This window comes from Ovis aries, chromosome 2, assembly GCF_016772045.2.
Source record: "Ovis aries strain OAR_USU_Benz2616 breed Rambouillet chromosome 2, ARS-UI_Ramb_v3.0, whole genome shotgun sequence".
NCBI classification, from domain to species: Eukaryota; Metazoa; Chordata; class Mammalia; order Artiodactyla; family Bovidae; genus Ovis; species Ovis aries.
The window spans coordinates 243,955,929-244,019,194 of record NC_056055.1 but is presented as its reverse complement, the minus strand read 5'-3'; the positions used below and the strand labels follow the sequence as shown (position 1 = coordinate 244,019,194).

Here is a 63,266-nt window from a genome sequence, read left to right as displayed (position 1 = left end):
TGCCCCTGCAGAGCGGAGGCCTGGGCCAGGCATGGGGCTGCCACGTAGTGAGGGGGCGGGGCACTGCTGGTGGGCTTCGGGGGGCTCACACAGCGCCCAGCAGTACCTCATCACGCCGCTCTCGAGGAAGGGACAACGGAGGAACTCCCGGTCCTCAGTGGGGAGGGGACGTGTCCCCTTCGGGCCAAGATGCTGGCACAGGTGCTGAGAGCTGTGCCAAAGAGAGCCTCCCAAGGCGCCCTCCGTCCGGTCCAGCCCTGCCTCCCCCTCCCCAGTGGGGGCCGCGCCCACCGCCTGCACAGCCGGGAGGAGTTGGCGGGGCAGGTGACAATAGCCTCCAGGCCTTCCTGGAGCTTGTGGGAGGAGCTGCCTGGGAGGGGAGGGGATGTTAGCACAGTGGCCCTGCAAGCCCCTCGCCGGGGTCGCCCCAGGGCTGAGTGGTCAGGGCTGTGGGGTCACGTGGTCAAAGGTCAGCTCTGCCACTGCCCAGTTCTCTGGCTCTGGGCAAACCACATAACCTCTCGGGCCTTATTCTCCTCATCTATGAAATGGGGGCTTCCCTGATAGCTCAGTTGTTAAAGAATCCACCTGCAAAGCAGGAGACCCCGGTTTGATTCCTGGGTCAGAAAGATCCGCTGGAGAAGGGATAGCCTACCCACTCCAGTATACTCGGGCTTCCCTTGTGGCTCAGCTGGTAAAGAATCTGCCTGCAATGTGGGAGACCTGGGTTCGATCCCTGGGTTGGGAAGATTCCTTGGAGAAGGGAAAGGCTACCCATTCCAATATTGTGGCCTAGAGAATTCCAGGGACTGTATAGTCCTTGGGGTCTCAAAGAGTCGGACACGACTGAGCGACTTTCACTTCACTTCACTTCACATGAAATGGGGAGGATAATAGTCCTTGCCTGCCTCTTAGGATTATAAAATAACCCCCGTGAAGGCCCTGACCTACCCTGCAGAGCAGGGACTCAGTGAGTGGTTATTAACTTCCCTGGCTCCTGACCCCACAAAGGTCAGCTGTTGCAGGACGAGGCAACAGCCGGGACTCTGAGGCCCATGGGGTAAGAGCAGAGGAAGTGTCTGCTAGGAGTTCCACCCCTGACCTTGGTTAGGCTGCGGCTTTTGCAGTGATAGGGAGAGGCCTGAGAGGCTGGGCAGTGGAGACCAGAACCCCAGGTTTATGAGGGTCTTCCTTACCCCAGCCGTCAGGCAGCCTGAGGAGAGAGGATCCCTGACTCCCACAGACTGCCCCCATCTCCCTGTCAGAGTCTTCCCCACAGGCCGTCTTGGGGCCTCACACCCAGGCCCTGAGAAGGGACAGGGATTCAAGGCTCCCAGCATGGCCCATGGACCCCAGCCAAGCACAGATATTCTTGGCCAAAGTCACCTCCAGGCCCAAGCTGGCCCCGTGGCCCACCCATGCCCGCTGCGGACCTTTTCCACCGGCTTCTACCCATCCTTTGAGGACCAGCCCGAGTGACTCCCACTCTAGAAAGTCTCCACCAGTCATCCCAGCCGAAAGGGTTGGCCTCTGGATTTCTCTGATCCCTTATATGATCCACAATATTAAAGCGCTTGATAATATGTGTTCATGCCTTCTCTTTTTACTTTTTTTTTTTTTTTTGGTGGCAAAATAAATATAACATTCACCCTCGTGGCCATTTGTGGAGGTTCAGTGGCAATAACTGCTATACTCACATTACTGCACAGCCATCACCGCTGTCCGTCTCCAGAACTTTCTTGCCACTTCATACTGAAACTCTGTTCCCACTGAACATTTTCATCACTGTTGAAGGCGGCCCCGTTCCTGTGAGCATCAGCCCTTGGTCCCCCTCCTCCTGGACACCACCATTCCACTCCCTGTCTCTGACTGGCTGGTCTAGGTTTATCATCAGTTCAGTTGCTCCATCATGTCCAACTCTTGGTGACCCCATGGACTGCAGCATGCCAGGCTTCCCTCTCCATCACCAACTGGAAGTGGAATTAGTGAAATTATGTAGTATCTTTGTTCATGGCTTAACCTGCCATGAAGCCCTGTGCCTCTACTGAGTGACTGGGGAAGGGGGGCAGTGAAGGAGCAAAAGAACAAAGGTGATGATGCCTAAGGCTCCCAAGACAGGCCTGGTCCCCTGCCACGCCCCCTCACACCACGTACCTAGAATCCGTTCGTTAAACAACGGGCATCTATTAAACTCACTGTGTTCAGGGCAGGGTTCTAGGTGCTATAGACACCGCAGTGAACAGAAAAGAATAAAATCCCTGCTCTCATGGAGCTCATATTTTAGTAGGAGAGACTATCCATGAGTCAACAGTCTGCTGGATAATGTTGAGTGTCCAAGAGAACAATTAACAAAATAAAATTTTTTTAAAAGAGAATGATTATATCAACAGGGGACAGAGGGGCCTGGCAGAGGTGTGGATAGGAGGCTGGGAAAAGCCTCAGTTTTTAAGAGACTCCAGCGAAGACCTGATGACTTCCACGGCCTGGCCATGTGAATGTTAGTGTCTACAGCAGAGCTTCCCCAGCAGTGGGAACAGCTTGTGCAAGAACCCCGAGGCGTGTGCATGTGGCTGGTGTGAGGAGTATGGAGGAGGCCAGTGTAGCTGGAGCAGGGTGGGCCAGGGAGAGCCTAGGAGGAGATCCAGTTAGAGAAGTAGTTAGGGGGACCTCCCTGATGGCTCAGTGTCTGAGACTCCACGCTCCCAGTGCAGGGGGCCCCGGCTCAATCCCCGGTCAGGGACGTAGATCCCATGTCCTGCAGTGAAGATCGAAGATCCCGTGTGCCACAGATAAGACCCTCGCAGCCTGATAAAAAATAAAAATAACTATTAAATGAAAGAAAAGTAGTCAGGCCAGATTACCTAGGACCTTGCACGGCCTTGTAAGGGTTTGGCCAGTGGCAGGGTTTGAGTGAGTGCTGCGGCTGCTATGTAGAGAATAAATATAGGGAGAGAGAGTGGGTGCTGGGAGATTACTTAGGGGTTATTGCAGTATCTCATCACAGAAGAATTTCATAAAGATTAAAAATTAAAATGAGGCTGCAACCTAAATAAGTTTCTGAGTGGCTCATTTGTTAGCCGAGCAGGGAAATGATGAGGGCCTGGACCAGGGCGCTGGTGAGGGGTGGTCAGATGCTGACAGTGGAGCAGACAGGGTTTGCTGATGGATTAGGCGTGGGATCTGAGAAAAAAGAGAAGACTCAAGAATGATTCCCAAGCTTGGTCTGAAAGTGGGAGCATGAAGTCGCCATAGGCTGTGGAGGGGAGAAGAGCGAGGGGCAGGTTTTGGAGGAAAGAGAAGGAACACAACTGGGGGCGTGTTAAGCTTGAGGTTTCAGTTAAACACCCAAGGAGGCACTTGAAACATGAGTCTGGAGTCAGGGACCTTAGTGATCACCCTGCCCAGTGTTCCTATTTTGTTTTCTGAGGCCCAGCTGGCACCTGGCATCAAGAGAGCTTTCTAGAAACCCAGGTGTCACAATCTACCATCCTTTGCACATCTGTCCATCGGCCTGTCCATCTATCCATCCATCCATCCACTCGTCCATCCATCCATCCATCCATCCATCCATCCATTCATCCATCCATCCATCCATTCATCCATACACCCACTCATCCACCCATCCATCCATCCATTCATCCACCCACTCATCCACCCATCCATCCATCCATTCATCCACCCACTCATTCATCCACCCACTCATCCACCCATCCATCCATCCATTCATCCACCCACTCATTCATCCATCCATCCATCCATCCATCCATCCATCCATCCATTCATCCACCCACTCATCCACCCACTCATCCACCCATCCATCCATCTATCCATCCATTCATCCATCCACCCACTCATCCACCCACTCATCCATCCATCCATCCATCCATCCATCCATCTATCCACTCATCCATTCATCCATCCATCCACCCATTCATCCACCCATCCATCCATGCATTCATCCACCCACTCATTCATCCATCCATCCATCCACTCATCCATCCATCCATCCATCCACTCATCTATCCACTCATCCATCCATCCATCCACCCACTCATCCACCCATCCATCCATCCATCCATCCATCCATCCACTCATGTATCCACTCATCTATTCTCTCATCCACCCATCCATCCACCCACTCATCCATCCATCCATCCATCCATCCATCCACCCACTCATCCACCCACTCATCCATCCATCCATTCATCCATCCATCCATCCACCCATCCATCCATCCATCCACTCATCTATCCACTCATCCATTCATCCATTCATCCACCCACTCATCCACCCATCCACCCATCCATCCATCCATCCACTCATCTATCCACTCATCCATCCATCCATCCATCCATCCACTCATCTATCCACTCATCCATTCATCCATCCACCCACTCATCCATCCATCCATCTGTTCATCTGTTGATCCACCATGCCCTGTACATCTAACCTGTGTCAGACATGGTGTCAGGTGCTGGGAATACAGGAATTAGGAAGACATATCTTCCCCTCAACAGGCTCACAGTCTTGTTACAAATTCTCTAGGCCTTCCACTCTTCCCTTGGCCTCAATCTCTCCATCGGTAAAATGATTTTGGGCCAGACAGTCTTGAAGGGCTCTGCCAACTCAGATCTCCCATGACCTCACAAGGCCAACTTGCCCTCGCCCTCCTCTGAGCTGGGCCCCCCAGCTGGGGTGGATGGATCTAGGCTGGAGTCCATGTTGCCTTCCTGCTCCTATTACAACCCACCTGACCTAGCAAAATTGCCCTAACCTCGGTTTTGCCGTGTTCATCTTCCACCAAGAAGTGATTAACTCTTGGTGAAGCAATTAAGTCAATCGAGCAAGTGTGGTTTGCAGGCCACGGGACTCGCAAGTGAGGTGGGTTAAGGTTAAGGGGGATGTGCTCAGTCACTGAGCCATGTCTGACTCTTTGTGACCCCATGGACTATAGCCCGCCAAGTTCCTCCATCCATAGGATTTTCCCAGCAATAACACCGGAGTGGGTTGCCATTTCCTTCTCCAAGAGATCTTCCCAACCCAGGGATCAAACCCACATCTCCTGCATCTCCTGTATTGCAGGAAGATTTTTTTTTTTTTTTTTTTTACTGCTTAGACAACGGAAAAGCCCAATTAAGGGGGATGATATTTGGCAATTGGAGGGTGAAAAAAAACTTACTCTTTTTGTGTATAAAGTGCATAGACTTGTAGAGCACATAGGCAAACATACAGTGTATCTATAGTATGAAAATTTCATGAGCATGGAGAATTAGGGGAGAGAATGTCTTAAAAGGCTCCTTAGGGAGCAATCCTGGAAAAAATAGTGAGAAGCACCAGGTTGAGAGAGGGAGGGAGGGTCACAGTTTGGAGCAGACAATAATAGGGCTCAGTCCTCATGCTGGGGACAGAGGTGACCAAGCTCAGAGACTCTTCCCTGCAGCTACAATCTAGTGAGGGACAGGCGGGAAACTAGACAATCATTATACACGATGACAGGCGCTGTGCTGGGGCCGGGGCAGGGCTGGGGGTGGGGCTAGCACCAGGAAGGCTCCAGGGACGTTGCGGAGCAGACAGGGCTGGATGGGTGACCAGGCAGCTCTGGGCAAGGGCAGCCTACTGACCTCAGCTCCCAGTCCTGGGGGCAGAGAGAGCAGATGCCCACACAGAGTGATTCCTCTGGGGAAATGGAGGTGCAGGCTGAGAATTTCCTGCTTTCAGAGCCTCCGCTCAAAAATAACATCACTGGGAGACACCCAGATTCCTCCCATCAGAGCTCCATCAAGGCAACTTGAAATATTACTCTTGATGGTACTGGAAAGCATTCAGACCAGATACCACAATACCTGACTCCCAGCAGTGCCCCTGGTGTACATGGAGTCAGTATCCTCGGACGGGCCATCTCCCTCTCTCTCTCAGCTTCTTTGTCTCTAACATGGGAGGTTAAGCACAGTCTCTCCCCGCACCTCCTTCACAGGGGTGTTGGATGAGGAAAGCATGCAGGAGCCATGAGTCACACTCCCTAGACACATGAACTCTTCTACTCACATGCACCCACTGCTCAGAGGAGGAGATTCCTCCCCACTGGACAGATGAGAAGACCGAGGCACGGAGGAGCTAGTCACCTGCCCGAGGCCACATGGATAGTAAGTGAGGGAGCCAGGATTTGAACCCACTGGCTGAAAGCGTGTGGTGAGAAGACACAGACAGGGGTGGGTTTAGGGAGCCAGACACACCGGGTGCTCTGAGCTGTCCATCTAGAGCCACGCTCCCTCACTCCCCTGGGCCCCGTTTGCAAGCAGGGCACATGCTGAAGAGACGGCCTCAGATGCCGCTGGAGATCCCAGGCCAGAAAAGGGAATGCCCCCAGGGCCCTAGAGCTGTCTTCCCAGGCCTTCAACCATCAGCAGGATCTGCTTACTACAGGGATGGGGTCACGTTGTGCCCTGGCTCCAGACCCACAGAGTGGCTGAGATGAAGTCCTGGGGGCTCAGCCAGACAGCCAGGGCACTCCACGACTCATCACTCACAAGTCCCAGCCTCCAACCTCCCTCTCCAGGCTACCAGACTGCCAGCAGCCCCCTAAATGCTGGGCCTGTCCTGCTTCTGTGGCAAGAAGGACGCATGGCTCCCTGTGACTCTGCTCGTGGTCCCAAAGGCCAGGGTGCCTGGCTTTCCCTTCTTCCTGGCCGACTCCTGCTTCCGCTGGAAGGCATCCTGAGCTGTGACTGGGATGCCGGCTTTTTCAGGAAACCTCCTTTGCGCCTCCGTTGCACCCTCACCTTGCCCTGACCCCAGGGGTCACTGTGTCGGGGTCAGCCTTGCTGGATAGGCCTGGGCCGGAGTCGCCATCTGTGGGTGGACCAAGCCCCCCACCGGCTGTCCCGGGAGGCCAGCGCCACCTTGTCCTGTGTTATCATCCCCATGGCAGAGAGGAAGGAATAGGAAGTCAGCCAAGGTCACACGGCTACTAGGAGGTGGAACTGGGCTTGAAACCCAAAAGTCCAACGTCAAAGCTGTCATCTCAGCCTTGCAGGAGGAGTGGGCCCCAGGGAGGCGGAGGGCTGGAGCTGTAGAGCCTTTGTAGAACTTTCCAACAGCAGGGCTCCCAGACTCTAGTAATATCCACAGCAGCTGAGTGTCACTGTGCAGCGAACCACTGTGCACACAGCCTCAACCAGTGTGCCCATGTCTCTCTGTCCCCTCACCCTCAAGTTAGCTGTCTTCACCGCACCTGTCGCCATCTACACGTTCATACAGTCTCTCCTCACCGGTCTGGACCCTCACCTACACGGGAAGCACCGTAGGGGCGGGCACCTGGCTTCCTGGCGCGCTGTTGCATTCCCGGCTCCTAAGACAGGGCAGGTGCAGAATGAATGAACACCTCTCATGCCTGGGTGCCCACGGGGCCCGAGCCCTTCACACCTCTCACCCACCCACCCACCCTCCCAGCAGTCTTTGGATGTAGGAGGTTTTTTCAAAGAGGAAGGGGAGCCCCAGAGCTGTCAAGTGATTTACTCCGGGCCTCTGATAGGTGACAGAGCCAGCCAGTGGTCAGGCCCATTGGGTTCCAAAGACTACCCTCTTGGACTTGTTGTTGTCACTCAGCTGCTAAATCACATCCAACTCTGTGATCCCACAGACTGTAGCCCGCCAGGCTCCATGGGGTTCTCCAGGCAGGAATACTGTAGCAGGTTGCCATTTCCTTCTCCAGGAGATCATCCTAGACCAGGGATCAAATCACGCCTCCTGCACTGATGGGCAGGCTCTTTACCACTGTCCCATTAGACACTAGGCCACTAACAAGGAAGCGGGCACCAGAGAGGTTGACGGACTGGCCTCACCCCCCAGCCAGCTTCGCCTTTGTCCTCTGCACAGCCCACTGGTGGGTCTCTGAGGTTCTGAGGCCCAGACCTGGGCCTATCTGTAGTACTTCTGCTCTGCCTTTTGTGAAGCGTGTAAGGCCTGCAGCCTTCACCCCTGAAGACTGAGTCCAGAGCTCAGCTTTGCCTTTGCCTTTTGGCCCTTTCTAAATGAGTGCATCCTTCAGCGGTTGTGCTGTCCTTAATTCACTGGCCTGCCCCTATCGTTGGTGAGTTCTGGATACTCCTTTTAGGCTGTGTGACCTGGAGCAAGCCCCGCCCCCCGCCCCCAACCTATACCACAAGGGCTAATGGCTCCTCCAGCCCAGATGTTCTGAGACCAAGAGAAATAGAACACAAGCCACATGTGTCGTCCTTTTAAAAATATTTGTACTATTTATCTATTTGGCGGCCCTGGTCTTAGTTGTGGCTCGCTGGATCTTTAGTCGGGGCATGTGGGATCTGGTTCCCTGACCAGGGGTGGGACCCGAGCCCCCTGCTTTGGGAGCTTGGAGTCTTAGCCACCGGACTACCAGGGCAGTCCCCACAGGTGCCATTTTAAATGTTACACTAGCTGTGTTAAAAGAATAAGAAACAACAGATGAAATTAACATGACTGTATGTATATTTTGGGAGAGGGGAGCATGCTGGGTTCCATTGAGAAATAATGAGAAATTATTCTCATTTTAACATGCAATCAATATAAAAATACTAACGAAATAGTCGACATTTTCTTCATGCTAAACCATCTCAGTTCAAACTACCTGCTTTTCACGTGCTCTGTAGCCACACGGGGCTAGTCGCTGCCTGCGCGCCCCATGCTGGGCTGGAGTTCTCATCTCGTCCTGGCCCCAGCCTCTGCTCTCACTGACTCCCCAGAGCCCAGTTGGGTGACAGCTACACAGGGCCTGTGACACCCAGAGCTCTGCTCTGAGGCTGGGGGATGGTCCTTGTGGCCTTGATGGTCTGTGTGACCCTATGAGGCTTTCCCCCATGCTCCCCATGCCCACTCAACCTGGGAGGAGGGGACGCAGAGGAGAAGGGGCACTGCCTTCCTCTCCCCCAGGAGGGGAGACATCACGAGGAAGACAGATCTCAGAACCCGGGGTCTCTTTTGAGGCCATGGGTCCCCTTCAGCTCGGATTCACTTGAGCCAGGTGCTGGGCTAAACCCTTTACACTACTCATCTCATTTAGCCTGGCAAGAGCCCAGTGAGAGGTGGGAACTCGGATCCTGGTTTTTCCCAGAGGAAGAAACTGAGGCTCAGAGAGAAGGAGGGACTCTTTGCCTTGCTCCTCGATTCCTCTTTCATTCGGCCTCTCCCTTTCTGGCTCGTTCTCGCCCATCGTGCGTGTGTGTGTGTGTGTGTGTGTGTGTGTGTGTGTGTGTGTGTGTGTACGTGGGGCAGTGGGGAGGACGGGTTGGCTACAATGCACACGGGACCCACACACAGCCTTGGCACCAGGAGTTATCATCCTGCTCGCGAGCTGTGCCATTGCTGGGGGTCGCGACAGTGGAAAGAGGCTGGGTTCAGAGCTGGACTCTGGGACCCAGAGACACAGGACCTAAGACCCTCAGCTAAGGCAGGGGCGGTGGGGGGAGGGGCAGTGCGGGGCTGGGAAGGGAGACTGAGAGACAGAACCAGATTTCTTCTCCTGCCGCACCCAGCGCCCTGAGCCACGTCTCACCCCCAAGCCCCGTTTCCCCTGTCTCATTCTCTGGGACCCCAGAGCCCCAGGCACGCTCAGTGAAAGAGCGTCTGCCGGTAATTCTTGTCTGTCTGTCCGTCCATCCTCCCCACTCCCTCTCCTGCCCTCCCCTGTCCTCCTGCCAGTTCTTATCTCCACTCCCTCCTCTTTCTCACGCTCACCCCCTCCCCCGCCCCCCCCCCCCCAGCCTGGCTCTTGGCCTGTCTCTCTGTTTCTTCCCGTCTCTCTCTTTCTCTGTCCCTTCGCTCACCTTTTTCCCTCTGGGCCTTCCCATCTTTCCCCGCATATCTGGGGTGTCCTCGGGGGTCCCTAACCTCACCCTCAGCCCCTCCAGCCTCTCTGTCCTCTCTCTCTGTTCCTCGGTGTCTGCTCTCATCGCCCCCCAGCCCCCTCTCTCCCTGTCACTTGTTTCTTCTCCTCCTCCCTGAGCTTCAGTGGCGCTCCGGCTCCCGGCTCCTCCGTCCCTCCTCCCCGGGAAGGTGGGCGGCCAGCGAGAGGGCCCAAGCGGATGACAGCCGAGCCCCAGCCTCCCTTGGAGCTGTCACCGAGGAAATCACACACCAGCGCCTGAAATTCAAATTAGAGTTTTGCTGAAGCTGCTAAAACTCATCAAATACTATCTTTGAAGTCCCCGAGCAAGCTGGCCATTGCTCTTAAACGAATCTCTGTTGGAAACTGAGGGGCGGGTGGAGGGTTTGAGCCAGGCCACCCTCCCTGGGGACCCCTCCCTCCCAGGCCACCCCAGACCTGCCCTGCCACATGGGTACCCCCCCGACCCCCGGACACTCCCGGGTCAGCCACCACGCTCAGCTGACTGAGATCCTACTGCCCCACAGGCTCCCCACCCCTCTCCAGGGGATCACCCCCCACCCCCAGGCCAAGGTGCAGGGAGCATGACGGAGAGCCAGAGGCAAGGGAATGGGTGGGGTATGACCTCAGCTCTGCACAGACTCTGCCTCCAGGTCCCTCATCTCCTCCCCAGCTCCCTGCTCCTCTGACCACCCCGGGGTGGGTGAGAGTATTTACCCACACGGTGTGGCAAGGATTAAATGAGCCATCACATGACTAGGGCCAGCTCACGGCTCGATAAAGAACCACCATCACGATAACAGCAAGAGCAAAAACGTGGGTAGCCAAGCAGCATCTCAGTCACAGCAAACACGTACACGCCAGGCCTGCCTCTCAGACCTGGATCTCTGTGGACTCAGAGCTACCCTGGGAAGAGCTGCACAGATCCCCTTCATGTTTCAGAGAAGCACAGCAGCTCGCTCAGTCTCCTCCGCAGGGCTCTCCCCCGCCCGCCGCTGCTGGCCCCTCAGTGTCCCCGCCCCAGGACCTAGCGCTTGGTCTTGAGCCTGTCCTTCACCCACGGCCAGCCCTTAGTTTCCCAGCAGCCTTTGGCCCGCCCCTGTGACCAGATGTCTGGGCAGACGAGGGCCCGTCACCATTCCCTCCTCCAGCCTGGCCTCCCCTCCCCTCCCCGCTCCGGGCCTCCCTGCTCCGGGTCTGCCCGCTTTCCCGCCATTCCTGTCCCCTCACCGGTCTGACCTTTCCCACTGCAAATAATCCTTTGCATCTGGTCTTGTCACAAGCAAGGACAGGCAGTTTTCTGCCTAGGAACTTTCAAAGTTCTTGGACTCTGCTTCCGGTTATCACTGAAAGATGCCTCCTGGAAAGGGCAAAAGTCATGAGGCTGAGATGGGGAGACAGAGCCCCGAAGATCTTGGGAGCATGAGAGAGGGAGTCCACTGTGTTTGGAAAAAGCATACCCAAGAGGGCATGGCTGGCTTTTGTGACTAGCCCTGTGCCTGGTGCTGTAGGACGGCCCTCAGTTGAGCTTGCCTATGGCACAGGGTTGGAGCCCTCTGGGCAGGCAGCCCCGGGGAGGGGCCTTGGCCCCAGAAATGGCCATGTTTGGCAGACGCTGAAGAGCCAGGTGGATGCTCAAATCATGAGGTGGGAACTAGTGAGGGCAGGAGGGCAGCCAGAACCCACCAACCCTGAGTTTCCCTTGAAGAGGACGCCAGCCCGCTCTCCCCAGTTCTGGGTGGCTGGAGAAGGCGCCTCGCGTGGACACGTCACCGTGACAAGTGATGGCAGACGTCCAGGACGCTGAGAATCTGAGGACGCACCCAGGAGCAGGGAGCCAAAGAAGGCTTTCTGGATGCCTGAAGTTGGAGTAGCTTGAAGCTGAGTTCACCAGGCAAAGGGGTGGGGCTAGGGGAAGAGGTGACTGAGGGACTGGCAGAGGGGAGCCAGGGAGACTGCGGCAGCCTGGGGACAATGAAGCTCAGAGTGGTTGTTGCTTAGCATGGGCACGGAGGCGTGGTGAGACCCGTGGCTGAAGAGGTAATCAAGAACCAGGATGTAGAGCTCTGTAAGTGGAGAGCTGATACGGAAGAAAGGTTTTCCAAATGCTGCCTGAAAATTCACTCTTCCAGGATTTGGTGGCTGAGTTCAGACTAGCCAGACTAGCCTGAGTACCTACTATGTGCTCTAAGCGCTATGTGAACAAAAATGACTGTCGACATAGGAACAGCCCTAACAGAGCCTCCTTGGTCCTGCAGGCTCTGAGTGCCCACAGCGGCCAGGCCATCATCCCTGGTCAGGCTGCAGGGACCACAGGCCAACCAACATTCACCACGAGATTCAGGCAACCATCACCGATGCTCTGGCAACCAGGGCAGCCCGAGGACCTTTCAGATAAGGAAGCTGACACTACAGAGGAGGATGCCTCGGTCACACAAGAAGCCAAGGTCACACCCGAGTTAGTGTCAAGGCCAGAACTCAGAGCCCAGAGCACTCATCCAGCACTTTCAATTCATTCGAGTGAGCCTCAAAGCATGAGGGTCTCGGTTAGGAATTTCTGATGCTGCTGAAACCTAACGCATTCAGCCTACACACGTCTCTTTCTGCCAGCTGTGTGCTGGGCACCGTGCTGCACGTTTGGAGGCTGTGCTGTGGACAGGGGAGGGGCAGGGATCAGACAGCGTCTGAGCCACACCAAGGCCCTTTCAGAAGCATACAGGAGACAAGTGAGTGCTGTGCAAAGATAAAGTGTGATCTGAGAGGGGAAGAGGCCACGAGGGAACAGACTATGAAAGGAAGCCTGGACCCCCAACCTTGGACCCCACCCTTCCAACCCTGAGGCCAGGGGGATTGCTGAAACCATCTGCCAGGGTTTCCTATTCTGCCCTTCTGTGCTGTTTGCTGCGCCTGTGTGCGTGCACGCGTGAGCTCGGTTCGCATGTGCACGTGTGGCGAGCAGGAGCTGCTGACAAGTGCCCCAGGTGTATTTCGGGGGCCGTTAAAGCTCCGTGTTTAATGGCTGGAGCCGCAGTGGTCACGGCTGTCATCGGAGATTTCACGGGCTCGTTTACATCTTTAGCTTCCTCCTTCAGAGACGACTTCATCATCCCCAGCCCCGCCCCCCCCCCAGCCCCTCGGCGGTCGTGCGGAGAGGAGGTGGGGTTCAAAGCTCTGGTTGGGGAACAGGCTGGCAGAACGAGCCCGAAGCCCAGGCTGAGGGCGGGGCAGGCCCTGGGGTGGGGTCCCAGGTCAGGCCAATCCCTAGCTGCCCCGCACAGAGCCAGCGGGCTGGAGGGAGCGGGGTCAGGGTTTGGGGGGAGCCAAAGGCTGGATCTACACGTGGAGATAGGGAATGGGGACCAGCAAGAGCCAGGATCTGGAAACCAGGAGGTCACAGCTCGGTGAGGTCAGGAACTCTGGAGTCAGTTAAGGGGCTACCAAAATGGAGCTGAGAGTCCCAGGAGCAGGCTGAGAATTCCTGGCTGCACTGGGAAGAGTGTATGCCCTTCCCTGAAAGCTGCTCAGAACTGTCAGGTCCCCAGAGGCCCAGGGCTGCCGGGAGGGATGGTCCTGGCACCAGTCAGACTGCCCAGGGCTGCTTCCAGCCAGAGCTCAGGACCAGCCCCCAGAAGCCGAGATATCAAAGTAAGATGCACGCTCGGTCTCTGTCAGACTCTTTGCAACCCCATGGACTATACAGTCCATGGAATTCTCCAGGCCAGAATACTGGAATGGGTTAGCCTTCTGCTTCTTGAGGGGATCTTCCCAACCCAGGGATCGAACCCAGGTCTCCCATATTGCAGGAGGATTCTTTATCAGCTGAGCCACCAGGGAAGCCCAAAAATACTGGAGTGGTTAGGCTATCCCTTCTCCAGTGGATCTTCCCAGTCAGGGATCACTCCCAGGTCTCCCACACTGCAAGCAGATTCCTTACCAGCTGAGCCACCAGGGAAGCCCAGGATGTGAGCTAGAAGCGGGTAATCAGGAGTTTTGAAGTCTTGGTTTACATCAGCCACTTCGCTGCTGGTGCCTCTGAGGACATCATTCCCATCTGGAGCCCCCCATCCCCTCCTTTAAAAAGTGGGTGATCGTAAGGCACTCAAGTATTGTAAGGAGCATGCCACAGACAAACAGTCATTTCCCACACTCTGGGGGGTGCCAGGGTGGAACGAGGTGACGTGAACACAATGCTGAGCACACGCCCTGCACAACTTGAGACTCCACCCCCAGTGAGCTGCTGTAGGATGGTGAGGATGATCAAAGGGGTAAATGCCAGGATGCTGGGACCCTACCTAGACTTCTGGACTGCAGTTCAGGGAAGGCTTCAAGGAGGAGGTGACGTCCAAGCTAAGACCTGCGGGAGAAGTAGAATTGGGCCCCGTGGGGAAATGGCGAGGCAAAGAGAGGGTGCACAGAGGCCCAGGGCAGACAGGAGAAGAGGGCAGGGAAGGAGCAGATGCCAGACTTCGAATGGCTTCGCTTCTCGGGCCAAGAAGCCAGGGCTTTCTCCTGGGACTGCGGGGTACCTGCAGCGGGTAAGCAGGGCAGAGTGGTGCTTGAGCAAGGTCACCTGGCCTGCAGTCGGAAGCGAGACTGGAGATGGGGCACCCGGGGCAGACACCCGCGGCAGACACCTGCCCTGGCATGATGGAGTTAAAGAGGGGGTGGATTCACTGGGTGGTCTCAAACCAGAAGAGGGTGATTCCTGGGGCTCCTGGGGAGGAGGCATGGAGAGGCTGAGAGCCCCTGCCCATCACCCTCTCCAGGCGAGGGACCAGGCTGTCTCCCCCTCATCAGCACTGTCTCCACAGCCCCAGGCCTGTCACCAGCAGCCCCCGAAAACATCCCCTCGGAGAGGAGATGCTAGCCGAGGCGCCTGATGGACCTGTCAGCACGGTGCCGCCCCGCCCGCCGCCCTATGCCCGGTAATCTGCTTTCACCAGAAACGTCCTTCAGTCGCCAGCTCCCCGCTCAGAGCTGCGAGGGCGGGGCGCCCAGGGCGGAGAAGCTGCCTCTCTTCCCCAACAGATGACCTTGGGCCAGGCTGGGAAGAGCTTGGCCAGAATTCAAACAGCCCAGGCCCCCACCTCGCCCCAACGCCCAGCAGCCCTGGGCTCTCAACCCCTCTTCCAGCCACCTCCCCCAGAGTAAATCTGCATTTGGGACCATTTCAAACTAAACTGGACTGTTGGGAGCTCTGGCCACTGATGGGTCTCCAGCTCCCACTTGACTCTCTGTCTCAAGAAGCCCTCCCCCCGGGGATCGTCTGGCCAAGAGTGACACACACCAGCGTGAGCATCAGATATCCTCGGTTCACATCTCAGCTCGGCCACTTGCTGGCTGGGTGAACCTGGACAGCTTACTCTCCCTCTCTGAGCCTCCAGAGAGACCAATGTACATGGTGTGATACTCTTGGTGTGGGGTTCCTGGACAGCGGAACTGCAGAGCATCCCAGCAGACACCCCATAAATGATAACCCCCTTCCAGCTGCTGATCTGCCCTTCCTGCGCGGAAGCCGCCTGCAACCCCCACCCCACCGCACCTCTCCGTTACCTGTGATCACACCCTCGGCCTGGCCCCCTCTCCACATCCTAAAAAACGCTCCATGTGAGGTGGCCTTGTGTAAGGGCCCTAGCAGTGGACAGGGGGCCAGGAGATTGGGTGCTGGTCCCAGACGTGCGGCTGCTGCTGGCTGTGTGACCTTGGGGGGATCACCTGCCCTCTCTGGGCCTGTGATTCCCCCCTCCTCCTCCCCCGCCACAAGCGCACCATCATCTCCCTGTTTAGCTGTCCCTCCTTTGGGCCCTTTGGCAGCTTGTCCGTGTTCCTGCTGCAAGGCCCTGAAAGGATCTATTCTAGCTCTCTCAGACAGGCAGAGACTGGAGGGCTGCTGGTGTATCCCCCACCTCGCCCCACCATCCTAACACTTCTGGACCTCAGAAACCTGGGTGGAGGGGATGGGGTGGGAGTGTCACCGTGCCGGTGGCAGAGGAGCTGGTGGGGCCGGGAAGGAGGGAGAGGGGGATGGGTGGGGTGCAGTGCCCCTCGGTTTGGAGCAGCCATGATCACCGAGGCTGCTCAGTGACCCAGCAATGCAGGGCCAGGGCGTCCCCCGTGCTGCGGGTCCTCGGTGACTGCAGTGACGGTGGCACCCACGAGCGGGTGAGGGTGTGGCCTCGGCGCTGGTCATGACCCTGGGGGGCTCCCGTAATCAGATCCTCCCAGGCAGCCAGGGAGGCCCTGCCCCTCCCATCACACCCTCTGCCTCCGCGGCTTTAATGAAAATCAGAGATCTTTAGAGCTGCTTAGCATTTCAATACATTCGATATTGGGTATTACCAAGTCACCCTCCTAAAGCTATTCCCTGCTCTGGAGAGGTGCCATCCCCACCCACCCACCCCCAACAAGTCATGTCACCCAGGCACTCTCATTCTCTCTCTCTCTCTCTCTCTCTCTCTCTCTCTCTCTCTCTCTCTCACACACACACACATGCACACACACACACACGCGCGCTCACGCACACACACACACGCAGGGCTCTCTCTCAGTGTCTCTCTGCATCTCTCTCCCTCCCTCCTTCTCTGACTGTCTCCTACAAACACAGAGAGCTGCTCCCGTCTGTCAGAATACCGATGGGGGCTCATCTCCTCCCGACAAGCAGAATGATGATGATAAGGTTATTTTTTTAATATCAGGGATATTAATGCTCCTCTTTCTGATAACAAGCCACAGCCTGATCACTTCTGCCTGCCCCCACCTCCCCAGAGGATGGTCTCAGGGCTGGGCAGGGAGCAGAGGCAGGAGGGCCTACTGGGTACCAGGCACCTTCTAAATCATCAACCCCCCTAAAGAGCAGGTGGTGGTGTCCCGTTTTTCAGACGGGGACCTGAGGCTGAGACAGGTGAAGTGGCCTCCCAAAGACACACAGCTCTGGGGACGGCCTGCACCCCACCCCAGCCCCTGCCTCTGTAACCCACAGATCATCACCCAGGATAGCCTCTGCTCGCCCTTGCTGCCCACCAGGCCTGAGTCAGCAGTTCCCACTCATCTGACTATCCCTCTCTCCCCTCTCCCCGCCGCCTCACCACAGCGGGAATGTGGGCTCTGAAAACCACAGTTCTGGGTTTGAACCCTGGGTCTGCCACTTCACAGCTGTGGCATCTTGGATGGATCATGTCGCCTCACCTCCACCTGATTCTCCGGATTTATAAAGTGTAGATAATAATAGAACTTGCTTCAAAGGGCTGTTATTAAGATTAATAAGTATAGTGAATATCCTGCCACATCATCCCAGATGTCGAGAGCCCGTGGAGGCCTCCCCACCACGCTGAGCTGCGCTCCCAGAGAGGTCACGTCATTTGCCTGCAGTCACACAGACAGGTAGGGGGCAAAGAGGATCTAGCCCCCTTCCCGGGCCTGCGCTAGGCCCTCCCCCACAAAGGGTGCTGGGACCAAGGCAGAAAGTCCTCACGGAGGCAGCTCCATACTGCGTGTTGAAGGTTTGGTGTGCAGCGCCAGCTGAGATGAGCCCTGCTCTCGTAGGAAGGGGGCAGGTGGATTCCCAAACTGAGCTGAGCTCTGCAGAGCTTTGCTAGAGAGCGGACTTGGGCCAGGGCCCAGGGATGGCTTCTCTGAGGATGAGCAGGAGGGACTGGAGGGTGGGGGGAGGTCCAAGGGAAGGCGCTCCCCAGGCAAAGGCTGTGCGTGGAGAGGGCGCCGTGCAGACAGGGAGGAGGTGGTGCCTGGAGAGGTGGCCAGTCCAGACGGCCAGGACAGGCCCTGCAGGCATGGTAAGGATCTGGGTCTCTGTCTGGGGAGAGCAGGGGAAGGCTCTGGAAACGCTCTAATCAGGGAAGGAAGCCCCTGGGGCAGGAATGGAGCTTGAGAGTTTGCACTGGCTGGTCTTTCTGGCCACGGCATGGAGCTCCACCAAAGGGGCTTAGAGGGTGTGGATGGGGACCAGCCGTGTGTCCTCAGAGCTGTCCCACTGGGGCTGATGGAGGCGCAGCCTGGACGCTGGAAGTGGTGAGGAGCAGAAGTGGTCATGATACATTTTGGTGCCGAAGGACAGTCACAGAGGGAAAAAGCAAACATAGGGTTACCAGGGGATTGCGGTTCAGTTCCCTTCAGTGCAATCGCTCAGTTGTGTCCGATTCTTTGTGACCCCATGGACTGCAGCACGCCAGGCCTCCCTGTCCATCTGCAACTCCCGGAGTCCACCCAAACCCATGTCCATTGAGTCTGTGATGCCATCCAGCCATCTCATCCTCTGTCATCCCTTTCACCTCCTGCCTTCAATCCCTCCCAGCATCAGGGTCTTTTCCAATGAGTCAGCTCTTCACATCAGGCAGGCAGAGTATTGGAGCTTCAGCTTCAACATCATTCCCTCCAAAGAAATCCCAGGGCTGATCTCCTTCAGAATGGACTGGTTGGATCTCCTTGCAGTCCAAGGGACTCTCAAGAGTCTTCTCCAACACCACAGTTCAAAAGCATCAATTCTTTGGTGCTCAGCCTTCTTTATAGTCCAACTCAGGGATTGGCGGGGAGAGATAAATTGAGAGGCTAAGATTGACACGTACACACTACCACACACAAAATAGGTGATTAATAAGTTTGAGCCAATTCCAAGAGACTGTGAAGGACAGGGAAGCCTGGTGTGCTGCAGTCCATGGCGTCGCCAAGAGTCGGACACGACGGAGAAACTGAACAACTGAACAACAATAAGAACCTACCATATAACACAAGGGAATTCTACTCAACACTCTGCAATGGCCTATATGGAAAAAGAATCTAAAAAAGAGGGGGTATATGTAAACGTATTAACTGATTCACTTTGTTATACACCTAAAATTAACACAGCATTGTACATCAACTATACTCCAACAAAAAAAATTTTTTTTTCAAGATTTGGTGTTAAAATCAAAGGACTTGGAATGTCCTGGATACACAGCTGGTGGAGAAGGAGGAAGAGGGTTAAAGTTCAGGTTCCTGATATGTGCAACTGGGCGGATGGTGGTGTCGGATGAGGACCGGCCATGGGACAGAGAATCACGGAGTGTGCATCTGGGCGGGGGTGTTTGGGGGACCGTGGAGGTGATGATGGACAAGGAGGGACAGAGAGTAAAACGTGGAGTCCGTGAGGACAGATGATTCAAGAAGTTTGCTGGGAAAGGGAGGAGAGAAGGATGGGCAGGGGGGATGTGTAATAAAGGAAGGGTTGGTTCTGTTTTTCCAGGACAGGAAAGACTTGAGCATGAAGGATGGAGCAAGCCCAGACCTTTGAGGCTCATCCCAATTTCGTCATCTTTCTACTCCATTCTGCTGCTTGCCACTGGTTCCAAACTGTGGAAGTGATTGATTATATGTAAACAAGAGGAAGCAATTAGTCTGTGCATGCCTGGCCATTAATAAGCCACTTATGTATTTATAACAACACCTCATTTACCCTCCAACCTGAGAACAAACAGCTCGGAAGGAGCAGAAGAGACCTCTGAACAGCCACGACCGCGGACATTCATCTCATGTTCCTTATTCCTGGGAAGATCCCTCGCTTAGAACCCACTGACTCTCACTTTATGTACAATGCTAATCAGCGTCCGTTTTTAAGTCCACAACAGATTAGAAGCAGCAGTTTAGGAGGAAGTTGGGAACTGTCAAAGGCCCAGAGAGCAGAGGCAGCTGACAGCCTGGACAGAGAAGAGAGAGAGATGCTAGCAAGCAGAGAAGCCTGGGCTCATTCAGCGGAGAAGGGAAAACAGGCCCACCCACGTCTGCCACGCTGAGGGCACCTCTGTCTCCTCTGGCCCCGCCAGCAGTGGCTGGACAACTCGTCTCTAGGTCCTTTTCCACATCAAGGTTCACTGATTCTTTGTTCACACCATGACTCTGAGCGCCTGAGGAAGGGCTGAGTTACACTCGGTATGTTCTGCTTCAAGATAACTTTTTTTTAAATATTTTAAATTGTAAATTTTAGTTTTGGTGCCTACGGTTCTTGAAATATTCCCTTACGTGGAGGGGGATTTTGTAATTGCCTCTTTAATGATCTGCTTCCCCGTTAGACCGCAGCTCGGTGTGGCCTGCCTCCTTTATTCCCGGCACCTGGCACAGCCCCACAGGAGGGACTCAATACATCACTGTTGAATTACTGAATTGATTAATAAATTAATATTACACACCGGGCAACATGCCTGCAAGAAATATATTATTACACTTAATTCCACCTCTTTTTATTTTTTAATAGAGCGGCTAGGAAAAAATCAAGTTATACATGTGGCACACACTCTATTTCCAGCTGACGGGGCTGGCTTAGGCACTCCTGCCCTGGCTCTAGAAGTGCTGCTGCTGCTGTTTCAGTCGCTCAGTCGTGTCTGACTCTTTGCAACTCCACAGACCGTAGTCCACCACCCCCCCTCCGTCCATGGGACTTCCCAGGCAAAAATACTGGAGCGGGTTGCCATTTCCTTCTCCAGGGGATCTTCCAGACCTAGGGATCGAACCCGCGTCTTCTCCTTGGCAGGTAGATTTTTACCACTGTACCATCTGAGTTTAAACGCCTTTCCTGTGGTCCGGGTGAATCGCTGCTATGTCATGGAAGTGACTTCCTCACTTGTCCCCAGGAGGCTGCCTCTCCTCCAGCCTGGGAGCACATCACGAGCAGGGTCCCATCTTATGACCTGGGAACCCCAGCACCAGCCCAGTATGGTGGGAGGCAGCTCCATGCTCCCTTCATGACCATTCAGCTCAGTTCAGTTCAGTCACTCAGTCGTGTTCGACTTTTTGTGACCCCATGGACTGCAGCACACCAGGCCTCCCTGTCCATCAACAACTCCCAGAATTTACTCAAACCCACGTCCATTGAGTCCGTGATGCCATTCAACCATCTTATCTTCTGTCGTCCCCTTCTCCAGCGTTCAATCTTTCCCAGCATCAGAGTCTTTTCAAATGAGTCGGTTCTTCACATCAGGTGGCCAAAGTAATGGAGTTTCAGCTTCAGCATCAGTCCTTCCAATGAATATTCAGGACACTTGGGAAAATGAGTAGAGCCAGCAGGTCACACATGGGGAAACTGAGGCCCTAAGCAACATGGAGCCTCATGTTAGGAAGCTGGCTCTTCCTGAGATCTCCAATGGTTCACCCCCACCCCTGGCTCATCCCAGATCCTGGCCCCCGGGGAGAAGGAGAGGTTTCTATGCAAATGTGAGGAATGCCTACCCTCTCCGGTCCCCTCACAGAGTGAACCAGGCTGAGAAGGGGCAGCGGGGCCGGCGTTTCTCTGCAGAAGTCTAGGCCCTGAGTGGATAGCTTGGGGCAATAAGACATCCAGGGTAGGGGTCAGGGTGGCTCAAGGGTGAGCGAGGTCTCACCACTAGCCAGTGCCCCCCATTTACCCATCTCCTGCTGGACATCTCTTCTCCCTGTGCCTGAAGGGGCACTCTGCAGGGCCCATCCCTCAAGGGCAAAGGACAGCCCGGCTCCCGCCCCCTCCCTTAAAGAACAGCGACGCCTTCCAACCCGAGCTGTCTTGACAGGTCTCCAAGCACGTTTGCACCTGTGAACTCATGTGAGCCTCAGAGCAACCCTCTTTGGTGGCATATCCATTCTCATTATGCATTTTTCTCCTTATTCTCATACAGTTGGGGAAACAGGCTCAGAAAGGTGCAGCGAAAAGAAATACTCCCGGGAGGGTATTTCTCCCAGAAATGGAGACTGTAATGGAGAACGCAACAGGGGGGCTTGCCAGATACTCCTGCGACTTCTCTCCTCACTCCCAGAAGGAAAAGACGAGGGTCAGAAAGGGGCCTGATCTGGAAAAGGACTGGCTCCGTGGCCTCCTTGCTTGGTCAGGCCCAGCCCTGCCTGCCCCACCTCCATCTTACTCCATATAGTAAAGGCCCAGAGCGCCCCTGAGCTGATGGGAGGGCTGAGCGTTGTTCAGATTCACCCCCCGGGAAGAGCTGAGGTCAAGCTCATGCAGCAGGTCTGGTTAGCACAGCTGCACAGTAATCCAGAAAGCAGGATGACCTGTAAACCAGAAATGGCCTTCCAGCAACGATGGCCTCAAGCGCTGGGCCAGCAGGGCGTGGGTCCCCACGCATCTGCTCGACGTGTATGGGATCATTCAGCAAACGTTCTCGGGGCAGCCGCTGTGCACCGGGAGAAAGCATCAGGACCCAGCAGGGACCCTGCTGTGGGCGCTCAGAACCGGGTCAGGAGGGGGCGACACACTCCCCAAGCATCATGGAGCCCGCTCATGTGCCTCGTAGAGTTTCCCACTCCAGCAGTCAAGCCTCACAAAACTCACGCTCCTTTTGAAAATGGGGGTGGTGGCGGAGAATGCAGGGATTCTATGAGAGAGGGACGCAGGGTCCAGCCTGGGCGGTACACAGCGAAGGAAAGCTGCAGGTGAGCTGAAGACGGGTGGCGGGGGCTGGGATGGCGGTGGAGGTGGTCAGTGGCTGCTTCCTCCCCACGGGCAGGTTGGCCACTTGCTCCTTGGAAACTCGGGACAGGCAGAAGGGAAGGTGTGGGAGGAGAGACCCCGGGAGAGGTCATCGTGGGGGTATCAGAAGCTCAGCTAGATAAAAGAAAGCAAACTGCTCTTGGCCCGTGGAACATCTGGTGGGATACATTTCTCACTCTGCCCAAGAGGATTCAGAATATGGAGCAGGCCCCTGACAGAGAACTCCCCCTCACGCCCACCAAGTCCTTCAAGGCCTCTCTGGCTTCCTCACCTGCAAAATGGATAAAGCCTAGGCTCAACGGGCCTGGCCTCCACCTGGGGATGGAGAACCCCAGCCCCCTACAAAGTCTCCTCCACCAGCGAATATTTCTGGGAGCCCTGGCTGGGGTAGGGGATGCCCAGGAGTGCCGTGATTGCATCCTGAACTGCCTGCTTCTTTCTGCCCTGCCTGGCCCACAGCCCAGTGGCCCAGGAGCCGGGGGCCAGCCAGAGACTCTTCTGTCTGAAGGGAGCTCAGAAGCAAGGTCAAGAGTACTGCGTCCTATGGCCACCTCTCCGCAGATTTCCACACATTTGTAATTAAAATGTTTGCATTAGTAACTTTAAATACTAGGAGACACCACATAAAAATCCCAGATATACAGCTTCTCTTGAAAATGCAGAAAACTGGGCTGATACCCCCAGGGCAAAGTTGACTGGAGCTGGGAAACTTCCCTTGGCAGGTTCCATCAGCGTGCCTGCCTGTCTCAGGTGGCCATTTGAGTCTGCCTCTCTGGGTCCAGTGCAGTCTGCTCCCCTGACCCCCAGCCTCCCTGAGCAGTCTCTAGCCAGTGCCAGTTTGAATGCCTCTGGTAGCAAGGGGCTAACTACATCTTTGAGGCTGTTGGTCTGAGCTGTTCAAAAAGGGCTCCTAATGCAAGCCGTCTTCCCCTTTCTGTAACAAAGAAATACGCACAGGAAAAGAAGTGGGCTTTGGAGTCCGGCAGATCTGGATCTGAGTGCCTCTCTAGCGTTTAGCCAGCTGTGCGGTCTCAGGCAAATGATGGCCTTTGTGCGCTTCAGCTTCCTTAGCTGCGCCTCCCCTGCAGCGCTGTGCGAGGCTTAAAGTAGAGCAAGTCTATTAAACGCCTAAAGTAGGGTCTCCGGTGCCGCATGGACTCCCCAAATGGCCTTTATCATCCTGTGTAACCTCCAGCCATGGGTCCGATTCTTCCCTAGGGAGCAGAAGAGTGGCAATACATTCAGAGGGTGCTGAGCAGCGGATGGAAGTCAGAGGCAGAGGCGGAACTTGCCCTGGTGGGCACACACTTGCTGGCCAGCCCCCAGGACTGTAGATCTCTGCTTCCCAGACAGTTTGGCCCACCGGGTGCTCCCAGGGAGAGAGTCAGCTTCAGGAGGGAGCCCCTTCTCCAGTCCTTCCCCCACAGACGGCAGCCTCCCCCGCCAACCTCCTCCCCCCCCAGGAGGGGATCCCTAATCCTGGGCCTGGAACTGGAGTGTGGAAGGTCAAGGGAGGAGAAGCAGGGAATGGTAACTGCCTTCAGCCAAGCTGGCCACCTGGCTGTGTGCCTGGTGGACGGTGGGGCACCTTACCTGGGTCCTTGCATATAATTTTCACATCGACTCTAGGACACAGACCCTCTTATCCCTGTTCTACAGACATGGACCTTGAGACTCAGGGAGGTTTAGAAACTTCCTCAAAGCCAGCCCTAAAACGTTGGTCGGGTCCCTGAGCGCTGAGCTCAAGATCACGGCGCTCTAAGGCCTCACCGGAATTCGGGGTGCCCAGTCACTGGGGGCGGGGCAGGGAGAGAATTGTTAACTAAAAGCGCTCGTGAGTTTGTCTCTGAGCCGGTGTCTGAGCCTCCGTCCGTGAACTAGTGTGCACATCACCGCGTGCGAGGCAGTTTGTTGGGGGGTGCGTGTGCCTGAGGGTCACGTGTGTAAGAGTGAGCGTGTCCGTGTCTGTTCATGCAGGGCCTCCCCCCCGCCCCCCAACCGGTGGGTCTGTGTGTTGCCGGGGCGTCCGGACCCCTGGTTGGGTGCGCAGCGGCTGAGTCCGTGCGGGGCGCGGGGTGAAGGTGCTGGCGCGAGCGTGCGCACGTGGGGCGGGCGGCGGTATCCGCGGGTCGGTGTCCGCGGTGCGGGCTCCGCGTCCCCCCCGCACCCGCCTCGGTGCTGATTGGCTCGGCGCCGCCGTGACAGGCCGGCCCCCGCCCGGGGCGGCGGCGGCGGCGGCGGCAGGGGCGGGCGCGGGTGCCCGCGTGTGCGCTGCGAGCCGGCGTGTGCGCCGGTGTGTGCGCCCGGCCGCCGGGTGTGCGGGAGAGCAGGGAGCGCGCCGACGCGCGGGCGGCCGCGGCCGAGCCCAGGGTGCGCGGCGCCCCCGCCCGCCCGCCCGCCCGGCCCGGCCATGGCCCCCGCCCGGGGCCGCCTGCCCCCCGCGCTCTGGGTCGTCACGGCCGCGGCGGCGGCGGCCACCTGCGTGTCCGCGGCGCGCGGCGAAGGTGAGCGGCGGCGGCTGGTGGGGCGGGGGCGGCCGAGGGGCCGGGGGCGCGGCGCGCGCAGCAGCCGGAGCGAGCCCGCCGAGAGGCTCAACTTCCTTCCCCTCGACCCCAGTGCCCGAGGGGCTGGGATCCCTGGATCTGGGTTGGGAGGGGTGGCACCGCGAGACACCCGGGGTCAGGGGACGGAGCGGCCGGGGACAGGGCTGGGGGGAGAGGGACCCGAGGGCTTGAGGATGAGGGACAGAGGCACGAGGGACAGGGGGACGGGACTCAGGGGTTCGGAGCCGGGGACAGGGAACTGAGGATCGGACACTGGGGATGAAGGGACCGGACCGGAGGATGGAAGACGAGAAGCGATGTAGCGGAGAGAGGAGGCAGGGCAGGGCACCCGGTGCGGGCAGAGGACAGAGGGACTCAGGATGCAGGGTGAGGTTCAGAGGGCTGAGGAGAAGCGGCCCAGCGTCTAGGGCTGGGGACCAGGAGGGGAGCAGGAAGATCAGAGAACAGGGCCGGACAGGGGGAGACGGGCGTGAAGGGCAGGGAACGAGGGTCTTAGAAGTGGGCTGGGCTGGAGGGCTGGGGGGGTGGGAGGACAGCCGCCTGCCCAAGGGGGAGCAGCTTCGGTGGGCGATCGGGAGAAGGGGCCCGGGAGGAGGGGGCTGAGCGGGCTGCAGACAGACTGAGGCGGGTAAGGCCCGGAGGGCTGAGTCTTGTCCAGGGACAAGGCTGGGGAAGCCGGGTCACTCCGGGGGGATGCAGGATGAGGGTGTGGGCTGAGCAGTAGAGACCAAAAGGATCTGGGAGGGGATAAGAGAAGCCAGGAGAGGGCGTCTATCAGGCTTCCCCGACACCTAGGGCTGCACACCTATGTGCGTGTGCGTACACACACACACACACACACACACACACTCACACACTCACCCCTTAGTCCACCGGGCACCCCGGTCCAGCTCAGGACACTGCCCTGGTTTCTGCTCCTCACCCAACCCCTGCCCTGGCCCCCCTCTCCTCTTGCAGCTCTGCCAGGAGGAGGCCTGACCCAGGGCTCTGTGCAGATCCTAGGGTTCACAGCCTGGCTCCAGAGCTGCATCCTCAGCCTGGCAGGATGAACTCCCAGATTCCAGGGAGCTCCAGAGCCGGTGTTCCTCATCTACGCTCAGACGCACCACCGATACACTCCTCACACACGAGCAGCTCACAGGGACGCAGTTGTACCCACAATCACACATGCACCAGCAGCCACGTGTTGGGATTCACACACAGAGACCCAGGCCCAAAGAGACCGTGTGCATGGACAGCCCCCACACCCCTACAGTCAGATGCACAGAAGTGCGGCCAGTACGCAGGTGCACGCGTGTGCATGTAGAGATTCGTGCATGTGAAAATATGCACATTGTGCGTAAACGCCACATATATGAAAAGACCCTCAAACTTGCACTCCTGTCCCTAGAAATGCGTGTGCACAGCACCAACACACACAGATGTACTGAACTCAACCTCCAATGAAATAGGGGCCACACAGGGAGCAGGGACCAGAGCAAGGGAGCTGCGGGGTGAGTAGGGAGGGGACACAAGGGGCCTGGGAGGTCTGGGAGCTGTGGCCCGAGGACAGTTTCCTCTGGGTTGGATGGGGAGAAGGCGGCAGTTTCTTTGCCCAGGGAGATTCTGAGGGGCCCACAGAGAGTGCCTGGGCATTGGGTGGTGCAGCCCCAACTCCGTGCTTCAACCCTCTCCTTTGAGGAGGATCCAGCACCCTCCAGAATGCCAGACTGGCAAACCCCAGATCCGCCTAGGAGGGGACTTTGACCCAGCTCCCGGCCAGAGGACAGACCATTTTGGCCCGGGAGAGAGGCTGTGTCCGGGGAGGGACAGCAGCTGGGGAAGAGGTGAGGTCACCAGGAGAGGAAGCGGGGGATGTCTGTCAGGGGTGGGAGGGAGGCAGGCAGGCCTGGTGCCAGGGCCCGGCCATACCTATTTGATCAGCACAGCAGGGCGCCCCTGCCTGGGCACAGGTTACCCTTGCAGGTCCAAAGGTCCTGGGTGGAGACCTGGGGCCTGGGTTCCACGCAGGACGGCCAAGAGTCTGTGCGCTGGTGCAGGGCCAGGACTGGCCGGGGGAAACTGTGGGAACTCAGGGAGGGGACTCTTTTCCCAGTGGGGGTCCTGCAAAGGTGACAGTGCCCCCAGGCTCCCCAAGTGCCCCTGTGCCTCAGGGCTGGGGACGGACCTGCACCTGCAGGGATGCCCCCGAACCCTACCAGGCTCAAAGCCCCTTTTCACTCTCTGATGTGGATTATCCACCAATTTGGGGTGATCTCCGAGGCATTCATATCCCAGCTGACATCCCCGGGCCACCCCGAATTCTCCAGCCTCACCACCATGCGCTGTGTCCTCCGGGAATGTAAATCAATTTAAGTATTAGTCTCAGCGAAATGGAATGGGGGAAGGTGACGGCTCGGGAGGAAAAAAAAGAAATCGCATAATACCTTCCTCAGTCAAACAGGAAAGGCTTAAGAATTATCTGTGCTTCTCAGAGCAGGGGAGGGACCCATTTGATCCCCCAGAACAGGCCGGCAGGTAGGCCTGGGAGGGACGCCTGCAGACATCTGACCGATAAGGAAACTGAGGCACAGAGGGGTTCAGTGGTTGCTTCCCTGAGGGCCCTGAGAGACCGAGTGTCTAGTTCTCCCATTTGCAAGTGGGGAGATGGGCCCAGAGAGGGTCACCGACTTCCCAGGGGTCACACCGTCCAGCAGAGCAAGAGGACAGAGAAAGCCCAGCCCTGGTGAGCCAAAGCATTGGCCTCTCCAAGGGGACTCAGGCCCCAGCAGGAGGGGCCTAGCCCTGGACTTCCCTCCAGCCCCGTGAGACCTCCTGTGGGCCTGGAGCCTTCCGTGAGAGACCCTCTGTGTCCCCCCAGAGAAGGGGACAGGACATGGGGAAGAGGGGGACAGAGAGAGAGGCAGGGAGGGGATGGACAGAGGCCGGTCTGGAAGGAATTGGAACAAGCAGCCTTGGAATCTGGTCGCTCTTCCTGAATCCAATAGAATCGACTTTTGGTTTATCTTTGGATTATCTGAGCCACCCTCCTTGGCTGATTGATCATGAATCAGCTGCAGATGTGATTGGGGATTCCCAGAGGGGAGGGAAGGGCCTGGAAAGTGGGGGTCTGCAGGCCTCTGCCTCTAGAGTCGGGGTGTTCAGGGGAAGAAGTCCCAGCAGCCCCTGGGTGTGCGCAGGTCTGAGTTGTGTCTGGGTGGTGCTGGCCCAGGGGCCCTTCAGTTCCGAGACCCCCATCTGGGATGTGGGGTGGGGTGGGGGAGCCCACAGGTCCCTGTTCGCACCACCCCCCCCCCCACTCCCCAAACTCAGCCCGCTGGTCTGGGGGAAACTGCAGCGCAGCCCCTCCCCCGCCCACCGCCAGCAGGAGGAGAGGCTCCTGACCCAGTTTTCTCGCCATTGCCGGGGAGGGAGGGAGGGAGGCGGGAAGGCTTCTTTGCCTGCCGCCCTGGCGTGGGGCCGGTTCGGCTCAGGGAAGGGAGATCCCCCCTGCAGACGTTGCCTCCATCCCCTGGTCCTGCCCGCCCCTCTGCCCCGTGGGAGGATCCCAAGCCAGAGCTCAGAAGGCCCTCCCTGGCTTGGCAAGTCCTTTTTCCAGCTGGCCTCTGGAGCCCCCCCTACCCCCCAGCCGATGCTGGATGGGGAGAGTGAGGGGAAGAAGAGGAAGAAAATCAGCGCAGGAGAGCATCCGCACTCCCAGCATTTCCTGAGGACACTTGTCTCCATCACTGAGGGCAGGCGCAGAGCTGTGCAAATCTCAGGCCGAAGGACAGCACCCACCCTCTCTTCGGGAAAGTTCCAGGAAGGCCCATTTTAACCCTCTGCAGCCTGCCTAAGTTAGCAGATCGGGTTGGTTGGAGTGGTTGCTGGCTGGAAGAGGTGGGTAGATAGAAGAGAAAGGGAAATGAAAGCTGTGAGACTCGGAGCCCAAACTCCTTTCATCAGATAGATCAAAGGCAGCAGGGGCCCAGAGAGGTGAAGGGACTTACCCAAGGGCACACAGCAGTTAGAGGCAGTGCTGGGATTCAAGCCCTGATTTCTTCCCAGTTGAGTGCATCTTTATCAGCTTAAAGTGAGCCATGCTTACTGCTCCTAGGTACCAAGAGAGAGGCAGGAGGGCCGGGACTCAGGGAACAGGAGCCAACTTTGGTGAGGCATTGGGTCCAGGCATGGCAGTTTACTGTTGGCCACCCTTATGTATCATTATGCCCATTTTACAGATGAGGAAATTGAGGCTCAGTGAAGTGCAGGTCACCCACTACCAAGTAGCTGTGAGAGGTGAGCCCAGCAGTGTCTGATTCTAAAAGCAGATTTTCTTCTCTACCCTGCTCTTGGTACTTTGCAGGGTCCCCTTCGGGGGTCTGGCTTACACTTGCCTTTCGGGCCAGCACTCCTTTCTCTACCACTGTGACAACCCAGAGATTCTGCTCCTTGGGCTCAAGCTGCCAGGGCTGGTGGCTTTGTCTGTGGTGCTCTGGGTGCCAGCCCAGGAGTCACACCTGTGGAGTTCCAGGCACCGTCCTGATCTTCCCTGAGGCTCAGTGTTTTCATCTGGAAAATGGGCAGAGGAATGAGCACCTTTCGGTATTGCCGTGTGGACCACGGATGAGGCACTGCAAGCTCCCTAGCAGAGCCCAGCTCACCCTACGTGCTCCCCACTAGGCAGCGCTTCCTCCTCCAAAGCCCTCCATGCCCATGTGCGCCATGGACCTGCTCAGTGCGAGGTGCTTTTTGGGGACCCTGGTGATGGCAAAGCTGGGTCCAGTCCTCTGGATGGAGGTTTGACTTACAGTGCAAACATCGGTGGGTGCTTTGGATTGCCACCATGTCCTGTGAGAGGCCCAGGGTCAGGTCATCTTCACAGCCCCCTGTAAGGCAGGCATCACCGTCACCCCATTTTACAGGGGAGGAAGTGGGGGCTCAGGGATGGAGGAAACTTGCTCAGGGACACACAGCTCCCAACTGGCAGAGCTATGATTCAGATCCAGACCTCCCGGACCGCCAAGCCCAGGCATCTGCCTCTCACTGCACCCCCCAGTCGAGGCAGCCTAGCACTCGGGGCAGCTTGAGTCTTCTGGAAGGTGAGAAGATTATATTTTGTGGTGGTGGAGGAAAGCTTCAGGAAAGAGCAAGAACTTTAACTGAGCCTTGAAGGCCAGGGAAGTGAACAAGGACCCAGAGACCAGAGCTGGGGTGTTCAGGGCTGAGAGCAGACCTCAGCGTGGCCAGACCACCCTGGTCCTGGGGGACTGGGGAAGGGGGTGGCCAGGGATCTGATGCGCCCTCGTCTTCTTTTCTGCAGTGAATTTGCTGGACACGTCCACCATCCACGGGGACTGGGGCTGGCTCACGTATCCGGCTCACGGGGTGAGTGATGGGCGGGGGGGCCAGCGCTGTCCCTCTGTGAACAGAGAGGCTGTGATGCCCAGTTCTTATCATCAGGCAGATCAAAAGGAAGCAGAGGCCACGAGAGGTGAAGGGACTTACCCGAGGACGCACAGCAGTCAGAGTCAGAGCTGCTGACTTCTTAAATTTAGCTCATGCGGTCTTTTGGAATTCCAGAACCAAGTCCGGGGCCAGCTCCCCCTTCTTCTGGTCTGAGGCCTGGATGTGCTATCCTACGTCTGTGTCCCAGGCCCATCTGGCCTCCATGGTGATGCTGGGCTCAGCCCATTAGATCCCTGTACTCACAGGAGACTCCCTTCCACCCTCCCAAGGAATTGGCATGGTAACCCCGAGTGTCCAGAGCCAAGGATGCCCTGCCCAGTCCCCCCGATTCTCCTAAATCTCAGGGGGGGCAGGGCGGTAAAGCAACACAAGCCCATGAGCTTGGTGGGGTTGGGCCCCACCATCCACAAGCTGAGTGTCCTTGGGTCACCACTTCACCTCCCTGAGTCTCAGTTTTCCTGTCTGTAGAATGGGATGAACACTGGCAACCTCGTGGGGTTTGCTGGGAGGGTGAAGGGAGATGACACGTGGCCTTGGCACCATGCCTGGCGCAGGGTGGGCCTCCATTAGATGTATTATCATCATCATCATTGTCATTACTGTATATTATGGCTGTATCTCACGTAAGTTTCCTCCTATAAGCATGATCAGAAGCACACACATCCCCACCATAGACACAAACTCGTCTGGTGCCCACAGCTGCTTTCATGAACGCTTCTGCTTCCACGGCTCTGGAGACAGAGTGATAATAATACTCGTGCTGACAGTGACACCGAGCTGATTTTTGAGTGTTTCTTTACTTTGGGGTAAGATTGTAAGCTGGGCTGTCTGGGGGCTGTGACCGGGGCCAGGGCAATCCCGGCTCCTCTCTCTCTGGGGGTCTGTCCCCAGGTGGCGGCGAGCTGAGCCCGCTGTCATCCCCATGCACCAGGCTTCAGGGAGTTGAAGGGGCAGACCAGGGCCCCTGAGAGCCAGGAGGGACCCCTTCTGTGGTTCAGCACGTCAGCCGTGCCTGAAGACAGAGGCTTGGCCCTGGGAGTGTCCCTTTACCCCCCAGGGCCTCAGCCTCTCCCCGTGAGGGGCTCTTCTGTGTGTCCCACGCGGCTGTCTCCCGGGGTGTTTGTGTGTGCGAAGGGCTTTGGTGCAGGAACCAGCTCTGCCAGTGGCAGGGGCTGCCCCAAGAGCAGGTGACTGCCTGGCTGTGGGCTGGGGCAGCGTCTCCCCTGAGACTCAGCAGCTGGGCAGGAATGGACTTGAACCCCTGGTTGGCCCTGGCTGTCTCTGTCCCTCTGTCCCACTCAGAGCTTAGGACTTGGTTTTTAGGGTAACAAGAAGTAGGAAGGATTTTAAGCAGGGGTGGGTGGTAAGAAATATGACTGGACTCTGCCGGTGACGTAAGGTTCTTTTGTTTGCTGGATGCTGTGAAGAGTGGCTCGGGGAATTCCCTCTTGGTCCATTGGTTAGGACTCCGCGTTTTCACTGCCAAAGGTGCAGGTTCAATAGCCGGTTGGGGAACTAAAGATCTTGCAAGCTGTATGGCACAGCCAAACACAAACAAGCAAAATCCCCTAAAAAAAGAGTGGTTCAGAGTTACTCATTTCGCTTGATAATTAGAACAAATAATTTATATTCACATGAAGAAAAGTCGCTCAGTCATGTCCGACTCTCTGCAACCCTGTGGGCTATAGTCTACTAGGCTCCTCCATCCATGGGATTTTCGAGGCAAGAGTACTAGAGTGGGGTGCCGTTTCGTTCTCCAGAGGATCTTCCCTACCCAGGGATCAAAACCAGGTCTCCCACATTGCAGGCAGACACTTTACCATCTGAACTACCAGGGAAGTCACATAGCTCTTAACAATTTGTGGGCATTATCTCGTTTAACCACCACTACTAATCCTGCAAGTGGTACAGCCATCCCATTTCACAGATGAGGAAGCCGAGGCTCAGAGCAGTGAGAAAAATCTTTCCACCATCAGGCAGGTTTCAAGTGATGGATGCGAGTTCAGATCTCTCTGGGCCTGGAGCCCTCACTGAGTCCCTGCGTCACCTTGTGAAGGGCTGGGAACCGATCCTGCATTATTTACTGAAACAGGGACCACCTCCTATCAGTACGGGGCCTGGAGATGGGGCTTGCCCAGAGGAGAGAGAAAGCCAGAGGAGATCACTGTTTCCAAGCTCTGGATCTTGAACCTGTAGCAGGCTGGCAGGTGAAACGCAGGTGCCCACATCCAGGGGGTCTGGGGAGGGGCCTGGGAATCTTTGGTTGAATAAGTTTGTAGCTGGGTGGAGGTTGATGGTCCCTGCGGTTCCATGCATTCTCTGATCCTGCAGTCTGTTAAGCACCCTGGGTACAAGGGTCATCTGTGACTGTCTCCAGCCTCACCAAGTTATCAGACCGTCAGGCAGGCCGCATAGCCTAAAGCCAGCGGTGCTGGGTCTGGACGAGCTGGTGGTGCTCTGCAGCCTCTAATCAGCGTGACTCAGGCCAGTCCCTTTACCTCGCCTCCACCTCCTCGTTTATAACACAAGGATGATCACAGAACCTGCTCCCTGCAGTTGTCATCTGAGAGATGATGCAGGGAAAGGACATTGTACCAGCAAGAAACCAGATGCTCTGAGAGGTTAAGCGTCTCTGCTAGGATCTGGGGAGTCTGGCCCCAGAATTCACGCTTCTAACCAGGCTGCACCCCTCTCTTTGGACCCCTCCATCCACGCACTGGGTCGTGCTCCACCTCAGCTGGTGGATTAACAGCCACTCGTGAATATTCCTTTTTATTGTCTCTTGATCCTCACCAGCCCCTGGAGTGATGAAAGGGGCAGGCATTAGCTACCTCGGTTTACCTATGAGAAGTCCAAAGCTCCGAGAGGGAATGTGATCTGCCCAGGGGTGCACAGCTGGTTTGCTGCTTTCTGTTCCCTAGGGAACAGAGTTCCATAGGGATAGTGGGGGCTGGGGGGGTGCGGTATGTGCCAGGGGCCAGAGAGGCAGCTGGGGTGGCCTTGGCACCCGGCATGGAGTGGGGGTGCCCCAGGTAGAGAACAGGGCTGATTCTGCCCTTGTACCACCCGCCAGGAATTTGTGCCACTCTCTGTGTTTGCGGCAGCCCCTGAGGCTAAGCCAGGCCTTTGGCCCTGCTCGGGCGGCTGGAGCAGACTGGGATCGAGCTGATTAATTTATCCGGGTCCCTGGCAGGAAGCAGACAGTGAGCAGCTGGCTGGCTCTTTGGTGCTCCATTAATTGTGACAATGACTTTAACCCCAGATGTGACACAGTGCTGCCCAGAGCCCCGGCTGCAGAGTGGGGTGCGGCGTGGGGGTCCTTCTTGGGGTGGGGGGGCGTGCAGGAGGCATACAGTCTTTCAGGTGAGGCTGGCACGGCCTGGTCTGCTTCCCCAGGGGTCCCTGGAGGCAGGCATGGGGGTGATTGCAGTCCAGCGTCATGTCAGTCCCATTCTGGGCCAGGCCCAAGCTAAGCACCGGGCAGTTTTCTTTTCTGTTCATCCTCTCAAGTCTCACTGAAGTGGGGCCTTTCTGAGCCCCTCTTCCAGATAAGTGGGCCGGGGATTGAGACCATATAGCTGACCAAGAAGAAGTCAGATCAAGGGGCTTTTGTCAGGCAGGGAAGACTCAGGATGCCCCAGCTCCCCACTCTAGTGCTTGTGGGACAGCTCGGAACCCTGCCAGTTCTCAGGGCACAGTGAGGAGTGGTCTTCGCTTCCTCCCCCTCCTCCCAAACTGTCCTCCCCTCCCTGACCCCTGCTTAAGCCATAGGGCCCCTAGTTCAGAGACAATGGCCACAGAGGCCCAAGAGAGATCACGGCCCTGCGTCTCTGGTGCACCCAGGACAGTGAACCCAGAGCCTGTCTCCTCCGTCCGCCCTTGGCGCCCAGCCCCTCCTCAGAACCCTGAAGAGTCCACTGAACTCAGCCCAACAGCGACTACTCCCGGCCGATCGGCATTCTGCCGCTAAGGAGGCTGCAGCCCACAGAGGAGTGGCCATTTGCCCAAGGTCGCAGAGCCAGTGGAGACTGAACCCAGGCCTCTCGACTTCCGTTTCATTTCTCGACGCTGTGTCTTCAGCGTGGCTCTTCTGTGTCCAGACTGGGCTTGCTGAACATTCCTGGCCCTTGCCAGCCTCTGCTGGGGCTCTTCTTTCCCGCCCCTGCAGGAAGGCCCAGCCTCAGCCCTGCAGGAGGTTTTGCCACACCCTGCGTGCCCACACCCTGAATGCCCACACCCTCCACACTCCATCTGTGAGAATGTGAGGGGGCTTGTGGGGACAGAGTATTTCTTGTGCAATTCTTTTTATTAGTTCAGTCGCTCAGTCGTGTCTGACTCTTTGCGACCCCAAGGACTGCAGCACGCCAGGCCTCCCTGTCCATCACCAGCTCCCAGAGTTTACCCAAGCTCATGTCCATTGAGTCGATACCATCCAGCCCTCTCATTCTCTGTCGTCCCCTTCTCCTCCTGCAGCAAGATACACTTAGCATAACATTTGCCGTCTTTTAGCCACTTGTGAGCCTCCAGTTCAGTGGCATTGAGATCATTCACGCTGTTGTGTGACTGCCACCCCATCCATCTCCAGAATGCTTTCATCTTCCCAGACTGAAATTCTGTGCCCGTTAAACTGTAATAACTCCATGGCCCTCTTGCCTCAGCCGCTGGTAAGCACCGGTCTACTTGCTGTCTCTAGGAACCGGCTGTAAGTGCGTCGCACAAGCGGAAGCACACAGGACTTGGCCTTTCGTGTCTATTTCGTGCGGCATAAGGCCATCAAGGCTCCTCCATGTTGTACGTAGCACGTGTCAGAATTTCCCGAGCCCCCGCTGTATCAGTGCTCACATCTTGTTTGTCCATTTATCCGCTGGGGGTTTGCACCTCTGGGCGGTGATAAGCACGGGCGTGCAGATCGCTGGTTGTGTCCCTGCTTTGGTTTCTTTCGGGTGCACACCCAGAAGAGGAACTTGCGGTGATTCGATGCTTAATTTCTTGGTATTCGCAGTTTTCCACAGTGGCTGCACCAGTTAACATTCCCACGAGCAATGCACAGGGTTCCAATTTCTCCACAGCCTCGCCAACCCTCGTTATTTTCAATTACTTTGACAATAGCTAATGGGTGTGAAGTGGTATCTCACTGTGGTTTTGATTTGAATTTCCCTAATGCTCCGTGACGCTAAGCATCTTTCCACGTGCTCTTTAGCCATCTGTGTATCTTCTTTAGAGAAAAGTCTGTCCGAGTCCTGTGCCCGTCTTCTGATTCGGTGTGTCTGGTTCTCCGCTTTTCGACTGTAGAGGTTCTTTATATATTCCGGGTACTAATCCCGTACCAGGCACGTGGTTTGCAGGTGTTTTCTTCCATTCTGTGTGTTGCCTTTTCACTCTGTTGATTGTGTCAGTGATGGTCACTGGTTTACTTCTGAATCAGTGAGGCCTGGCCAGCACGTGACACAGAAGTGATCATACTCAACTTTCCCGCATCCCGGTACCCCCTTACCCAGGGCAGCCCATGGTGGGGGCAGAAGGAACATCTCACACAGCAAGGCAGAGGAGTGCATCCATCAGTCACTCAACAAACACCAGTTCAGGGGGTGCTGCTGGAGGATTTGAGGCCAGGGTACAACATAGCTTCATGCAATTAGAAAGATCTTTCTGGCAGCTGATGTGAAAACTGGACCAGTGGGCTCACTGACTTCCCCATGCAAGTCACCCCACTCTGGGAGTGACGGAGTAGCTGTGTAGAAACAAGGTCAGAGCTGTGTGGCTTTGGCCTCAGTTCCAGTCCTGGCTCCGTCACTCAATAGCTGTGTGACCCTAGACACACAGCTCTAGGTCTGAACCCCTTGGTTCTGTGAAAAGGCAACAGATAACGCTTCCCCAGGATATCCCTGGTGGCTCAGAGAGTAAAGAATCCGCCTGCAGTGTAGGAGATGGAAGAGACACAGGTCTGATCCCTGGTCAGGAAGATCCCCTGGAGAAGGGAATGGCAACCCACTCCAGTACTCTTGCCTGGAGGATCCCACAGACAGAGGAGCCTGGTGGGCTACAGTCCCCAGTGTCACAAAGAGTCGGACATGAGTGAGTGACTAATAACACTCCCCCATAACCGCGTGGGTAGGGTGCTTGGCTCTTGATGGCTGACAGTCCGCTGGAGGCTGGAGAATGTTCAGTCTTCTTTCCCAGACCTCCCCTAGCACCGGGCGCATGGCTTGTGGCAAGAGGGGGCCAGCCGCTGCCTCCCGCTTCAGCTGGCTGTGGTCTCTCTGCCCACAGTGGGACTCCATCAACGAGGTGGACGAGTCCTTCCGGCCCATCCACACGTACCAGGTATGCAACGTCATGAGCCCCAACCAGAACAACTGGCTGCGGACCAGCTGGGTGCCCCGTGACGGCGCCCGGCGCGTCTACGCCGAGATCAAGTTCACCCTGCGGGACTGCAACAGCATGCCCGGCGTGCCGGGCACCTGCAAGGAGACCTTCAACCTCTACTACCTGGAGTCGGACCGCGACCTGGGCGCCAGCACACAGGAGAGCCAGTTCCTCAAAATCGACACCATCGCGGCTGACGAGAGCTTCACGGGGGCCGACCTGGGCGTGCGGCGCCTCAGGCTCAACACGGAGGTGCGCGGCGTGGGGCCCCTCAGCAAGCGTGGCTTCTACCTGGCCTTCCAGGACATCGGCGCCTGCCTGGCCATCCTGTCCCTCCGTGTCTACTACAAGAAGTGCCCCACCATGGTGCGCAACCTGGCCGCCTTCTCGGAGGCGGTGACGGGGGCCGACTCTTCCTCGCTGGTGGAGGTGCGGGGCCAGTGCGTGCGGCACTCCGAGGAGCGGGACACGCCCAAGATGTACTGCAGCGCGGAGGGCGAGTGGCTGGTGCCCATCGGCAAGTGCGTGTGCAGCGCAGGCTACGAGGAGCGGCGGGACGCCTGCGTGGGTGAGCACGCCTCTGCGCGGGTGGGCTGGCGGCTGGGCTCAGCACCAGCAGGGCTGACGGGGCTGGGGCGGCGGGGGGGCTGGCAGGCAGGGTTGGCATAGTCGGCAGGTGTCTGGGTGGTGCTCACAGCACCTGGGAGGATGCATGAAGCCCTAGCGTTCCTGTGTCTCCAGGCCACCTGTGTGTGTCTTGCTGGGAGGGAAAAACACCACAGCCAGATAGACCCTCCGTGGGTGTTGTGGAGAGCTCCATCTCTGGGCACCTGTGTGACTGGGGTGTACTAACTGGGTACATATGTGTGTTGGGGAACAGTGATGAAACCTACCACAGCCAGCACTATTCTAAGCGCTTTTCACCTATGAACGCATTTACTCCCCAAAGCTATCCAGTGAAATAGGAGCTTTTATTATCCTGGCTTTAAAGATAAGGATGCTGAAGCTCAGAGAGGCAAAGTAACTTCCCCAAGGTCACACAGCTGGGAAGTCACAGAGCTGTGATTTGAATTCAGAAGTCTGGCTCGAGTCCAGGCTCAGAACCACTGAACTGCTACCCTATTGAGGAGGGGGTGTCGATTGGAATCTGGGCTCGGGGTGAATGCACGAGTGGCGTACAGGAGCATTGTGAAGATAGGCTGGCGGGGACAGCCAGGGTGTCTTTCGGGTTGCACTGAGTGTGTCTGCCTGCGAGCAGGTGGAACTTAGCTAGAGATCTGGGGGAGGGGTCAGCTGAGAGCACCTGTGTCTTGAAATAGCACCTGTTCCCACAGGTATTCTGCTGGGGTTCCCATGTCACAGACCAGGAGCAGGGCCCAGAGTCCAGGCTGTGTGCGTGTGTGCATGTGTGTGTATGTGTGTGCATGTGTGTGCCTGTGTATGTGTGCGTGTGCATATGTGTATGTGTGTGTGCGTGTGTGTGCGCGTGTATGTGTGTGTGTGTGCGTGTGCATGTGTGTGTGCGTGTGTGTGTGTGTGTGTGTATGGTCAGCAGGCACGCATCTTGGATCGGTGTAGCCGGGCACCCCGACAGCCCAGGCACCCCGGGAGGGCTGGCGAGCTCACGCAGCTGGTGCCCCAGCTGTTACTGGTCTTGGCCTGGCTGCCCTCTGCTGTCCCTTGATCTCCCCAGGGGCTGGACACATGCCAGGCCAGCCATTCAGCCCAGGCTGGTGAAGCCTGCCGTGGGGACCACTGGGTCTCCTGGGGAAGGAGATGTTCCTGGGCAGGGATCAGAGAGACCAGGGCCTCTCCCCCAGATGGCCTCAGGGAAGACTGGGATGGGGCCCTGAAAAACACTCAGAATATCCTCAAAGCCCTTAACTGCTCCTACACAGGCCCCGGGACCACACTTCCAGGGACCCTCGGGCCTCTCAGCACTGTGCCTCTGTCCTAGCCAGCAGGAAGGCCCCTGGTGCTCACAGGAGCAGGGCACAAGCTGGCCGTTTCAGGCGATGCTCAAGGTGGCTTCAGAGACCACCCCAGTCCACTTTAGGAGTTGTCTCGCCCCAGGAACTCCAGGGCCAGATTCCTCCGTCCAGCCACCAGGCCCTTTCTGGCCCTTCTCTGGGGCTGTCTGATTTCCTGTACATGTGTACTAAATCGCTTCCATTGTGTCCAACTCTTTGCGGCCCTATAGACTCTAGCCTGCCAGGCTCCTCTGTCCATGGGGTTCTCAGGCAAGAACACTGGAGTGGGTTGCCGTACCCTCCTCCAGGGAATCTTTCTGACCTAGGGATCGAACCAATGTCTTTCATATCTTCTGCATTAGCAAGTGGGGTCTTCACCGCTAGTTCCGTCTGTGAAGCCCTTAAATCTTTTTTTACCCTGCTGACTGCTATAAGTTCACTCTCCTGGACCCTAAACTCCAAAGCACCTTCTGGGACGTTTGTCTGTTTCTGGATTGGTTCTACCTTCTGTGGCCTAGTTTGCCAGGCTCCCCAGGCCTCCAACCTCTCCCGGTTCCTTCACAGACATCCCTGTACTTCTCAACTTCCCGCTGGGTAACAGTAGCAACAAACATTCCTATCACCTTTACAGCTTCCAAGGGGATTCCTAGCACATCAATTCATTGGCTTATTGTAGCAAGCAGGTATTACAGTTCCATTTTACAGATGGGGAAACTGAGGCCCAAGAGATCGTGTCCTGCTTAGGCACACAGCTGATGAGAGGTGGAACTGAGTCCTGAGTCAGGTCTGTCTTGCTCTGAGCTATGTGTAGGCTTTTCACCTATCCCTGGCCCATCCTGACTGCATTCCCCACTGACCCAGTTCCCAACATCCCCTTATTCTGATGGGGATAATAAAATCTCTTAGAGACAAGTTTTCAAGTGTTTGCTATGTGCCAGGCACTTTAACGAGCACTTCATACAGATCATGTCAGTAACTCATCCATGCATAGGGGATAGAGGCACAGCGCATCCCTGTCTCCAGGGAGTTCACAGCTTCTCATCCTTACAACAGTCCTCAAAGCTAGGTATTGTATCCCCATCTCACAGATGGGGAAAACTGAGTCCCCTCAACTTAAGTAGCAGAGTAGGGATGTGATCCTATGTTTCCTCACTCCAGAACCCTGAACAGCCTCCTCTGTCCACAAAGCCCTCTGCAAAGCCTTGCTTCCCAACTCCCTGGGGTAACACTAAAACAGGTAGTAACCAGGACTGTATAAGCTGTAATAGTCAGGTGGGCCAGCCTGTGGATACCTGCTCAAGGTCAGCTGTCTCCAGCCCTGGGCTGAGCCAGGGAGAACACCAGGCCACTTGTTTGTCCAGCGTGCATCCTTGCCCTTCGAGGAAGACTGGTCCTCCTGACTTTGGGGTGGGGGCCTCACTCAGAGGTACTGCTCCTTTTTGGGTGGAGATGGAAAGTGAAGCCCAGAGAGGGAATGCATCTTGCCCAAGGACCCACAGCATGTCAAGGGCAGGAGTCCTGGTGAAAACCCCAAGGCTTGAGCAGCTGGACGTCCTCAGAGCTGGGAGAAGTCAAGGCCACTCCCATTTCCTGACACTCCTGGCACGTTAATAAAAAATAATAAAGTAATGCCAAAGCAGGGTTAGGGAATTGCCTCCTGTTTTGATTTTTACATTTAAATCACAATACAACGTAATTATGCCAGTTGCAAGATAATTACAGGTTTTATAAAAAAATATTAATTCATCGTGCACTGCAGGCAGTGGGGTTTGGGGACAGGATGCCAGTTTTAAATCACGCAGGGAAAGACGTTTCTCAACCCTGTCGGTGGGCGTGTGCAGTGTCTGCTGACCTCCTTTGAAGAAGCAGCACAGGTGCAAAACTGAGGTGCTCGCCTAATGGGAGCCCGGGGCCAGCAGCCCTGTGGGGGCCCAGGGACCCCCACCCACTCCTTGGTGGGCAGCCCGTGAACTGAGGGGGCTAGGGGCCTAAAAGGAGCTGGGCACAGACTGGGCGTGCCTTTGCTGATCTACTTGAGATGACCTCAAAGCTGCAGCGCCGTACCCAGCCTGAGCGGGACCTCCAGAGACCCATGGGGCCCTGCCCTTCTCCACTGGGCAGTTCTCTCTGAGCAAACAGGGCTGGGTGAGGGGGTGCCAGCCTCCCCTGCCTGGGTGCCCCTCCGCCTTCTTTCTAGCGACAGGAGAAGGGACCCGGCGCTTGAGGGCTGCAGCAGCGGCCAGGCCGATGGCGATAGCCGTCAGGCTCTGTCTCGGTGGTCTCACCCTTGTGGCTCCCCTGAGAGTGGCCCAGCAGCCACCAATTCTACAGAGATGACAGTAGAGCCCAGGAGAGGGGACCAGCCCAATCATGTGGCTTTTTAGAAGCCTTCCTGAGACCGCGTTTGGGCCTCAGGGACCCACGGAAGCACGTCAGAGCCGGGCGGAGCTAGTGCACTTTACCTGTGGGGAAAAGGGCCCAGAGAGGCCAAGTGACCGTCCCGAGAGCGCACAGCTAGCAGTAGTTGATTGAATCCCAAATCTCCCAAGCGCCTGACCAGAAAACTCCCCAAGCCACCCAATTCCTGACCCACTGACCTTCCCCCCGCCACCCACGTGGCTGTGCCCCCTACCCCGAATCCAGAGTAGAAGGGCCTCTCAGAACACCGCACAACACAGCAGCCGCCCAGAGTCCCAAGTCCCTAGCACTGTCCTTTCCGCCACCTGGACGCAGAGTATAAGCCACCCTCTGCGGCCCTAATCATCTTTCTATAAATATCAGAGCATCTCATTTCGAAGGGGCAGCATGAACAACGAGCTCCTTTGCCTTCCTGACTGTGTTTAAAATCTGATTTAGAATTAATTTCCTTTGGTCGGCCACCGGCAGACACCTTATTTGTCAAATCTCAAGCTCTTTGCAGGGGAGAGGAGAGAGGCGGCCGGGGCCCCTGGCAGCTGCCGGCCTGACAGGCGGCCTGGGCAAGGTGCCCTCGGCAGGGGCGGTAGCCCCTCCTGGCCCGCGGCCGACACCAGGCACCGCAGACGCCGGAAGCGCCCTGGGTTGGCAGGCCCCAGCCCAGAGCCGCTCCATCTGTCTCGGCCATTAATTCCCGGCTCTGCCTCCAGGTCTCCAGGCTCCCCGAGGCCTGGTGATTAGTATTCTTATTAAAGATTATTTTATTTTCATTGAGCGGATTAATCTAGCCTTGACACTTTATAGCCATATGGGTATTAGCCGAGCGTGAGAGAACCACCCCCCGGTGGACTGGCGGGATGGCGGAGCTGCCTCTAAGCCGAGGCCGGGTGTTGAGAGGCTGGGGTGGGGGAAGGCCCCGGCTCCTCTGGAGGCTCCCCCTAAACCCGGGTTTGCATCCTGGCTCAGCTGGCAGCCTGGGGCAAGGCCCTCAAGTTCCCCCGAGCTTCTGTTTCCTCTCTGCCAAACAGATGTATTCACACCCACTAAGCAGAGTGGTAGTAACAAGTGCTGGGCACTGTGCTGGTGTGAATTCACGTGTATTCACTCCTGTCATTCTTACAACAGCCCTTGGAGGTGGGAGCTATTCTTATCCCCATTTTCCAGATGGAGACACTGAGGCCCAGCAACTTGCCCAGGGTCACTTAGCCTCGGGGACGGCGGGGACTGGTTGAGCAAAGGAGCCCAGCAGGCAGCCTGCTCCTGAGTTTCCGCTCTTGACGGAGGACCCGCTGAACTCTGAATGGTCCGGGACTCCAAACACAAAGGCTGTCCTGGGGCGCTTCCTCAGTGCCACGTGTCACGCAGAAATGTCACACCGCTCATGGACTGGTCTGCCCCTCACTGCTCAGAAAGCTCCCTGAAAGCAGCGTTAGCTCTTGTTTGTCTCCAGTCCATCACAGAAGCTCGGTGAATGTGGGTGAAGGAGCAGACGAGAGACAGAAAAAGCAGGCGGTTCCCACGACATTAATCGATGTGGATCCGATGATTCCAGTGTGATAGAACGTCATTTAGCTCACCAACAGATTGGATAAATATTTGCTGGCGAAGTGTAAAGCCTGTTTCCTGTGCCTGCTTCCTGGGCTCAGAAGGACGCTCTTGGGCTGTGCCCCAGAACTGGGCCTCCTGGGGGCCTCCCAGGAAGAGGAAGCAAGGTCACATGATGTCAGCTAGGAGCCCCCCAACTCCAAGCACCTGGCCCCAGTCAGGGGCCTCTCCAGGGGCCAGGGAAGAGGTCTCAAAACTGAACCACGTTCGCCCCGACTCCCCAGCCTTCTGGCTTCACAGTCTCTTGAGTCTGGGAAGCAGCTTAAGGATGTCATCATGTTCTCTGATGGCAAGTTTCCTCCCAAGTTTGTAGAATTTTACAAATTAACTGGAGTTTAGCTATTATAATCAAGAGATACAATCAAATCAAATGAAGCTTCTCTCAAGCCCCGAGTTTTCCCAAACAGGACTAGGCAGAGACAGAGCCCAGTGTTTCCTGGTGGTCTCTGTTTCAAAGCATTCAGTTCCACAAGTGGAGCTGGGAGCCGCCTGACGGGGTGGCATTTGGTCCTCTTGAACTCCTGGGGTCTGTCTCTGCTCAGAGTAGATAATGGAAGGATTAGCTCACTTTGAAAACTCCCACCAGTGTTGACAGCTCTATGCTGGGCCAGACCCTAGGAACTCTGAGATGAATAAGGCCCTACTCAGAGATCATCTGCCCTCAAGGAGAGAGAGTCAGATACACAGATGAAAAAAACACAGCCGTAGTGTTGCAGGCGGTGAGACTAAGCAGGGATGCAAAGAGAGAGGGGAGTGGTCGCGTCTGTGTGTGTATGTGTTTGTGTGTATGTGGAGGTGTCCAGAAAGGCTGCATCTAACACACAGTGAACAGGAATTTGAAAGACTTTGACAGGGAGATGAAGGAGAAGGGGTACAGCACGTGCAAAGGCCCTGGGGCACGGAGTTCGGAGATTGGCCGGTCCTCTAGTTTGACCTGAGAGAGGGGGGCGTGAGAGGTGGCACTGATGGGGGCTTCCAGGGGGCTTTGAGTGCCAGGCTTTATTGTGAAGGCCCCGGGGAGCCTGCGAGGGTTTGGATCAGCAGTGTCACTCGAGAGCCCCTCAACACGCTCATTTGCCCTCCCCCTGTACAGCTGACTCGTTCTCAGGGCGGGTCACTCCGCCCACCGTTTACTGTCTGCCACATCCTCAGCTTTTATTTTCTTCTGGAAATGATCACAGCTGCTTTTACTGAGTCTTCCCCACCTTGAAAAAGGCCAGCTTCTTGAGGGCAGAGACCATGCGGACCTTGTTCAAGACTGTGTCTCTGGCACCCAGCTCAGAGCCTGGTGTAGACGAGATGCTCCTGGAAACGGGCAGAAGGAATGGGGTGGGCTGGGCCTGGGGCAGCAGGGCTGGGGGCTGCTTGGCCATCAGGGCAGAGACGCGTGGCAGGTGAGGCAGAGGGCGGAGAGAGGGTCAGATGCGAGACGCGTCAGTCCCAGCCACAGCGATGGTGACGCGGGTTCTGGGAGCGTCAGGAGCCCGCAATTCCCAGACAGTCGGCGGCGCTCAGGGCACTTGTAAGACACAGCTTCCCAGGACTCACCCCTCGCTCTCCTAACTCGGTGACTGTGATGGGGCCAGGGTCAGCGTTTTCATAGGGGTGTCTCTGTGTCTGTCCACGTCTGGGGGCCTCTGGTCTCATCACTCATCTTTTCCGGCCAGGTCTCTCGCCCACCCCATTCCCTGACTGGCTTTCTTGTCCCCCCGCCCCCCACCACCACCACGCAGGACCAATTCCTGGGGTTTTTTGGCCCCCCTTGGATTCTTCCCTGATGGCTCAGACGGTAAAGCGTCTGCCCGCAATGCAGCAGACCCAGGTTCAGTCCCTGGGTCGGGAAGGTCTCCTGGAGAAGGTAATGGCAACCCACTCCAGGATTCTTGCCTGGAAAATCCCATGGACGGAGGAGCCTGGTAGGCTACAGTCCATGGGGTTGCAAAGAATCAGACACGACTGAGTGACTTCAACTTTCTTTCTCTTCCTTTGGATTCTTAGCCATGACCCCTGCCCCTGAGGCTAGTGGTGCCCTGTGAGGGACAAAGCCTGGGAGCCTGGGTGGGAGGGGTGGTTGGAGATGAGGGGCGCTCAGAGAGGTTTCTTCCTGAGCCAACTGTGGGCTGGTTCTCAGGTGTCAGGGTCCCAGCCTCCGCTCTGCCCCTGCCTTGCCGTGCAGCCCTGTGTAAGTCACCGGCCGCCTCTGAGCCTCAGTCCCTGCACCCGCAGATGAGAATAGGAAAGGGGTGATGCTGGAGGTCTAGACCGCTGTCCCCTGGGGAGCCCTGGGCCTGAGAGCCCCCTCCCTGAGGCCCGTCAGTGGGGCCCGGCTGGCTTACCCGAGGCCACCTTCTCCTCCACAGCCTGTGAGCTGGGCTTCTACAAGTCGGCCCCAGGGGACCAGCTCTGCGCCCGCTGCCCTCCCCACAGCCACTCTGCGGCCCCTGCCGCCCAGGCCTGCCGCTGCGACCTCAGCTACTACCGGGCGGCGCTGGACCCGCCATCCGCCGCCTGCACCCGTGAGTACCACCCCGTGGCCCCAGAGACCAGGACCCCGTGTCCCCAGGGAGCCAGGGCTCTGCAGGTGAGGCAGGGAGAGGACAGGTGACTCTCTTGGGCCAGGGATCGGTCTGGGCCTGGGGGTGACTCCGACCCTTCCACCATGCCCTTGACCTCTCTGGGCCCTCAGCTTCTTCTCATTGGTCACCTGCCATCTCTCCAGGGAAATCTTGCCTTCCCTGGGAAAGAACAAGAGCTGGACCCCTCCCTTTCCAGCACTGGGTGGCCATGGCATCTTCTGACCCAGGGGTCATACCAGCGTCCCGGGGGCCGGGGTGGGCGAGCGCTGTGGAGGGGGTTGCCCCTGAGGCAAGGCGAGCATCAGAAGGTGCCCCCCGTCAGTGATGACCCTGACGCATTGGTGGGAGCTCCTGAGTTCTAGGAGCTGCCATTGTGTGTGGGGGACAGAGGATGCCTGCGTAGAGCATGAGCTGGTCAAGTGCTTGTGCCCCCGGGTGCACAGTGCACACGCGTGTGCATCTGGGTACCTGCAGTGGCCTCCTGAGTCCCTGTGGGGCGCTGTGACCTCGGCGTGTGCACACCTGGCCAGCCAGGGAGACGTGTGCCTGGAGAGCGTGTGCGCATGCCCGTACCTGGGGCACTCCGAGGGACCTGGACCCCAGGCCCGCAGGGCCGCGTGCCTGTCAGTGTTTCTGCCGCTGCAGCTCCTCACTGGCCTCCTGGTCTCCTCTGCCCTCACCCAGAGGGGCCTGTCACCCCCAGCCCAGCTGGGAGGAGCTGCAGCCAGCTCAGCCCCACCCCCTCTTCGCCTGCCCTGGGCTCTTGGGATGGCGTGAGGGGGGCCTGACGCGGTGCTGAGGAGCTTTGCTCTAGAATTTACCCCCCAGCGTGATCTCCGTGTTCCCTGCCTCCGCCTCCATCCCCACTCAGCCCCAGGCCCCCTGCAGAGGCCGGTGAGGGCCCAGGTGTGCTCAGATATCATGTACACACACTCATATACCATACAGTCACACCACACACACACACACACACACTCATATACCAAATACCCACACACCACACACACACACACACACACACACACACTCATATACCATACACCCACACCACACACACACACACACACACACCAGGTGTACTCATATACCATACACCCACACACCACACACACACACACACACACACACACACACACACTCATATACCATACACTCACACCACACACACACACACACACACACACTCATATACCAAATACCCACACACCACACCACACACACACACACACTCATATACCATACACTCACACACCACACACACACACACACTCATATACCATACACCCACACACCACACACACACACACTCATATACCATACACTCACACCACACACACACACTGATATACCAAATACCCACACACCACACACACACACACACACACACTCATATACCATACACTCACACACCACACACACACCCACACACTCATATACCATACACTCACACCACACACACACACTCATATACCAAATACCCACACACCACACCACACACACACACACACTCATATACCATACACTCACACCACACACACACACATACACACCAGGTGTACTCATATACCATACACCCACACACCACACACACACGCACACACACACACTCATATACCATACACTCACACACACACACACACACTCATATACCATACACCCACACCACACACACACACACACACACACACACACTCATATGCCAAATACCCACACACCACACACACACACACACACTCATATACCATACACTCACACACCACACACACACACACACACACTCATATACCATACACCCACACACCACACCACACACACACACACACACTCATATGCCATACACTCACACCACATACATGCACACACCAGGTGTACTCATATACCATACACCCACACACCACACATACACACACACACACACTCATATACCATACACTCACACCACACACACACACACTCATACACACCAGGTGTGCTCATATACCACACTTACCCACACACACACAGAGGTGTACTCATACACCACACACACACACACACTCACATACCATACACCCACACACCACACCACACACATGCACACACACGCTCCCTCCACGGTTCCTCCCCAGACTTCCTGTCCCTTTGCCCCTGGGATACCTGCAGGCACAGAGAGGAAGGCGAGGGACACGGTGACCGCTCTGGGCTCCTCAGGCCGAGTGAGCCCAGCTCTCGCTTGTGGACACTTGCTTTCAGCTGGCTGGACTCCGATTTCTCCCCACATCCACGATGCAGTGCCCTCTACTTCTAGGAATGTTACGCTTGTGAAAAGCTAGACTTCTGCCTTCCACACCCTGCAGATTCGAAGGTTTCTCTGTGATTCTGAGATTCTGTTTTCTTAAAATCTAAGGTTCCCTGTTTGGGATTCTGAGAGTTGAAATTCTGAGCCTCGGGGGTCTCCATTACCCCCCCTCCACCTCTGTTCAAACCCCCACCCCCGGGACCCTACCCCAGCCCCCAACCCCCAGCCCCATCCCTTTCCTCTATGTCCTTGTGCTGACCAAGCTGCGGGCCTACCCTGGGACGGAGGGGAGGGAGGACACAGGCTCCACTCTCCTCCACCACGGCGTTCCGTGTCCTTTGCATGGAGTCCAGCCAGAGGTTAAGGAGCGGAGTGTGGGACGCAAGTGCCTGGAGCGTCTCACCAGGGGGACTGCTGTGTGCAGCCTCTCCCCTGCTCTGGAGGAGTTTGTGAAGCAGGCTTTCTGTGAGGCAGACCCCGGCATCCCTGTGGTCCTGCATGGGGGGGGGGGGTGGCTTCTGTGCCCAGACCCTGACACTGCGCTCCTTAGCCTGAGGGCAGAGACACCACCGGTGCCTCAGGGAGCTTCCAGAGGATCCAGTAGGTGTGCCCTCATCTCGAGGGAGCCCCAGGGATCGCAGGGAACCACAGCCCTTCCTTGATCTGCTGAGGGAAACTAGCCCAGCCCAGATGAACACCCACCAGGCCCGCCTGTGTCTCTGTACGCCCCAGGGCCCCCCTCGGCGCCGGTGAATCTGATCTCCAGCGTGAACGGGACGTCTGTGACCCTGGAGTGGGCCCCTCCCCTAGACCGGGGCGGCCGCAGCGACATCACCTACAACGCCGTGTGCCGCCGCTGCCCGTGGGCCCTGGGCCACTGCGAGACGTGCGGGAGCGGCACCCGCTTCGTGCCCCAGCAGACCAGCCTGGTGCAGGCCAGCCTCCTGGTGGCCAACCTGCTGGCCCACATGAACTACTCCTTTTGGATCGAGGCGGTCAATGGAGTGTCCGACCTGAGCCCCGAGCCCCGCCGGGCCGCCATGGTGAACATCACCACGAACCAGGCAGGTAGGCGGAGGTGCCGGTCCCCAGCTCCCCAGCCCTCGCCCTCCGCAGCCTCAGAGCTGCAGGTTGCCTTTGGGCAAGTGCCCGCCTGTCTAACCCTGTCTTCCTGACCAGGATGGCCGAGCTACAGGCTTTCCATGCCCTTAGAAAAATAGAACACATGCTCTTTGTGATCCTGCGGGCTGTAGCCCGCCAGGCTCCTCTGTCCATGAACTTTTCCAGGCAAGAATACTGCGATGGGTTGCCATGCCCTCCTCCAGGGGATCTTCCCAACCCGGGGATCGAACCCACGTCTTGTACACCTCCTGCATTGGCAGGCGGGTTCTTTGCCACTGGCGCCACCTGGGAAGCCCTCCTGTAAGTGGGAGTGATCCAGAAAGCCCTGAGGTAGACCAGCATGACCATCCAAGGCCTGGGTTCCAGAACTTTCCCCCTCTGCCTCTGTTTACTCCCTGATGCAGTAGGAATAATCATACCTCTGCGATTACTGTCATGAGGCTTAAGTGAAGGAGATAAAAGCGCTGAGCCCAGCAGCTGGCCCATGGTACGTGCTCAATAAATGTCATTAAAAAATAAACTCACTCTGATGGCCATTTTCCAGAACAGCGGCCACTGCTGTCCCTGGGATGGTTTTGGCCACACCGGTTTGGACAACAGCCATTTAACTCTGTTTCTAGCCAGTCATTGGGCTGAATATAGCCCCTTTCTTTCCTCATCCTGATGGGTGCTGCCTGTCAAGCAGCGGCCTGACCTGAGAGCCCTCTGCAGTGGTTTTCCCATTAAGAGCCCCCTGGCACGCACCCTGTGGCTCCTCACCACCCCCCACTTTCGTGTCCTCTAACACCACGCAGGCCTGGCCCAACAACTCTGTTCCCACTGTGTTACTAAGGAGGACACTGAGGCCCAGAGCCACCCAGGGTCTTTGCATAAGAGTGGTCGAGTCAGGATTCGAACCCAGGTCTGTCTCGCTCCCAAGTGAAACAGGCTTCCTAGCCCAGAGCCCAGGGCACCCCCCTCCCAGAGGCCAAGGCTTCATCCTCCCAAGAGACCCTAATTCCTCTGGCATCTGGGGAGCACCTATCAGATGCCAGGCTGTCCGCTCGATGCTGATGACTCAGAAAGGATTAGGCCCTGCCTCTGCCTGCGTGTCTCTGGGGCGGCCGAGGCAGGTGACCAGCTAGTCGGGGGTGAAGGAGAACCCAGAGTTACTCACACGGCTCAGGGGCTCCCTTGTTAAAAAGAGCAGCCTCCCAAGAACCCACACGCCCTTCCAGCCACCAGACTACTTCTTTCCATGTGGAAGCTTCCTGAAAAGAACTGTCATGCTCACACACCTGTGTCCTCTCCTCCACAGACACCTCTGGGCACCTCCAGTCAGACACCTTTGCCCGCCTGTCCCTAGAAATTCAGCTTGCAGTGGGTATTCCCTCCCCTGCTCTCTTGCTTTCCATGCCCAGGCCCACCCCCCATTTTCCATCCACCTGTCTGGCCTGTCCTCCGTCTCTACCAGCCCCTCTTTTCTCAGTTCGGTTCAGTTCAGTCGCTCAGTTGTATCCAGCTCCTTGCGACCCCACGGACTGCAGGACACCAGGCCTCCCTGTCCATCATCAACTCCCAGAGTTTACTTAAACTCATGTCCATCGAGTCGGTGATGCCACCCAACTATCTCATCCTCTGTCGTCCCCTTCTCCTCCTGCCTTCAATCTTTCCCAGCATCAGAGTCTTTTCAGATGAGTCAGTTCTCCCCATCAGGTGGCCAGACTATTGGAGTTTCAGCTTTGGCATCAGTCCTTCCAATGAATATTCAGGACTGATTTCCTTTAGGATGGACTGGTTGGATCTCCTTGCCGTCCAAGGGACTCTCAAGAGCATCCTCCAACACCACAGTTCAAAAGCATTGCTTCTTCGGCGCTCAGCTTTCATCATAGTCCAACTCTCACATCCATACATGGCTACTGGAAAAACGATAGCTTTGTCTAGACAGACCTTTGTTGGCAAAGTAATGTCTCTGCTTTTTAATATGCTGTCTAGGTTGGTCATAGCTTTTCTTTGGAGGAGCAAGCATCTTTTAATTTCATGGCCAACAACTCTTCTCTAACAACTTCCAAAAGCTAGACGACCCCCAGCTGGTCCAGGACCCTCCTCTCTTTCCTACTCAGCCCCATCTCTCCTGAGTGAGGACTTCTTATCAAGGGTCCTCCAGCCTTTGGAGGGTGAGCAGCGGGGAAACAGGAAGGCTGTGGCTGGAGGGGGCAGCGGGGACGAGGTTACAGCTCCGAGAGCAGTCCCCTCCATTTGGCTGTGGCCGGGTTGACATCTGACATTCCCGTCAGGCTCACGTCAGAGGCATTTGCCCAGAATGCAGGAGGTGGGGAGGAAATGGGAGGATGAGGGAATGAGCCAGGGGGTGAAAGGGTGATCTAGTGTGGCAGCCAGGGTACTTGAGCTTAGGTGGGCAGCTGGCCAGCTCATGTCCCTTCTCTAAGTAGCCAGCACCAACCCACTCACGCCCTCCAAACCCAGGCAGTGAGGGTGCCCGTTCCTTTGACTCTTTCCCCGCCTGCTCCTTTTCTTCCTCCTTCTCTGAGCAGTCCTGAGGTCCTGCTGCACAACCCTTGAGGCCCTGGGCAGGGGCGGGCAACATGGCAACACAGACATCAGGGCGGATGAGAGGGGCTGCTCAGGAGGGCTGGCAGGGGTCCCGCAAACTTTCTTCTGGCTTGGCCAGGGAGGAGGCAGTGGAAGTTGGGGTGGTCAAGCCTCACGTGGGTCCAGCCCAGCCCGGCTTCCTAGATGGGAGCCAGGCTGCTCTGACCCCGCGTAACTGACCAGGCTGCCCAGCAGTGATTTGCCAGGAGGAGCGGAGGGGACTGGTTTTCCTGGGGCAGCGGCAGGACCCTTGGCAGAGTGAGTGTGGTCCCAGCTAACATCCCAGGGCCGCGCCTGGGCAAGGGACACACAGAGGCCTCAACATCACCCATCTCTCCATCTGACCTAACCAAGTCCCCCTCCCCGCTATCCTCCGCCCCCCAGCCCCGTCCCAGGTGGTGGTGATTCGCCAGGAGCGAGCGGGGCAGACCAGCGTCTCGCTGCTGTGGCAGGAGCCGGAACAGCCCAATGGCATCATCCTGGAGTACGAGATCAAGTACTACGAGAAGGTACCACCCACGGGGACGGGAGCGGGGAGGGCGGCAGGCGGGCGACCCGAGGCTGACCGCCCCGCCCCCGCCGCAGGACAAGGAGGTGCAGAGCTACTCCACCCTCAAGGCGCTCACCACCAGCGCCACCGTCTCGGGCCTCAAGCCAGGCACTCGCTACGTGTTCCAGGTCCGAGCCCGCACCTCGGCCGGCTGCGGCCGCTTCAGCCAGGCCATGGAGGTGGAGACCGGGAAACCCCGTGAGTGCAGCGGGGAGGCAAGGGCGCCGCCAGGGTTGCGGGGGTCAGAGGAATGGGGCTAGTAGGCGCTGGGCTGTGTGGGAACCGATTGGCATGTTCATAGGTGAAAAAAGAACTGAGGCTCAGAGAAGGGAGGTTACATACCCCAGGTTGAGAGAGCTCATAACAGCCCATCATCTGCGGGCTTTTCCCGAGCATCAGTGTGACTGGCAGGATCCTGGTGCTCCTTGCCGACAGGAAGATCCTCTAATCGGCCCCGAGACCCTCTAGGGAGTTGGCGGTGTCCACCTCCCCACTTTTCAGGCGAGGGACATGAGCGTCAGAACAGTCAAACAGATTGCCCAAGGTGACCCAGCAGAGTAAGTCTTGAATCTGATCAGCCTGGGGACAGGCTCTGTGCTCCTTCCCCAGTATCGTTCCCCCTCCCACCCCCCACACCGCCCCCACCCCCACCTCCAGAACAGCGGTTCCCACAGCATCGTCCAGGACCGGCAGTCACGTCAGCCCCTGGGAAGTGTCAGAAACGTTCATTCTCAGGCCCCACCCCACATCTTTGGAATCAGAAACCCTGAGACTAGAGCCCCAGAAATTTCGGTTGGATCAAAACCCTTGGGGGTGATTCCAGCGCACATTCAAGCCTGGGAATCCTCTGCCTTCCACCACCACCCACCCCCATCTCCTATACTCAGCACCCTCCAGGGCGCAGTGTTAGGACAGCGGGCTTCCAAGGCTGAGTCGCTGCCCTGCCTCTTGCCGGGCATGCCCTTGGAACGTGTGTGTGTCAAGCGCTCTCAGGTGTGACCCCAAGTAGGGATCCCGCCTGACTCCCTGCTGTGTGTCCTTGAGCAATCTCCTTGAGTTCTCTGGGCCCCAGGTTTCTGGTCTGACAGCTCACAGTGATGCTGGGATCCCCCTGGAGAAGCTGCGGGTTAACTGGCAAGAATGCGCGGTATACCCAGCTTCGTCATTTACAGTAACAGGTAGGGCAGGTGGTTTTGGACTCGCCGGTGAGAAAGCTGAGGCTCAGAAGTCTGGTGACTCTGCTCGGGTTGCACCGTCCCGGGAAGGGGTGGCACCAGGTTGGGAAGCAGGGTATTGACGCGGCAGGTTGTAGAGGGGAGGGTCGGGGCAGAGGCAGGTGCACCCTGTGCCCCGACTCTCAGAGCTGAGGAGGCTGCCACTGGGCCCCAGGAAGGCTGCCAGACCTCTGAGGCCAGGGCTAAGAGGTGAGGCAGCGCCCCCACCCCGACCCTGGTTTCCCCCGCACAGGGCCCCGCTACGACACCCGGACCATCGTCTGGATCTGCTTGACCCTCATCACTGGCCTGGTTGTGCTTCTCCTCCTGCTCATTTGCAAGAAGAGGTGGGTGGTCCTGGGCACCTGCCACCCTGAGCCCCTCCCCCGGAGCACTGTGTCTCCTGCCTGTCCCCAGCCCCCGCCGCCGAGCCAGTGAGGCTTTGTGCTTGGGGCAGGGCTCTCTTATGGACAGACCTGTTCTTTCCCTCCTTCCTGGCACACTTCTCCGTCTCACCTTCCATGCTCAGGCTCACCTCCTGTTTTCCATCCACCTGTCCGGCCTTGTCTTTCTGCATATCCAGCTTTTAAACCAACTTCCGAAAGCTGGAGGATCCCGGCCCATCCAGACCCTCCTCTCTCACCCGCTTACCCTGCACCTTTCCTCAGTGACCTTATCAGGGTCTGCAGCTTTGAATTCCGCCTTCACGCTGACATCTGCCCAAGTGTGGCATCCACACAGGCCTCTCCCCTGAGGTCCAGTTGCCCGCTCCCATCTCCATTCGAATGTGTTTCCGACACATAGCACCCCCAAACCAGCCCCTCCCCAAGTCCCGTCTCAGAATGTGGCACCACCATTCGTGGAGTGACAAGCCCCAAACCTAGCCATTATCCTTGGTTCTCGTTTCCTCATGCCATGTCCGCCCACCAGCCAGTCCCACTGGGTCTCCCTGCAGCGTGACCCCCTCCATCTCATTCAATCCTAACAATGCCCCAGGATGTATAGATTCCAACCTCATTCTGCAGGTGAGTAAGCTGAGGATCAGAGAGGTGAGGCCACTTCAGCTAAATAGGTGTCAGAAGCGGGACAGAACACAGATCTGTTAAAAAACTGAAGACCGGGCTCTTAGTCACTCTTCCACTCGGTTCCAGAGGGAGGTGGGGTGGGCTTCGGATCCTGCTCAGCGAGAATTCGAAAGATCATCCATAGATGGAGAAACTGAGGCCCAGGGGAGGGAAGGGGCTTGCTGAGGTCACGTGGCAGAGTTGGCATTAGAAGCCTCATCTCCCAGACCCTCTGCCGGGAGTGCTTTTGGTATAAAATTGAGCCAGGAATACCATATATTTTGCTGTGAAGGCTGAGTGGACTCAACTGTGTAAACTACACAATGCTTTTTTATGAAGTATTTTTTAAATATTTATTTACTTGGCTGCATCGGGTTTAGTTGAGGCAAGCGGGATCTTGCGTTGCGGTGCACAGACTCTCTAGTTGTGACACACGGGCTTAGGTGCACTGCAGCACGTGGGACTTTAGTTCCCTGATCAGGGATTGAACCCGCGTCCCCTATGTTCCAAGGCCGACTCATAACTCCTGGACCACCAGCAAAGTCCCATGCCGTGCTTGTGAATGTCAAGGATGTCCCAAGGGCAGTGACTGGGGTGGCCGGAGCTGACTTGAAAGGGGATGGGGGAAAGATAGGGGGAATTCGCACGTGTCGCTGATGGGGGTCAGGGCTGAAGCTGAGGACCGTCCCCCTCCACAGGCACTGTGGCTACAGCAAGGCCTTCCAGCACTCAGATGAGGAGAAGATGCATTATCAGAACGGGCAGGGTGAGTGCAGGAGCCTCGGGGTCCAGAGGGGAGAGGGGCATTCACAGCAGGGGCCAGTGCTGGGCTGGGGCTGGAAAAAAGGAGGGAAGGGAAAAAGTGCCCGCAGAAGAGACTAGAGCCCTGGAGAGAGAGACAGCAGGGTGTCACACAGCCCCCAGCCCCCAGCCCCCAGGGGCATGGTGCGGTTCAACTTCGTTGGGTTTGCAGAGGATTCTATAAAGATCTTCCCAGGGAACTGCCCAGATTTCTGCACGCACACACATGCTCACACACAGGTTTGTTTTTTTTTTTTTTTTGGGGGGGGGGGTTGGTCATATACTCTTGGACAAGAACGCTTGCTACAGAGAACTTTTTCCAGACCCTGCAGAGACCTCAGAAAACAAGGCAAATATGAGGATACCTACCTCAACACTCTACTTCTTTGCCCATGGTAGAATCAGTCATGGTACTGATTCCCATGGAGCCTGAATGTGGCCTCAGAATCCTACTTAACCCAGTCTTTTAGAGAACCACTTTCCATCCACCTGAGTCGGCACTGTGGTGAAACCACTCTTGGTCACACTCCTACGCTAGGAATGAGAAAGATCTTCATAAGGACCTTGGGTTAGTTTGACCAATTGAAAAGGATCTTAAGGACCCTGAAAGTGAGCCCAGAAATATGTTGGACATACTCAGAACTCACTAGAAATCCCCAGATCCCCTACAGACCTCAGAGCCATTCCACAGAGACCCCGTTTTCACTTGGCAAACACTTACTGGATGCCTGCTGTTTGCCCCCCACATCCTGAGATTCCTGAAGACGCTTCTCAACCCACCCTCAGACCCTTCCCAGACTCAGGGAAGGGCTGGGAGGGGACGTCCTCAGGGACCCCAGTGATGGCCCTTCTCTCCTGGCCCCTCAGCGCCTCCACCGGTCTTCCTGCCCCTGCACCACCCTCCGGGGAAGATCCCAGAGCCCAAGTTCTATACAGAACCCCACACATACGAGGAGCCGGGCCGGACGGGCCGTGGTTTCACCCGAGAGATCGAGGCGTCTCGGATCCACATCGAGAAAATCATCGGCTCTGGTGAGCTGCAAGGCTTGTGCATGGGGGGACGTCATGGAGGTGCCCGGGAGAAGGGCACGCTGGGCAGAGGGAGCGGGGCGCCAAGATGCCAGGTGTGGCCAGGCATATGGGTGTGCAAGACGGGGCAAGTGCAGAGTTCAGGTGGAGGAGGGGAAGGTCCCACCGTCTGCCCCCTGCCTGCTCCACTTGGGTCCACAGGCGAGTCCGGGGAAGTCTGCTACGGGCGGCTGCGGATGCCGGGGCAGCGGGATGTGCCCGTGGCCATCAAGGCCCTCAAAGCCGGCTACACGGAGAGACAGCGCCGGGACTTTCTGAGTGAGGCGTCCATCATGGGTCAGTTTGACCACCCCAATATCATCCGCCTTGAAGGTGTCGTCACCCGTGGTAGGTGCCAGGTGAACAACAGCCTCAGCCTTCAGAGCCCCTCCTGCTGGAGTCAGGGCTCTGGGTCCATCTGCCTACCACCCTGCCCTGCCCCGTCCCCCTGGTTCAGGACCCCGGATGACTTGGCAGGGAAGGGGACCCAGAGCCAGGACCCTAGTGGAAACCTTACAGTCCCTGGGCCCCGTGGGCTCCTGGCAGCTCATAGCTGGGTGGGGGGTGGCATGGTCATGGGGTCACGGCCCTGCAGCCCTGATCCCCCACCAAGAGCCACTTCCCCCCCATTATGCACCCCCCGCCCCCAGGCCGTCTGGCAATGATCGTGACTGAGTACATGGAGAACGGGTCTCTGGATGCATTCCTGAGGGTGCGTGCCCCACTCTGCTTTCCACATGGGCCGGGAGAGGGAAGTTCAGTCTGGGTGATGGGAGATCATGCGAGGCCTCCAAATACCCCCTGGTCCCCAGAGCTTAGACCTAACAGACCTGGGGAAGGGGGAGCCAGGGGTGGAGAGGGTCAGTCCGTCCAGGTGCCTTTCAGCCCCCATCACGTGAAAGTCCCTCTGCTGTGGGTCCTGCGCCCTGTCCCGCACACAGGCTAAGAGCAGTGCCTCTGTGGGTTCCCAGGGCCCCACCCAGCTGGGAGGCATGGGGTGGGGGCCGGAAACCCCGATTCCCAGCCCTCGCCTGGCCATGTGTCTGTCGGGTGGTCAGGGACAGGGCCATACCTCTCTGGGTCTCCCTCTCCCCTTGGGCAAAGTGGATGACCAGTCTTCACGCCCCACCTACCTACCTGCCTCTCAGGGTTGCTGTGAGGGTAAACGAGACGTGAGAACAGACCCTCGACACTAGCATGCTTCCTAAGCAGGGAGGCCCTTTGTGAACTTCAAGGAGCCTTCCTGAAGCCCGCGCCACATCCCTCTGCAGACACACGACGGCCAGTTCACCATTGTGCAGCTGGTGGGCATGCTCCGAGGCGTGGGCGCCGGCATGCGCTACCTCTCAGACCTGGGCTATGTCCACCGTGACCTGGCTGCTCGCAATGTCCTGGTTGACGGCAACCTGGTCTGCAAGGTGTCAGACTTTGGGCTCTCCCGGGTGCTGGAGGACGACCCTGATGCTGCCTATACCACCACAGTGCGTAGCCCATGCCCCACGTGTCGTTAGGGAGGTTGGAAATTTCAGTGTTGCCTCCAGCCTGGGGGGACTCCTGTCTCTTCTCTGCACCTCTGTTTGCCCCTCTGTCAAATGGGTGCAAGCTTTCCCACCTTTGTGCCGTTGGAGAGACACCAGGGCTGGTCCCCATGGCCCCTCATTCACTGGGAGATTTGGGGAGAGTTGATTTCTCTCTGAGTCACATCCACTCTGCATCTGTCCCTAAAGTTTGGCTAAAACCCCCCAGCATTTTCACAATGTATTCTGTGGGGATTTGGGCTTCTTGAAAGGGGCCTTAAGTGCAGAGGTCTGCCTCAATCAGAGCCTACCCTTAGGGTCTCACCCACTGAGGTTTCACTTAGAGAAAGGACTTTGTAAGGGGGTGACGGGAGCTGGAAACCTGCTAGACCACGTTGTCTGAGCTTCATCACTTATTCAGGCATCAGTTCAGTTCAGTCGCTCAGTCGTGTCTGACTCTTTGTGACCCCATGGACTGCAGCACGCCAGGCCTCCCTGTCCGTCACCAACTCCCGGAGTTCACTCAAACTCACGTCCATCGAGTCGGTGATGCCACCCAACCATCTCCTCCTCTGCCATCCCCTTCTCCTCCTGCCTTCAGTCTTTCCCAGCATCAGGGTCTTTTCCTATGAGTCAGTTCTTTGCCTCAACCTGTTGACCGGCTCTTACTGACCGTCTCCAGGGTGCCGAGCCCACCACCCACTGTCTCTCGTTCAGTCTCCCCTCCTGCTCCGTGTGCGGGTCCCCCCCCCCGCATCAGAACAGGTGATCGTGGAAGGTCGTGTCTCTCCAACCAGCCTGCAAGTTTCCCAGCCCGGACCCCTGCGCTCAGCTCCCGGTCAGGCTGGGGAGGTGTTCTCAACACGCGTGTGTCCATCACAGGGAGGCAAGATCCCCATTCGCTGGACAGCCCCCGAGGCCATCGCCTTCCGGACCTTCTCCTCGGCCAGCGACGTGTGGAGTTTCGGGGTGGTCATGTGGGAGGTGCTGGCCTACGGGGAGCGGCCCTACTGGAACATGACCAACCGGGACGTGAGTGCCAGAACCTGGCTGGGCAGGGGCGTTCCGGGGCCAGGGGGCGAGGGGGCGAGGGGGCCGCTCCAGCCCAGCACCGTGTTCCCCCTCAGGTCATCAGCTCGGTGGAGGAGGGCTACCGCCTGCCCGCACCCATGGGCTGCCCCCACGCGCTGCACCAGCTCATGCTTGACTGCTGGCACAAAGACCGCGCCCAGCGGCCTCGCTTCTCACAGATCGTCAGCGTCCTGGATTCGCTCATCCACAGCCCTGAGAGTCTCAGGGCCACGGCCACCGTGCACAGGTGCCTGGCACCCACCTCAGCCCCGCCCAAGCCGGGCTGCCCTCCCCGCTTGCCCTGGATAAGGCCCCGGCTTCGTCCAGGCCTCGGGACAGCTCCGCCTGGACCCCTGGACCAGACCCAGCCTGGGCCTCTGACCCCTGTTCACCCCTCTCCTTCCAAGCCCGGGTAAACCCCTTAGCTGCTGCCGAACCTGATGGTGGCGGGTGCCAGTGTCTCCTGGCAGGCGCCTTACCCAGGGCCCCTGTGCCTCAGGTGTCCGCCCCCCGCCTTTGCCCGGAGCTGCTTTGACCTCCGAGGGGGCGGGGGCGGCAGCGGGGGCCTCACCGTGGGAGACTGGCTGGACTCCATCCGCATGGGCCGCTACCGGGACCACTTCGCTGCCGGGGGTTACTCCTCCCTGGGCATGGTGCTCCGTATGAACGCTCAGTGAGTGTGGTGGGCCCAAGGGATCGGGATCCGAGCGGGGTCGAGGGCAGGGGGCGGGGCCGAGGGCAGGGGGCGGGGCCGAGGGCAGAGGCGGAGCCGCTGAGCACGGCAGCTCCCGGGATGGGTCCCAGCCTCCCAGGTCAGCACCGCCTTGCTTTCCAGGGACGTGCGTGCCCTGGGCATCACCCTCATGGGCCACCAGAAGAAGATCCTGGGCAGCATCCAGACCATGAGGGCCCAGCTGACCAGCACCCAGGGGCCCCGCCGGCACCTCTGACCTAAACTCAGCCAGCCCCGGGGCCCCTCCTGCCGTCGGAGGACTCGCGAGGTGGGCGGTCCCAGGCCTCTGCCCTTCCGCCTCAGCTGCCTTCCGCTCAGGTGCCAAGGAGACCGAGGATCCCTCCGCAAGACGCCAACTTATCTGGGGTCAGGCCACCTGGGAAGGGACTTTGGCGCCCAGCAGAGGGCAGAGGGCCTTCTCTTTCCCAGAAGCTGGAGTGTCAAGGGCCCTGAGATGTCGCCCACCTGCCTCCTTGTGCATGCGGGTGTGTGTGTGCGCGCACTCACCTCACGAGGTCATGGGAGCCCTGGTGAACATGTGTGATCGTGTGTGTGTGTGTGTGTGTGTGTGTTCATCTTTCAGGCCCCCATGGATGTGTGCGAGTTCGGTGACCGTGCTTATTCATTAAGGCTGGGGGTGCACGTGTGTGTGACTGTGGATGGCGTGTCACAAGCGTGAGGATGTGTGAGCTCGGAGCTCGGTGTGACACTGCCCCTCGAATGTGGACCCGGGTCCCAGCACCCACAGGGTCTGGGGAGAGGCTCAGCCCCTCCCGCACACCTGGAGGCTGGAGCCAGGGGCTACTTCTGAACCTCACCAGCATCAGGCCCACCCTAGTTCTCCGCCCGGGTGGGCCCACCCCCGGCTCTATCTCAGGTCTGAGCCCTCCCTCTAGCTGGTAGGGGCGGGGGTCACCTGCTTCCCCCACCTGGCTCCCACACTGCTTCAACAGGAAAACAGGGTTCCCGGCCAGCCTCTCTGGCCCCCTTCTGTGCAGGCATCACCACGGCACACACGCGATGCCCTCAGCTGAACTTGGCTACCTGGCCACAGGCCAGGGGCCACCACCTTCCCCCTAGTCTTTGGTACCCCCCCCCTCTCAGCCCAGGGCTTCTCACTTGGAAGGGCCTCTGCCAATGTCACTGCCCAGCCCTGGCCTGTCCCCCCCGGTGCCCCCCGACCCCATGCCTGGGATCAAGGACCATAAGATCCTAGTTTTTCAGCCCCGAGTCCACCCCTCCTTCACCTTCTGGGCAGACCAAGGGAGTGTGTGTGCTTTGTCCAAGGTCACACGGCAGCTTCAGAGTTTCAGAGCTGCGCCTCCAAGGGAGGCTCTTTTTCCCAAATCCTCCCACACAGATGGATGTGGGTGGGAGGGACTTGGGAAGCCCCCATCCCACCCCACCCCCCCCCTCCCCCACCCCCACCGACTCAGTTGACCTTCCTCCTTACGGCCCACCAGGGTATGTAAATATCTTTTTTCTACCATGTCAGAATATTTTTTTCCTCACTCCTGACAATGCAAAAATGGTCTTCAAAGCACATAAAAAAAAAAACAAAAACACCCAGGGTGAGAAAGCCCCATCCCAGGGGAAGCTGGCAAGGCCCATGGAACCCCACCAAGCAGGATACTCAGTGAGCCCTGCCAGCCTCCAGGGAGGGACGAGCCCAGACCCACCCCAACCTCCACCCCCACCCAGCCCTCCCGGTAGCCAGCACAGCTGTCCCGCGGAGACGCCAGCACTGAGTCCCCTCTCCCTCCTGCAATAATTTGGGGAGCCTCAGCCCCGCCCAGGTGCCGCGGCCAGCTCTCTACACCTCTATATATTATATTACTATATCGCCGAGCTGTTCTTCCTTCCTATGGAAGTCGGAAACATGGTCAGGACACGATCTAGGGAGGACCGTGTCTTCCTCCCACCCCCATCCCACTCTTGCCCAGTTCCTGGACTCTGGATCCTCATGGCCGGGGGGCACACAGTGGGCCTGGCACTGGGAAAAGTGTGGCCCCTGCCCGTAGCGTGAGGCACCCCAGGGACCTGCCTCTCTGTGGGCTCCATCCTGAACCTTGTACTTGCCCACAAGGAGAATAAATTCTGCCTCATCTTTGCCTGTGTCTCCCGTTTCTTTCCATCCCTACGACTCTGACTTCTCCTGGGAAGGAAGGAGCAGCCTTATGCTATGCACCTACTGTATGAATCCCATACATTTTTTCCCCCCTCTCTGGTCTTCTCATCTATCCTAGGAGGTAGGATTCATGTGCCCATTTTGTTATTAGAGGAGGCTGAGTTTTACAGAAGTCAGCTTGCCTAAAGTCAAGTTTATGGGAGTCTGAATCGAAACTCAGGTTTGTCCAACTCCGAAGCGCATCCTCTGCTAGGAAACATCCCTAATTCTCTCTTCTATGAACTGCAGATGGCGCTTAACCCTGGAGCTTGATTGCCCTGACTTCGTGTTCTCTTGGGGACTCCCCTGAAGGAGGAATGTGTGAGGAAAGGTCTTCTCATGCAAACAGCTGCCCTGGGAACAAGGAGTCCACTGAGACACCTGGGCGCTATAGGGCAGGGAAAGGAAGACAGGATGCAGGCAGCTTCCGTAGTTATATCAGGGGCTCAGGACGCACCTCTGCTCCCTGAGAGAGGAAAGAGTGTCAGGAGACAGGCTGGTGGCCTGAGGCAGAGCAGAGCCCCGTTGTGTCCATTTGAGTCAGTGGCTGAGACATTTGGGGAAAATACCCCTGGGGACTTGTTGATGAGCAAATAAATGATCTCCAGCTACCCCTCCGGCTGAGGGAAGGGTCTTCTTTCCTGCCCCTCCTCCAACTTGGGTAAGGAGGACCAGAGAGGAAACCCACGTAGTGTGTTCCCTACAGTCTCACTAATAGTTCTTCTCAGGGAGGCCAGTGCCCCATATGGCAGAACCCTCACGTAAGCCAGAGCTGTTTGATCTCAAGCCAGATGTGTATCCCTCTAAAACCCCAAGTTCCGCTCCAGACTCTGCCCCATGGAACCAGCAGTTTCCTGTGAGGAAAAATGTGTTACTACACACCTCTCTTCTCTAAGGACCAACCATCAGAGCCTACTGACCGCCTACCATGGACTGGGTGCCACTGGGGATACAAAGATGGACATGCAGCCCCTTCTGTTTAGAAGCTGAGAGTGGGTGGAGGTACAGAGAGCCCAAAAATGTTTCCCTCGATCAGATCCAGGAGGCTATGTCCAGAAGATGGTACACACAGTGGGGTTAGAGGAGGTCAAAGGAGAAAGAGAGAGAGGGAGATGGAGCCTGGAGGGCCAGGGCTATCATCAAGGACTTCCTGGAGGAGGGAGCGTTCAGCTGGGCCAGAGGATGAGAAGGGTTTGGAGATTCATTTTCCAGGCAGCCCCCTGTGCAAGGGTGGAATGCAGAGGAGAGAAAGAATAACAGCCACGGGAGAAACAAACTGTGCTCGTGGTGAGAAGATCCCCTATTATCAAGTTGGCCAGTAGACTCCAATTTAATCTATACATTTTATTCCCAATAAGATTTGAAATGAGGTTTTCTCCGCAGCTTGACAAGGTCATCCCAAAATGCATATGGAATAATAAAGAACCCAGAATAGCTGAGGCAATTGTGAAGAAGAAAGAAGAGGAAGAGGAAGGAAAACTCACCCTGCCAGATCTCAATAATTGCTACAAAGCTTTAAATAATTAAAATCATTTGATTTGGTCCCAGGAATAGAGAAACAGAGAAAACGAGCAGAATAATGACTAAGAACAGATCCAAATATATCTGAATGTTTGAAACATGGTAGTCAATGAGTGATGTTAGGACAATTAAATACTCCCATGGAAAAAGATAAAAGTACATCCCCATTCATACCACTCACAAAATAAGTTCCAGGTTGATCAAAGTCCTATCAGTAAGTATAAAAAGCAGAGTACAAAGCTTTTCAAACAAAACAGGGAAATAACTTTAAGATCTCAGAGTAGAAA

At 57.1% G+C, this 63,266-nt stretch overlaps 1 protein-coding gene across 1 annotated transcript; it reads left to right on the top strand.

The window, feature by feature from the left end:
• The first annotated feature begins 24,747 nt into the window (after positions 1 to 24,747).
• On the top strand, positions 24,748 to 61,402 carry EPHA8 (EPH receptor A8). The gene is made up of 17 exons (XM_027965545.3): positions 24,748 to 24,841; positions 30,204 to 30,268; positions 36,620 to 37,283; positions 45,066 to 45,221; positions 48,292 to 48,627; positions 51,658 to 51,782; positions 51,859 to 52,021; positions 53,291 to 53,384; positions 54,800 to 54,867; positions 55,770 to 55,934; positions 56,133 to 56,318; positions 56,621 to 56,682; positions 57,242 to 57,451; positions 58,370 to 58,519; positions 58,615 to 58,805; positions 59,058 to 59,231; positions 59,394 to 61,402. Exons 1-17 carry the CDS (start codon positions 24,748 to 24,750, stop codon positions 59,506 to 59,508), a joined length of 3,018 nt encoding a protein of 1,005 aa, XP_027821346.3. The 3' UTR covers positions 59,509 to 61,402.
• The last annotated feature ends 1,864 nt before the right edge of the window (positions 61,403 to 63,266 follow it).

Bases quoted from the DNA above. Each gene is read 5' to 3' on its own strand.
- EPHA8 (XM_027965545.3), top strand. From the start codon at position 24,748: ATGGCCCCCGCCCGGGGCCGCCTGCCCCCCGCGCTCTGGGTCGTCACG. The intron at 24,842-30,203 runs GTGAGCGGCGGC...TCTTTTCTGCAG, and splicing joins GTCCGCGGCGCGCGGCGAAG to TGAATTTGCTGGACACGTCC. The intron at 52,022-53,290 runs GTGAGTGCAGCG...TCCCCCGCACAG, and splicing joins GGTGGAGACCGGGAAACCCC to GGCCCCGCTACGACACCCGG.